At 30.4% G+C, this 72,089-nt stretch overlaps 1 protein-coding gene across 1 annotated transcript; it reads left to right on the top strand.

Moving 5' to 3' along the window:
- The first annotated feature begins 41,643 nt into the window (after nt 1–41,643).
- htl (heartless) lies at nt 41,644–68,292 on the top strand. Its single transcript, XM_065514177.1, has 2 exons — nt 41,644–42,031; nt 64,655–68,292. Exon 2 carries the CDS (start codon nt 65,925–65,927, stop codon nt 68,148–68,150), a length of 2,226 nt encoding a protein of 741 aa, XP_065370249.1. The 5' UTR covers nt 41,644–42,031; nt 64,655–65,924; the 3' UTR covers nt 68,151–68,292.
- Nucleotides 68,293–72,089: the final 3,797 nt, after the last annotated feature.

The following is a 72,089-nucleotide window of genomic DNA, read 5'->3' as shown; positions in this document are numbered from 1 at the left end:
AGAGGGTTATAAATCTGTAACTTCTAAACTCTTAGTCCAATTTGAACGAAATTTGACATGTGCAAAGAAGAAGTCGAGTTTAAGTTTTGAATTTTGAATGCATGGGACCACCAGGGGAGCTGTCAAGGGTCCCAAAGTAGTACATCTCGGGTATGCTCAATTTTTAAAACGAAACTATTTCTTTGTATGTGTTCCGATTTAAAAACAATTACATATATATAGAATATCCTCGTCGTAGCTATCAATTATCTCCTATAAATTTGGAGATATTCGTATTTGAAAATTAAATTTTCAACATTTTTAAACACCCCACCCTACCCGACTTTTTTGATAACAGCGGGTCCAAATATTGCCCGATTTGCCAAATGGGTTCTTAATTATCTTGTAAATAGTTTTTATAAACCGGTTAACCGAAAAACCGGTTTTTCTTCGAAATCTCGGTTTTTTGCGAACCGGTTAATTTTTTACCACTCGATTAACCGGTTTTTAAAATGTGAGACTAAAATTAATAAATCTCATGTTTTTGCGCATTTCCAATATTCATTGTATAAGCATTAATGGTCTGATTTAAAACCTAAACTGCTGATTTATAATACAAACCTCTTTAGATTAACATTTGTAAGAATTACAATGATTCTAAATAGTGGAGGACAATGAGTTTTCTTAAAAACGTATTCAGAATAAATTGCACATAATGAAACTATTTAAAATTAAAATTAAATTCCGCATGATTCTATAAGTTTAGGCTAAATCTTACTAATGATTCATTAAAAACTTAGTGATGATTTTAACAAACGTTAAATTGAATTCGATGTACATAACTTTTTTTCAATAAATTTGGCTTCATTAGTATGTTTTGTTCTTAAAATTTTAATTTATTAATAATTTCGTTAGCTTTTCAGAAATATTACAGGAGAGACAAAAACGTTCTAAAATCCATGATTTGAAATATTTTTGAAATCTGATAATGGAGTTTTATTAATTACACTGTCCAACAGCATTTTTGTAGAATAAACTTAATGTCCAGCTGGTCTGAATTTTTTACTGTGGGTCAAAGTTTTCATTTTTTTAAAGAAGGGGCAGTATACTAACTGAAAAAAATGTTGTAAATTAACATCTGAAAGAATTCATATGGTCAGAGTTATATTATGGAATTTTATGGGGATCATTTTTGTGGAAGATCTTAACCCATTCTCCTCTCTTTAGGGGTAATTTTTACATGTACCAACTTTGGATGCGTGTAACTTTTTATAGGGACGACATGACTGTTAGGAAGTTATTTTTATAGTATTCGAAATTTGATTGCGAATATAGGTGATATTTTAAAAAAACAATTTCGAACCACCGTAGGACCGACATATCTAAAAAACTAAAAAAAGATGGAACAAATTTAAAAAAAAATAAATAAATAAACATAAATAACTGTTGACCTAAAAGTGATAATTTACATATGTATAAATATTTTTTGTAGATCTTCTCCAGGACTATTTATATTTTAAATATCAGCTCATTCGGATCATAAATAGATTTTTTGTGATTTTTTTAAAAAATGTGAGACCCAAGGTGGCGTGTAATCTTGCGAATTAAGCGTAAAAAGCTTTATTTACAACTTTGGTATCTTTGGTGATCCCCACTGAAATTTTCCGGCAAAAATTTTCGTCAAATATTTTAATCCTTAAGTGTCCTTTTTGAAAGGACTTTTTTCATTTTCTCGAAAAAAGGGTCATTGACCCCTAAGGAGAGTAGCTAGAGGGTTAAGATCTTCCACAAAAATGATCTCCATAAAATTCCACAATATAACTGTGACAATAAGAATAAGTGCGTTTTCATCTTATAGGTCCTTTTTTGGGACTTGTAACATTTTCCATTTCATATCAGAAAGTCGAGGTGATAATAATTTTAAAAATTATCAAATATTTAATTAAAAAATGTATTTACATTTTTTGGTAGAAATTTAATTTAATGAATAAACCAATAATTAAAACAAGTATTATATAGTAACATATTTATACTCAATTCCATTTCACTGAGATAATAATTTTGAAATAAAATGGACTTAGCACTTTTGTATATTTAAAGTTATTTAATATTAACTATTCCTGACTACTAAAAACAACAAATATTAAAGCTGTATATACTTTATTGGACATTTTATGTTTTCTACACATATTTGACGATTAACCGGTTTTTTCGATGTCGGTTAACCGAAAACCCGGTTTTTTAAAAAAGGGCAATTTTCGGTTAACCGACAAACCGGTTTTTTAAAAATACGGGTTTTTATAAACACTACTTGTGAAGGGTTTGAATAACCCCGCTCCTGGTATTGATATTATAGTCAAAAAAATATACAATCCCATTTTTGGGATTTTTCAACACTTTTTTAGGAATTACGGGATTCCTGATTACAAATTTAAAAATTTCTGTAAAATTTTATTAAAAACTGAGTGTTGAATTTATGGAACAAGCAAAAATGGTAATAATGGTGACTGTAGAAACCTGCACAAGATTAACATACTATTGAAATCCGAAAACGGTGGCAGGATAATTTTTGAATAGTTTTGAATTATTTGCATAATGATGATACAGAATGTAGTAAATTGTATCCACAAATTGTTAGTGTTAGTATAAGAACCGAGAACCATCAACAAACGAGATTGTACCTGCCATCTGTTATCATCTTTTGACCAATACACTTTTATCACTACATAGAGAAGTTATTCCTACAGAATACAAGATTATGAAACTATCGCAAAAAGACAATTTAAAGAAATGCCCTAACTGAAGAGTCTTGTATAAATTTGTATTATATTATAACCCCTTATTAAAGCTCCGGTCTTATTGTCAAATAAGTATTTATTTTTAAAATATTTTTCATGAGAAATGTATTATAATAGAAATTCCCTGCAACTTAACAATCAATGTATCGGTGGTCTTAACAATTATGGACAACACCTTGCTCTCTCTCTCTGTTTGGGATCATGATCGTCGTCACCATCTCTACATCATCACCAGCATCATATTCATTGCAACAACAGCTACTGTTCTTTTAACATTATGAATTCAATCGTTCTGGGATGGTTGAATGTTGGTTAGATCGGTAGCAGCAAACAGTCCGTACTTACTGTCTGTCTTCTATAAAATGTTCCTTTAAGCTTTAGGCCAAATTGTTTAATGAGCTTTTAAGGTTAACTGCTTTAAAGAAGATCTAAAACAACAACAAGATCTTTTAGTTAACAAAAAAAAAAAAGAATAAAAAATGTATAACACGATCACGTATTGTTGGCCACCACAGACAGCCACAGGTATTACACATTTAACAGTTTTTTATCTTTGGAATCTTATCTTTAGTTTATAAACTGTGTTTTTTTCACTCCTTATTTAACCATCTTGTAGTTAAATCTGTTGTTCAAGTATTCTAGCGATTATCGTTTATCGTTGCAGTTACGGCTGCTGTTATTGTTGTTGTTGTTTTAGTTATTATCCGTTAAATGTTGTTTTAATTTTTTTAGTTCTGTTTTTTTTTTATTTTTTTGTTAACGTAACTCGGTAAACCAGTACTTATAGTGGCATCATTTTGGGCCAAAACTGTGAAGTATGTAATTGGTCTTCAACAGCTTTCCAACACCACTGACTGACCAGTAGTATCATACTGATAATTGGCAATAAAAATTCATGTTAATGGATAATTAATCATATTAGCAATTAAGTTTACATTACCGAAGATCACGATATCATGTAAACGGAAAAAAATATCCAATACAATTGGTTGCGAATACCAGGAAAACAAAAAAAAAAAAAAAAAACTAAAAAATATGTACCTGCAACATTAAGCTGTTGATCATCGGTATTGAAATTAAAAATTGTCACTGTAGTTTTGTAATTCGAATGAGGCTTTTGATAAATGTGTATTATATTCTTTAAAAACAAATTTAATACAATAGAGCTATGAAATTGCTCTCCAGCTATGTTTTCCCATAAATTACGATAATCCCACTTTTATAAAGCAAAAGTGATTTTTTGCAGAATTATTCTCTTGTGAATCACAATTTGACAGATGGCAGCTGGATTTTAGCTCCATTTGGTTTATGATTTCATTAATAGATTAATATCGGAGCAGCATTAGGTTCTTGGTTCAAGCCTGATCACGATTTCACACACCTAGGTTTATCAACTGTTTAATATCCACGATGGTCTTTTTTTATTTTTTCTATTCAAGCCTTATTAACTACTACTGCTGTTGCCTCTTATGTAAATTTTATTTTACGAATCTCTAGTTTTTAATCTTAAGAAGTTGATATCAAAAGCTTAAAATATTAAAATTTGTACTTAAAATAAACGATGATCTGTCAATGCATTTAATAAACTTCTCAAAAGCAAACTATTTTTAAAAATCATCAAAAATACATAAACTATTTTATTTATCCGTACTCAATACGTTTTTAAGTTGCAGCTAAATAATTAAAATTTTTATGACACCTTTCGAAAATGAGTTGTAAAATCCATAGACAACAGAAAAAACTAAAAATATACGAATTTAACTACTGGTATTTTTATAGACTTGCAGATCAAAAATGTCAACGATCATAAATCAGGATCAGTGTTAAAGAGATCTTGGGGATTAATCACTAAAGTGTGGACAATAAATCCAAAATCAATCGTTGGCGATAAATAATAAAGTCTCAACTTAAACTAAATCCCTCAATGAAATATTGAAGTAGATCACTGAAAGAAATTCCCATTAATAAATTGTTAGATTTAAGAGATTAATGTTTTGAAACAGAAATTGAAAATAAAAAAATCGTACACTTAACATCTGAATAGAGTCATTACAATGGGGAGTGTCCAAAAAGTGAAAGACATGGTCTACAATAATAAAGATAAATTTCAATTAACAATGTAAAAAAACAACATAAACCAACCAAAATAGATAATGAGGGCCACACGTACTACTACTACCAACTGGCCGCCGCTGCACGTTTGTTAGCATGGAGAGATGGTGACCAGAAAACAACTAAAAAAGATGCTGGTGGTCGTCAACATAATGTTTCTGTTTCTTGTAACATTTATGTTGAATTGAAATTGAAATGTTTAAAAATATCAATAACTTTAATAAATTTAACCCTTAAACGGCGCCTTAGAAATAAGAAAGACTTTTGCTTGGATAGTAAAAATTTTATGCGAAAAATTCGATTTGGATTGTATGGGTAGTGGGCGTTGGGGGTGGACGATTTTGATAAAATTTAATTATACCGTACACCACCATAGTGGGGAGGGTATAATGCGTTTGTGCAGATGTGTGTAACGCCCAAAAATATTGGTCTAACACGTTAAAGTATACCGATCGACTTAGAATCACTTTCTGAGTCGATTAAACGATATCCGTCTGGCTGGCTGGCTGTCCATGTAAACCTTGTGCGCAGAGTACAGGTCGCAATTTTGAAAATATTTCGATAAAATTTGGTACATATAATTTTTTCGGCCCAAGGACGAAATGTTTTATTTATATATGTATCTACACAAATTTCGCTCCAAATAAGTTTTATATATAACTTTCATATAGACATAAATCACACGACCTAATTTTATGGTGATAGGTCCATAATTGGTCATAGCTCCCATATAAGGCCCACTTCCGAAAATCACTCACGAATATAAATTATTGAAATTTTAAAAGAAAAATATTTTTACTCATTTACTTGGTGAAGGGTATTATATGGTCGGGCTTGACCGACCATACTTTCTTACTTCTTTTTTTCTTAATTTAGTCCATTTAATTCTCGTTGCCAAATTTCAATACTCTACGACCACTCCTTATAATTTTTGCACAAAAATCACTCTGTGCGTCCGACAGATGTTCAATGGGATTAAGGTCCGGTGACTGTAAAAAGTTTAGAGGTATGTTTCGGATCGTTGTCCTTTTGTAAGATCCAGGTTCGGTCTAGATTTATGTTTCTGATGCTGGGTTGTTATTGTTCATCAAACTGTCAATAAATATGAGTTTTCACACGCCACATGCCGCCATACACCACCACACCATCACTGAACACCCACCAGTCTTTACGGTGGATACTACATTTATTTTGTTGAACTCTTGATATTAGCTTCTCCAAATTTTATTTCTTTTTTACTTCCGAATATCTCAAACTATCTTTTTGTCCGTTAAAAGCTCATGACTCCAAAATTAAAACAAGTTGTACACTTTCTTTTGATGCTGACTGTAGATATGCCAATCTTGGCATGTTGTGCAGAAATGTTCTTCCCCTTTTTATGAATCCCCGACTTTAATTCAAAGACCGAGTTGTCATAATGAGAAAGACACATGATAGGCAGTGTCCTAAAATCGTGAAGGTCTGATGTCGAATTTTTCAAAATTTGGAATTTCTCATTGAAAGATAGCGAAATGTCATATACTTTTGGGCTGACTTTGATGAAACTTAAGAAACGTATAACACAAAGTCTTGTATTTACAATAACAGCACAAAACTAAAAATTAACCTTTAAGAGCACTTGGGGTTAAAATAATTCTAAACTTTTAAGATCACGAAAAACAATATGTCAATATGAATGGTGCTAATTTTAATTTTTTTCGGAATTAAATTAATTTATTAACTTAAGTTTAATAAATCAAAAGTACACTAAAAGTATATAATATTTCGCTATCTTTCCATGAGAAATTCCAAATATTGAAAAATTCGACATTCACGATTTAAGGGTTAACGTTTTCCGATTTAAGTAAAACCTTCAGACAACATTTAGAATTACATGGACTATAATATTCTGAATAGGCTTTACTTACAATTCATAAGAATAAAGAAATTCGGAGCATTCGCCTAAATATAGCCTAAAAATTAGTTTTTCTCGAAAATCGCAAAATTTTGCCATAGATTTTTCATATTTTTATTCCCTATTCTGTTCTCAATAAAACCCAACAGGATTATAAAAAAATTCTGAAATTTGTTTAACAAAATTTTAAAAAAGTTTGAATTGGCCTGACATTTTTTTAATAACTTTAACTTTCATATATAAATATATAACTATAGTTTTATATGCATATATGTATATAAAAAATAGAGGGTATGCGTTCCATAATTCCAAAAAAATCGTATTGCAACCAACAGTGTTGCCTGAGCACGAGTCAATTTGGAGGATAAGTTTGCAGAAATCTCTTAATAATATTCTGACCTCAAATATCATATCGTAGTTATATCAATTCCGAAAGTCACATTTTGCTACACTAAGAGAAATATGACGATCTAAATTTAAGAAAAAAATTCTTGAATGTAGATTGCAAAAATTTTCAAGTTTTAATCTTAAATTATGGCCAGTAAGATTTACGTTCTGAAATTTAAGAATAATTTTTTGATTTGTAGAACGCATTCTAAAAATCAAGAACGTAATGTTAATTTTAAGATTGTATTTTTGAATTTAAGAACATATTCTCAAAGTTTAGATTGAATTCTTGATTTTTTAGAAATTTGACAATAATGAAAGCTTGTTGTGTAATAATTTGCCAAAAGCTGATCGAAGTAGACGTGTTTAAAAAAAGTGAACAAAATATTTAATTAATAATAGAAAATCAGAACTCAGACGAACTAGTTCTTATATATATATATGTGAGTGAAGATTTCTTGACGCTGGCTGATGGACAATATCATCTGAGCAGAACGCCGGAAGATAGGATACACTTTCATACTTGGCTGATATTTGCGAAGTTTTTCCCACTGAGAATGAACTTAAGGTAATTTCGTTATAGATTTTATTACAAAATTATTATTAAAGCTGCATCATTCAACAACAATAGCCTAGATACAAGCTGATCTCGTTTGGATGGAGTAGAAATTGCTGAAATGGGATCAACAAATCAAATGCAAAGTTCTGAAATTGATGAATAAGTTGCAGCTTATAAACTATACTTGAGCAGAGATAGCGCTGATGTGAGGAAATTTGTCATAAATGGAAACTTACATACAGTGTGCTCCAGAAAGATTTGGCAAAAATTAGAAGTCTTGAGTTACTACGAAGATAGCCAAAAATAAGTCATTCAAGAGAGCCAGAATTGGTAAGAAAGTTGTTTTCGATTGCTAGTTTCAGATTAAGTTATTTTCCCTTACAAATTTCAGATTAAAATTGACTTTCAAACTATGTACCCAGGAAAAGATCAATTTTGTTGATTCAAAACGAAGAAGTTTATGTTATTTGCAACGCAATCCTTAAAAGAGATCGATAAACACTTCCAATCGTATGAAGTTGATTCTTTACTTAGTAAAATGTATATTATTAAAATTTCTGATTTTGTTAGCCTTCCTTTACATGTATATCCAATCAATAATGGAAGAACATATGTAAGACCAAAGTTGATATAATTTTAAGTATGTATTATAATATAATTGCGTTTTTTAAATACATAAATATGTAAATACAATACATTAAATATAAATAAAAATATAATACATTTTAAACAAATTAAGGCCCTAATTTTGTAAATCACGTCACCAAAGTGATATTTATATGGAAAGCAAAAACAAAATTTCAAAAATTTTAAAAATTTGTTTTTGTTTTATATACAAAATTTTCAAATTATGAAAGGCAAATCAACGCTGGAATTTTGGTGTGTTTTTTCTGTTAAGAATTTGTATATAAAACAAAAACAAATTTTTGAAATTTTTGAAATTTTTGAAATTTTGTTTTTGCTTTCCATATAAATATCACTTTGTGACGTGATTTACAAAATTAGGGCCTGAACTAGAATGTCGAAATATTAAGATTACATTCTTAACAATTTAAGAATACAATCTTAAATTAAGATTTTTAAAAAGACTATGTTCTTAAAACCGATCTCAAATCAAAATCTTCGTTAAGATTACATTCTTAAATTTTGCAGAAGGTATTCTTAATGTAAGATTGAAAATAAGAACACAATCTTAAATACGCTCTTAAAATAAGCAATAGTAAAACAATAAGATTTTATTCTTGAATTAAGAATTTTCGCATTTAACAGACTATTAAGATTGAAATGCTTTGATTTTGGACGTAAAATCTTGATTTTAGCACGTTTTTTCCCTTAGTGTATGTGCATTTTTATATTAGACTCCATAAGAATGAATATAAATTAATGTGTACTTGTAACGTGGCCAAAAATTTAAAACTATTACTAATCCTAATGATGAATTTGATCTTATTCAGTCTAGTATCCAATAGATTAGAAATATGGCTATCCAAATATAAAAATATTTTAGAATTTACTGGTTTAGTTTAGATGCAATGTGGCAAATATTAAAAGAAATTTGCATTAGCTGGGTTTTCAAATGTTTTTCTTAAACAAAATTCCTCAATGCAAATACAACTGTCAACTTTTATTCTCTTTCCGTAAAAACGAACAAATTATAAAGGAGTGACCGAGATGAAAATTATCCTCGAAAATTAGTACTTAGTAGTACAATAGTAGTCAAGAAAATTATCATGATGTCTAGGCCCCATGATAAATGTATCCTATGACCAACAGCATTCAATCTGGTCGCCGAATTTAAAACTAGCTACAAGCGATTTATTCGTAATCCCAGCCGCATTTTCCGAAGGACATATTTCAAGGTAGAACGAATGCTATTTGTAGTACTTTCCATTGCTTTCGATTAAACAGAGACATACTAAAACAATATTAGTTAGAGGCCTCCTAAAAGAGCAAAGTAATATTTATAATTTGTAACCAATCCTCAACAAATGTTCACTTTTGTAAACCCATTTTGGGTTTTAAAATGTCGGTGGCTAAGCAAATTACTTTCTTCATATAGAAAGCTGGAACTTTTGAACAACCAAATTCATATTTTAAGATGTGCTTACTACTCCACTTGATTTAAGAGAGGCATCTACATCAACATCACTATAAACAGATATTCACGGTTAAGAAAAATGACAAACATGATCAGTCAGTCGAAGTATAATACATCATGTAAGGCGCAAAATTCTGGAAAGTCGACTAAGGAAAACAACCCTGTTAACATCTTTGGGGACCTGAAACTAAATATAATTTCTAAGTTTATGAGACATTTTTGCTTTTAATTAAATGTCTCGAAAATGGAATTAATTCCGATCTTGTTTCTTTAGATAAAGTAAAACGAACATTTTTTTCGGAATGAAACCACTTTCAGTTTTTTAGTGATTTGTAATTATTAGTTTTTCTTATATTCTGTAATTAGTTCTTTATCAAAAAATTGTCTTTTGTTTTAATATAGAAAATATTTCCAAATTAAATTTGGAAATTCAGTATCATAAACTATTTTGGAAATTGATCGACCATGTCTCAATCTTGGCAGCAAGAAAACTTCTGCATCGGCCACATTGTTTAATACAAATTTATACAAAATCCATTCTATCGTATAAGCTCTAAGTGTGCTAGAAGACCAGTTTACTGAAGTGTCTGTTTATATCCGATTTACTTAACGGTGGTAATAGAACGTCTCCTTTTGTTAGCCATTGAAGGGTTAAAGTTAATATCAGACACTATCTTCGTTTTCCATTTAAATGTCTCTAGTTACACGCACTCTTTATGTTATGATCAGCGATTTACAAACTAAGAAGCGAAAGTTGTCAATAATCGATTTTGTTTTATCACTTACTCTTGTTTTATGTTTCTTTTATCACTACATTTTACCTCCAAGAGCATACATGCAACAGGCAACCATCATCCCCGAAAACAACTTGTGTGGCCGAACTGCGACACTACAACATCAGTGTTTGACCGCGTTTTGACACTTTAACTGTCACATAAACTAGAACTGCTGATTAGCACAATAATACCAACTCCAGACATACTAATTCCAATATGAACATAAGCATGTGTGCTCATTGGGAATCCCTTGTATAATTTGGAGCTAGACTTGCATCTTTCTTAAACATATTAGTATTTCTGTTAAGTCGCGTGTGTGATAAATGATTGTTAAGCAATTCTATTGTAATCGATATTGATGGAGAGTGTCTTAGTTATTATTTTACGAGCATTTCCATTTCAATAATATTGAAACATTAATGATGGTTTTATGTAAACAAATATTGAAATTTCTTAATAATCTTTTCTTTTTCTTTTTAATACAGGGGAATTTGCATAAATTGTAGACAATTTTGTTATATCACCTGGGTGGTCCTTATGGTGGACCTCACGCACTCTAACCGTGGTGGATAGGTGCTGGAAGAGTTGATACTTTATTTTCTTGCATGATGCGCTCTATTCATACTTAGATTAAGTGTTAAAAATGGATGGTATTGTATTTTGTCACTCTAGTAAAGCGATTAAATCTATCTTTCTTGTTTGTATGTTGTTTCTTTATTTTTTGTTTTGGTCAGTTACTTGTTTGTTTGGATATATAACGATGTTTATCATTTAATAGAGGCAACAATGTTGTAGAAATTTATTGACATTTTTTTTATTAATCTTTATGGGAATTTTGGTGTGTGGTCTTTTGAAAGCGTTTAATTTGGTAAAATAGAGGAGCTAAAAGGGAAATTAGTAGTTTTATGTCTTTATTTGCTGATGCTATTCTTGAACTTAATTAAAAATGAAATCTTAAACTGCAGACAATTTTATACCTTTTCTTATTTGACAGTGATCTACCATATACTGCCTAAAGTTGAAAATTTACTCCTTACTAAGACATCTTAAAGCGGCATGTCCGTTTCATATACAATGTTGGAATTAGAACCGGTCCGTACCTCCGAGGTTAAAGTCATTAAAAATGCTTTTATTTTAATAGATATTATTCATTGTTGAATTAATTCATAATGAAATTAATCTTCTACATATAAAAATACAAGGCCTGACTCATCAACACTCAGCCCAAACGGCTTAAGCTAGAGACTTGAAATTCTCTCTCCTCTTTCCGTAAGCAGATCAATTAGAATGGAGTTTTTGAAATTCGATCGCTAAAAGAGCAAAAACTACTAAAATCTCTAACCTAATATCTCTGAAATTAAAAATAAGAAGACGCGTGTTTAATACTTAATGGTAAAGCGGGTAAAAATCTAATTTTGGTACTTTTTTGCATTTAACATTGAAATCTAATTGTGCTTCCTAACAACATCTCGAATGTGTTTGGTACCTTTTCTAAACCGAATAAAATAAAAATTTGTATAACAAATCTGCTCTCCTTCAAACGTATGGAATATAAAATAGGCATTTCAATCAACAAATCGATAAATAGTTTCAACCCTTAGAGTAACTTGGGGTAATGTGGACTACCGTTTTGTTTTTTCTAAATTTTGGCCACAATATATATGGATATTAAACAAGTTGTGAAGCAATAAATTAGCTAATGTATTCTCTAATTGTTTTTGCAGTTGAAAATTTTTTCCATCAAAGGATAAAAAATTTATGTGAAAATATTTTAAGGAACCCAAAAACCAGCATTAAAAAATTGGAGGGTAATATGGACCACTATATGAGGGTAATGTGGACTAGTATTTAATACATAAAATTCATGAACCAGCTAATCATGAATGATAAAAAAATTCGCGATCTTGGCTTAAATAGATTGCTTACAAAGTACATAGTTATTGTCGGGTAATATGGACCAGTAGTACATAATCAAGTAATTTAAGTGGTCCACATCACACGAACTTGGGTTACAGTGGTAAAAAATAATTTTTACCTGTGCTTAAATTCTTACCAAATATATGCAAAACTACGTGTCCACTTTAACTATATAAAACAAAGAGAGGAAATAGAGAGTTAAGATCTTCCACAAAAATGATCACCATAAAATTCCACAATACAACTCTAACAATTAGAATTCTCTCAGATATTTACTTACAACATTTTTTTCATTTAGTATAATGCTCCCTTTGATCAAAAAATTAAAACTATGACCAACTGTAAAAAAAACTCAGACCAGATGGACTATATTTATTCTACAACAATTATCTACTCAACATGTCCTTACAGAATTATAGGGTAGCTATTCTGTTCCAAAAATGATGTTGGACAGTGTAATTAAAATATAATTATATAGAAGTTAATAAATAAGTTTATTAAAAAAATTTAAATGTTGTAGAAATGTTTGTGGAATTATTTGCAAAATTGTTTGAGAATCACATGGAATATAGCAAACAATTTATAAATAGCTGGTCACCACTGTGTATCCGTATTTATTCGAATATGAGTTTTTGTCTTCGTAGGATAATGCTGATGTATGGCTAAACCAGCTTAATTTATTAAATGCAGATTCAACCTCCATTTTCAATTTTCTAAAAATTTTGTTAAACTAATTTTAGAATTTTTATATCTTTCTGAGGGAGTAAAAATATAAAATAGAGATGTCAATCCTAACATAGTTTTTCATTCTGTACCTGCGATTTAAATTTTGCTGATTTCGGGAAAAATTCATTTGTTTTTAAATTTGTTGAATTAGGAGAATTTCATTAGTGTTATGAATTATAAATACTTAATACTTTTTCAGAATATTATTATAGTTCAGATAATTTAAAATTTATCCCGAAGGTTATAGTTAAATCGTACAATGTTAATACTTGAGAAGGTCAAAGGTCATGATTTTCAATATTTTTCTGGCGGAAACATAGCGAAATGTTATATTTTTTTGGGTAAATATTTATGAAACTTGAGAACAAATATGTTAAAGTCCATAGAAATTTATGAAGAGTTAAGACTCGGAATATTGTTTGCAAAATTAAATCTCTATCGTTTTATCTAGAGTTTCCAAAAAACCGAAGAATTTCAAAACCACGGTTTCGGTTTTAAAAAATTGAAAAACCGATCGGTTTCGGTAGGTTTTTATTTTTTATAGAAACAAAATCAAATTTAAAATTCAAACTTGAAGAGGATAAAGGAAAATTGGTACATTTTCTTTTAATGGTACTTTTTTAATACATTAAATTAGTTAGTAAAGAAATAATCAAAAATAGGGGGCTCAATAGTATTATGATTCACAAAAAGAGAACTAAACCAAACAAAGGAGTACTTTTTCGTTCTTCAAAATTGAACATATAATCAGGAAATGATTTTGATTTCAAATTTGTCAGGGGTTCAGTTGTAGAAAATTGGTACTTTATCTTCTAATTGAGCTTTTTATTATATTAAATTATTTTACTTATATACATAATAGTTGCCTATAGTACTATTTCCTTATTGTAATAGTACTTTTGCAATATTTTATAATAATAAACCTAAAAATTAGACACGCATGATTCTGAATGAGTTAGAATTCGCAAAAGGTGACTTTAGAGGTACATTTCTTTTGCATTTTCAATAATAACGGGAGTGGGAATACAAAATGTTTATTTTTTTAATTCTAATAATACGTTTCGAATGAAATAGGATCCACATTACAATTAACCAATAAACTTGAAACTAGAGACATGTTATCCTGAATTATTATTAATTCACTAAGGGAGACTTAATAGTACTATTTCTTTCTTCTAATTGAGGTGGCGAAGTGCACCGGGTCAGCCAGTACTCCATACTTTTATTGGATATTTGAAAATAACTAAGTCTTGTTAAAACACTTTGCATTATTTTTTTTATTAAATAAATAAACAGTCATTTGAATTTTAATTGTCAGGAAATACTTAAATGAATCTTTGAATAAAAAAGTTTTTTTTTCATTTCTAAACTTTTAATTTGTCTACTGAAAATGGATTAAAAGTAAAAACCGAAGAATAATTGTCGGTTTCGGTTTTAGGCCTTGAAAAACCGAACACGAAACTCTAGTTTTATCGTAACAAAAGATAATACGAACTGAGTTTAGTCTGTGGTGTGGAGGTATTGCCAACCATCTTTAAATAATACATTTTTGGAATACTAAATATGACAATCTTGCAATTAGCACTGATTTCACATTGTTAGATTTCTCCAGGTATCGTGGAATTATTCTCGAAATAGAAAATGTACTAAAATATTGGATTGACATAAAAGGCCACAAAACAACAAGAAATATCACATTATTTGTACAACTACAAATTCTCATGACCATGTAATGTCAACATAAACTTTCAATTAATTGAAGCCATCATTAAATAATTAAGTTTAATTAATTTCTAATACACACAAATTGTGCTGTACAAACTACATTCATAATATGAATGTAGTTTGTGAATTTCATATGATGTTTTCATCAATTGTCTAATGATTTTCCCAGCCAACCAAACAAACATGATCATATGGTGGAAAATAAATTTCCCAACAATAATAATAAAAAAAAAGAAATACTTTTCTTAATTCCTTACAAATACGACTAGACTTTCTTAAATTTCAAAAACTACTTAAATAGGATTAACTCCTTTTTGGGATTAAAATTACAATACACTTTCATAAACGCCAAAGAGATCTCAAAAAGGCGTATTGTAAATGTTTTTATTTAAGAATGCTTTGTTTTTCTAAATGTTGTAGGGATTTTTTGCAAACGCCTACAAATATGGAAATTATTTTGAAATTTTAAAAGATTTAATACAACGAGAAAAAACTACCTGCTGTTAGGGTAGAGTACAATAAAATTTCCCTTGAAATGTTAAAATTTCCCAAAAAAAAAAATTAAACTCAAAATTCTTAAAGAGTCGAGGAGAGCAATGTTCGATAATTTCTCTTACAAATTTGACTCATAATTTTCACTTTCAGATTGAGCAGTGCGGAGGGTTGAATAAAAAAAGTCACTCAAATTTAATTGAAGATTATAATAGATTTTTATTATAAACAGACCCTCTTATAAGATCCAACATCATTATGATGAACATTTATTTGTGTATATGTGGGCAATAGTGGTTCACTTAATACTCTCCTACACTTCATTTCGCCAATGAGTTTGAATTTTCGGGTATTATTGTGACTAACTCGATTAGTTTATTTATTTAATAGATATTTAGTTCGAATTATCGACTTATAGATGCCTATTAATTTGTGGTAAGAGTTTCATATTATTAATAAAGAACAGTACATAGTTGTAAATACTTATGACTGCTGAAAAAGTTTGTTTGGGTGCTTTAGACTTCTGAATAGTTTAAAAAACTGTATTTAAAGTTTTAACAATTCTGAAATTCATAAAAATCATCCAATGAATCCTTCTAACAATCTTAGGAGTTGCTGATAAAGTTCAAAAACTACTTGTTTTAGATCTGAGATAATTTGTTCTGAGATCTAATTCTCATTAGAAATTCAACGGCATTCTAACATTTCGATAGTATTGGAAAAGTGTGATTTTTAAAAGCAAAGTTTCATTTTATATTTGATTTTCTCTGTTTTCCAGCAGAGAAGTCGAATTTCGCCAGTATGTAAATTCAACATCAAAACGATGTTGACCGCTATACAGAATCGGAACAAGTCTAGAAAACTCTTGCGTCCACGTTTAACTATGTAACTGGGGAATTATTCAACTAAGAAGCGATTGTTGCTGTATTTTCAATAGGGCGATTCACTTAACTAGGTCAAATATCATTACAATATTGAAGAGGGAGTCATGGAAGCATTTCTATGGATATTTAAAGATACTATCTAAGTATCCCAAAACGTCTCATATATTATGATGAAACCTAGGAACAGGAATATTTTTTGGATGGCCACCATATTGGAATTAGAGTTTTTCATTGGAATTTTCGGGACGGGAAAACCGGGAATTTTTCCGAATTTTCAATTCCGAAATCCCGGGAAATTTTGTGAGAATTCCCGGTAAATATTTTCCTTAGTTCTATCTGATGTTTTTTGAATTTGACTTTCTCTAAAAGATACTTAAAGCTCCAAAACTAATGCAGAAGATTTAACCAAAATAGAATAATAACAAGTTCATTATTTAAAATATTCCAAAAACTCGTTTATTTTCACAGCTGTCACAGAATTCTATTCCGATCGAAAGTGGAATTATTTTAGTATTTTTGGAATAAAACAGGTTTTAATTAAATCTTTACTTAATTTATGATTTGATTAGCAAAATGACAATGTTTTGCCATTTAGGGATCTAACGAAGGTAAAACTAAATCTAAAGGAAATTGAAGCCATTCCGATCAAAATGGCAAATGGTGACTGGTTTGTATATAACCAAAATTAGAAATCAAGTCAGTTTATCTCCCTATATTAAATTTTTGTTGGATTTTTTTATTTGTATCCAATTACATTTAAAACCAAAGAAATTTTTCAGATTTTTAACCAAGTCTACATTCTTAAAATTGAATAATTTGTTCTAGGCGGAAATTCCCGCGATTCCGGGAAATTTCAAAAAGAAAACAGATTACGCGGGAAATGAAAAAGTGCGGAAAAAGAAAAATTCTAATTGGAATACAAAATTTCACCTTTTAGGACTTCTGTTTGGATGGTTAGTCGAAAGTATAAACAGATATTTATATATGGTTTTAAGGCCTTCTTAATAATCAATTTTTAAATTTATCAAAGGTTTATAAAACAAATTTTGTGTGAAAATGGTGCCTAATAAACCTTTGATAAATGTAAAAATTAATTATGAATATGGGGGTTAAACTCTAAGTTCTAGTGGAAATGCAATGCTGAAACTGTGAGATGAAAGGTAGTAGATACCACAACACACCTCTCTAGAAAGTATATACAAAGTACGTTGAGACTAGCCTGCCTTGTGATCATTGTATGATGACCTCTACACCTCAAACCTTTACATTTTCATCATAAGCACTTCTGCGGACTGGTCATACTGAACATGTTATAAAACATATGGCCAGATCAATCTGGAGAACGGAAGTTGCACTATGAGGTACCTATATCTAATTTTGACAGAATCTTTATGAAGAGAATATCGATCATAGACTACTCCGTCCTTAAAGATTGTACGATCTCAGTCTACACTGATGGTACAAAGATGGAATCGCGAAACTTTTTTTGAAGCAAAGACTTATGCCATAACTTCATCTGTGAAATTAATACAGCAATTTAATCTAGAATTGTGAACCATTGAAATATACATCAGCAGTCTTGCAGCAATCAAGGCTCTCAGTTCCAATGTTGTGAAGTCAAAATGTCGACTGCATTGTATACATTCTCTTGTCCTATATTGAACAATACCACTGATGTTTGCAAACAGTTCTGGATGGTTCCCACGAACCTCCGATTGTAATCGCTAATTTCGGTCGAAAAATAAAGTTCAGAATCCCAACATTAGCCCTAGAAAGCTAAATTAGAATTGAAAAGCTAAAGTGATTTAAAAAAAATAAAAAAAAAAAACATAAAAATAAATTTTTATCATGTGCAGTGTAGAGTATCTTTCAGTACGATCTTTACCGATATCAGTTTGTTTGCCTGATCTGTTTAAATGAATGCTACTGTTGGAGATAATAATGATTGTTATTGCAAATGGTTTTTAGTTTTGCTTTTTTAATTCTTTTCTCTTCTTACAGAGATTTAAATTCAAAATGTTTTTTTTTTTAATTTTATTTCATGTGTATGAGCGAGTGTTTATTTTAATTTTTTTATTTAGATACACACAACATACAGACAGAATCAGAGCATCATTTTTGTATTTATCCATTCAAGCATCAAGCCAACATATTCCAATAATCCAAATCATTCCCATCCCATGTTCAAACTCAACTCATTTAGTACGATTTACTGCCGCCACCACCATCATCACATTGCACATGAGTGGGGGATTCAGAGTTTTTGTGTGGTTACATTTGCAACATTCGGTATCGCACGTCTCCATAGTCAGCAGCCAAAAAGCAATCTCATCTGATCAACCCTGCGCGTATGCCGCCAATAAGTTTTTAAATCGTTTAAGGGTTAAAAATAATTTCAGTGTTATTTTCTGTTTTTATTATTTATATTTTTTTTTTGCTGCTGTTTGTTTTTAATGCAATCAAATTTGTGTTCTACAACAAACAATTCAAATGAATTGATTTTAATCAGTGAAAATTGTGTTTTTATTCCAAATAAATTTTGAAAATTGCAGTGATTTTTAGCACTTTAGTGTTTGAAGATTTTGTGTTCGTTAAAGTTTTTTTTGTTTTCTTTTTTTCTATGTACATGTGTTTTATAAATAATTTTACAACAAATAATTATTTTGTTGGGCATTTGAATTTTTCATTAAATTAATAAAATAAACAAATAATAAATTTATTTAGCACTTGTTCTGGAATTTTTATGGTTGCGTTTAGAAAGCTAAAAGAAAAAAAATCCAAATTTGAAAATGATATTTTAAATTGAAAATGAAAAGAAGAAATATTGAAATTTTTTTATAATAAACGAAAAGTGAAAAGTGCAAGAAACACGTACCATTAAATAGAAATATTTGTTTGAACTAATGCGAGAGTGTGGGCCTAATTGCATTGGATACATTTCATAGGATATTTTCAACATAAAATGACAAAGATCTAAGAATAATTTTAGGTGAGTGCAAAAATGAAAACAAATATTCATAGATTCATAGATTTGTTATTATTTAAAATATGTAGTATTTTAGAGTCATCTATTGCTATCTAAATACAGTATTTGTGTATAAATGTATTTTAATTCTACATTTATGTACATTGTTTAATAATTTTTAATCTAAAATATTAAACAACTAATTATATTTGCTACAACGAGGTCCACCTGGCCCATATATGATTCCAGCAGGAGGAATAGAATTCCGACGTGAGAAAATTTGACTAATTGTCTTCGTTATTACAGGACAATGTATAATTGCTAAAAGACTGCTTACGTTACAAAGACTACTGTAAAATCCAGGGACCGTAACAATTATGACATCTATATATATAAAAATGAAATGGTCCATGCATGTAATGTCATCACGTGAGAATGGCTGGAGCGATTTGGCAGAATTTTTTTATTCTATTCGAAATTTTCAGGAGATGGTTTGTAATGAAAAAAAAATCAAAAATTCCGGGTAAAACTCGGAAATATTTTTTTTGGGTCCAGTCAACTGTAATAAAAAAAGCCCCCTAAAGTATGCAGTACAAATTTAGATATTTTATTTGCAAATAAATGATGACAGGCAGGTGTATGTGGGTTGGAGAAACTTGAAGAACTAACATTAGTCAATGACACCGGGCGAAGCCGGGGCGGTCAACTAGTTTATAATAAAAATCACAACATAATTGTTATCTTCTGATTTTTATTTTTTTTTTTCAGAAATAAATATTAATTATTGAGTTTTTGGGTTCCTCCCTCCCCAAAACTATCCAATAAGAGGGATTTTTGGAAATTCGAATGCTTAGGGGGTAAAAAAGAGTAAAAACGGGTAAATTCGGTAACCTTATATCTTCAAAACTAATGAAGATACAAAAAAACTCAAAATTGCATGTTATTTCAATTAAAAAATAAGATGACGGGTATCTGGTACTTTTTCGAAATTCGAACCTTTTAGGAAGAAAACGGGTAAAATCTGTATTTTGGTACTTGTTTGGCACCCCATGTATCTTTTAAACCAATAAACATAGAAACAAATTTTAAATCGTATTCTTTAGTTACCAAAAAATCAAAAATATAATCTCGATATCTTTTGGAAATTCGAACCCTTAAAGGATAAAAATTGTGTTTATTTTTGGTACTTTTTCATAAAATATGGTTTTCCATAATTTGACATAGACATACGAATATTTTATTATGAGTTCCCACCACGATACAAAAATTTATTTGAATAAAATTTTACTACCGCAATGAGGATAAAAAAAGGTCCCTTTAAGGTAAAAACGAGAAAATACATTTTATTTGAAATTATTAACACAGATTTTAATCGTTTGAAACATGTCTGCGGCATAAACAGTTTTGGCAAAATAGAGTATTTTTAAATTTCAAACTTGGGTTTCAAGGAGGAAAAGGAAAATTGGTACTTTTCCCCTAACGGTACTTTTTTAATATTTAAAATTATTTCACTTATGGTTGTTAAAGTTAGCTGATATGTATCTGAGTGAAGTTAGAGTGTGGAATAAGGGATAATATTTAGGTACAAAGATGTGAGAAATGAACTATAGGTACTTTTTGGTTCTTCTAATGGTACTTTTTAATTTTCTATAATAATGGACCTAGAAATATGAAATTAAGCATATATGGTCCTAAGTGAGTAAGAATTCTAGGGGAAGACTGTTTGGTACTTTTTTTTTATGCGGATGGTACCTTTTCTAATTTCTTCACCAATGGAGCTAGAAACATGAAATAAAGCTTATATGGACCCAAGTAAGTGGGAATCCACAAGTGACTGCTTTTTGGTACTTTTATCTATTCTAATGGTACTTTTTGTAATTTCTTCACCAATGAAATTATAGACATTAATTAAAGTTTATATGCAAAGAACTTGTTTCATTTCTTTAGCTCCGAAAATTATGTAGTCTTTTGTATTGACATTGGTACTCTCAAGCTACAAAACTGATGAATGGAGCTCAAAGCGAAGTTTACAATGTGTTTTACTAGATGCAATTGTGCCTATTGATCATTCATCTAAATTAAAGGAGGAGTTTCAAAACGTAGATCTAGTTTTAAACAAACTTAAGCACTAGGATCACCAATGTCGACTTAAAAATTGTTAATTTCTTAGGTCAAGCAAATGGATAGAATAAATCTTAGGGTATACATTCGAGTAATGATCGTTCGATTAATCGAATAATTTCATACGAATAATTATTCGAACATTTTAAAAATTACCATTTTCGAATAACAAATAATTACAACAATTGTATGTAGAATAATCGAATAAACCGAATAAATCTACATATATATTTAAAATTTGCTTAAAATTTTTCATAATTCCAAATTTAAATAAGTAATAATGACTTACAATAATGGTATTGTTAAATTCGATCACTCTAGATGAGTTGTCCGATAGCTCCTTCTATCTATATATATATAAAAGTGAATGTGTGCTTATATGTATATTAGAATGACAGCCGATTTTTTTTTTTAGATTTCAAAGAGTGCCGGTTGGAATATTGTGACACTAGGCCTAAATGTTAAGTGCTTAAAATTTATAACAGTAAGGAAATTTGACTCATTCGCCTAAATATGGACAAAAAATTAGTTTTTCTTGAAAAACGCAAAATTAAAATCGCGGGTACGGAAAAACTGTAAGAGGTATTGACATAATTTTTTCATATTTTTATTCCCTATTTTGATCTCAATAAACCCCAATGTGATGATCGAAAAAATCTGAAATTTGTTTAACAAAATTTTTAAATGGAGTTTTGAAACAACCGTTAAAAAAAATTATTTTTTTTGGCCATACCTGCGAATAGGTTAACGGTATCCTACGAAGACAAAAACTCATATACAAGTAAGCTTGGACATATTTTAAGTAAAAATGAGCTTTTATTTGAATTTTTCTCGAAATATCTTAATTTTTTTCCTAATTTTTTTGTTCAAGTGGCCTGAAACACGTTAATGGTCTGGCGAATTTGTAATAACTTTAAAATTTTTTAATAAAATTATGTCATTTATATCTCATTACAACGATAATTACGTACATATTTCGATTCTTTTGCATTCAATTACAAAAATATTAATTTAGTTGCAAAATTTTTTCAAAAACTGAAAAATTTGCATTTTTCTCTAATTTTGGCGAAATACAGTTTTTGGGTCATTTTGAACCAAAGGAGATACAGGGTTAATTTCCAAAATTTTTTTTTTAATGTAATATTCAATAATATAAATAAATCTACATATTTCTAGAAAACAATGCAGAAAGTTAACGAATTGCACCTATTTATTCCATATTAACAGTAAAATTTTGCATATATCTGAACTTTGACCTCGATGCGCGTCCAGAAATCGTTGCCCGATTTGGCTCAAATTTTAACAAAATTTTTTTTCCATACAACTGATTGTCACTCTAATGTATATATGTATATTTTTTGGTTTGACGTCTATAGGCTAAACGGCTAACCAGATTTGCTTGAAATTTTGACTGTATGTTTTTCTATATCCGGAAGGAACAATAGGATACTTTTTGTTTTGAATTTTCAAGTGGTCGTGGTACCTCCCATACAAAGTTAAAATTAAATATCAAATATTTTGGAAACTATAATAGCTATAGTCATCAAAGTTTGCATGAGCAATTCCACCCTTTGTATAAATATTTGAAGCAAAAATGGGAGTAGTAGTCACAGAGGGCGTGGCACCTCCCATACATACAAACCAAATACTAAAATTCATATCTATTTGTATAATTGTGATATGTAAAGCATTGAATCTTTGTATGAAATAATTATTTAGGCCAAAAATGGGCAAATTAACAATAGTGGGCGTGGCACCTCCCATAGATATGATGACAAATTATATATAGGGAAAGCTATAGCAGCTATCAATATTCATTTTTAGTACATAAGTGCGCGGACTACCAACAATATTAAGTAAATGTCAAAATTTGCATACATTTGAAACCCTTAGATATATATAAAAGTCAATGTGTGTTTGTTTGCGTATTTGTAATAGCACTCGACTTACAGTAAGGCTATTAATGAACAATCTAATCGAAGCGACCGAATTATAACTTCGAAAATGCCATTTGATTTTATTCGATTGCAGTTTCCTATTTGCTTAGTATTTGCAATGACAATTGATAAAGCTCAAGGTCAGTCTTTGCAAATTTGCGGACTAAATCTAGAAAATCCATATTTTTCACATGAACAGAAACTAATTTCAGATTGACTAACCCCCATTTTATCAATATCTGGTTATCGTTTTTCGTAACGATAAACCTCCAATTAACATTTTTTTTGTATGAGAACTGTCGTCACGATAAAAAATAACCAGAGATTGAGAAAATGGGGGTAAATATATTTTAAATCTTTACGGTACGAGTAGCGAAGCACACCGGGTTTTAGCTAGTAAATATATAAATGTCTTTGTAAGTTTGTTTGTTGGTTTGTTTATTTGTTTGAGCATCACGCCTAAACGGCTGAACCGATTTTATTGAAATTTAGAACGTAGATAGATTCTTACTGGGAAGCGTCAATTGGCTATATATTTATTATTTTACTACGACAGGGGTAGCGAAGCGCACTGGGTCAAGCTAGTAGATATTTAAATATTAGTGCATGTAGTTACAATTCTTTGAAAATGTTTAAGTGATGTTATTAACCGCGTACGTAGATGTTGCAAAATATTTAATAAATCTAATGATAAACCCAAAATATTGCATACTTACGTTTTGTTGCAAGAAAAACTTAGAGTTCGTCTTATACATGATGTTAAACATCGTTGGATATGTTTGTCAATCATGCACTGTCGGACTACAAATTAGCCACGTTCACTGACAATGATATGAAACTTTGGACAGATTTGTGTAATTCCCTAAGACAGGCGTGGATCCAGAGGGGGTAAAAAAAGGAAATTCTACCACCCCTCCAAAACCGAAAAGTTTTTATATAAAAAAAGGAATACAAAAAATGTAGAACAAATTTTAATTTTGTGTTATAAATAATTTAGAAAAAGTGAATAATTCATTTACTAAAGAATTAGTTACTAATTTTAAAATCCGCATTAATGAACGACATAAAAAAGTTCTTAATACGTTTATATTTGAATGCAGGATCATGTCCAACTAGCTGAAATTTGTTAAAGCATAACTGCAAAACGGAACATAAAGTTGAATCTGATCAGAACATTGCTGATGAAAATATAATGATGATCTTTGTTTTCGAATGTTTTTTTAACATTATCAATATTTGAATTGTTAATTTTAATGTTATTTTTTTAACAACAAAATATTGTTTTATTCGAACAAGAGAAAAATCGAATAATACTAAATGTCCATGTTTCATCTGGTTATGGAACAACGGAGCATTGATCCAGAAATGTACCTTATCGCTCAAGATGAATGTTTTATGAAAATTAGTGGTAATAGTTATTATTTGCAAAACAAACTAAATAAAAGACAGCCAATTCAACAGATGTAGCTTCAACAGTATGGACGCTATCAACTGTCAAAGTTCGGAAGTCCCTATTGCAAGACCCTTTATAAAGTATATTTTGTAAATGTGTATTCCACGAAAAATTACAAAGACAAAATGCTCTGTTTTATCAGTTTTATCACTGATATTTTTGCTCCTCAGATCAGTGTTTCAGAAGTAAAAATTTCAGAAAATTAACAAACACTTACACACATACATACATAAACATGTTGTTCCGCCATACGTTTAATGAGAAAATTGGCAACAATTATAAAGGCTAATCGGTAAAGTCAAACACAATTTGTTGTACAGTATAGAAATATTTTCATGAATGGCATCGCAAAAATTTTCACAACATCTGATTCCTATAAACCACTTAAAACAAATAAAAAAAGATGCCAATAATTGAACTGACCCACAGAAAGTAAATAAGCGAAGGAGGACAAAACAAGACAACCCAACAATATTTGACGTCACAGACAAAAGAAATTTTCGATTTAAAAAAAAATATGAGATTTAAGAAAAAACTCAACAAAGGCAAAAATTGTCAACTGTGTGCTGATTTTGATTTTGTATTTGAATTTCAAATGTTTATTTAATTAGAAACAACAAATGACGTTCACAATTCGCTGATCATTTCAAATTGTTTATTATTTTATTTTTCTAATTTTAATACTCTCAACTCACGTGATAAATAAACAATTTATAGTGAAATGTTTCCATTGAAATAAATTAAATAGTTTTAAGATTTCTAGATTCTCTTTTAATTTGCAAAAACGTAAGAACATTTGTCATCACATTGCGTTATAATAAATTTATAACAATTTTGTTGACTTTAGTGTTATTGGCTTTTCTATTAATTAAATATTAGCACGCACATCTAATAATAACAATAAAAAATTAAAAAAAAAAAACCATAAATGTATTTTAAATGATGAGAATAAATGAATTTATAGGTCTAATAGACAAAATGCTTAATAGACTTGTAATTGAGTCAGATATTTCTTTTTTGCTTTTTGTCTAAATAGAATTGCTGCGTACGGCTAAGAGGCAAACCATTTATATCGAATTGATTTGCTTTCTTTTACCCCTTTACTGTCTGTTGAGAAATACGTACATATATTTATTTCTGTTGTATACCCTACACCATGTGTGGAAATGGTATACATATTAAGTTTGTCATTTTGTTTGTGATTTTATTTAAAATTCGGACTTTTTAGCGAAGAAAACGGGTAAAATCAGCACTTTGGTACTTTTTGTCATCTTATGTATCTGTTAAACCAATAAACTTACAAATAAAGATAATTGGTCAATTCACAAGGTTTTCTATCAGTCATATTGTCATAATGTCCTAATATTTCACGACTCGGCGGCTCGGCTTAATCGACTCTTAGGCGTTCGGCGCAGGCCTCTGCTGGTTGGTTACGATAACACAATAAACATAGCATACAAGTAATATTATTTTAGGAACTTTTTTGCATGAAAAATATTTCAAACCATTGTGTTATATTATGACATTTTGACATGATGGAGACCTTGTGAATTGACCAAATGTTTAATTCATGTTCTTTACTTACACTGTGTAACACGAAAAAATATAATCATATACGGACACCACTACGTGATAAAATATCAAAAAAAAAAAGACCCGTGTCTCCCAGTTTTGCCCAAAGTTATGTACTTTTTTTTTATGGGGCCACGGTGTCATTTTTGCAAAAAAGTGATAATTTTCTCAGGTTCATATCTTGCAAACAGTTCGGAATTTTGATTTACACTTTGAGGCAAAGTTGTAGCCCTTGTCATAAAGAACAAAAATTGTGAACTTATAAAATCAAAAAAACTTCATCTTCAAGATAAAAATCGTAGAATTCCCCAGGAGGGATAAATGGGTTGGATCCGATCAACTGTTCGATGGAGGTGCAGTTTTTACTGATGGATACGAGATGGACTCTGGTACAGGGACCGGGGTTCATATAGTCGACAACGATATTAAATGGTCATATAGACACTCTGACGATCTGAAAAGCCACAGAGTTGATAAAAGCACTCGTCACTGACGGGTCTGTAGTGACTATTTATGAGGACAGTCAGGCGGTTCTTAAAGCTTTGAAATGTCACTTAATACATTTTAGCTTAGTGGAAGGCTGCAGGAGAGCTCTTGAAGAGTTATTAGTACACTACTCTATCAGATTGTGTTGGGTAACCAGGGCATTGTAACATACAGGGAAATGAGGTAGCAGATGAACAGGTCAGACATTGCTCTGATCTAGACCATGTCACTAGGAAACGGTGAGTAAGACCTCCGATTTTTTTCACTCAGGGAATGACCTTTACTCATGCAAAGCATTGTGTTGGAACTAGAAAAATAGGTTATGGTAGGGAGGAAAGAGGGAGTAGTGTGTGTTGACATTCGATTTGAACTTTCCGACATAGAAAATGACAGTGAAGACTTCAGCGAGAAATTTGTTCCACATAGGGACAGTACGGCAAAAGGAACAAGTTCCCTAATTTCATCAGAACACATTCCATTGTAGTACCTATAGAACAGTGAAACGCAGCCCACGTTGCGTCGGTGCTCCAGCGAATCAATAGAGTTGGATACCCTACTGTCACCAATAATCACCTTCGCCCTCTCCTGTACGCATTCGAAAAGTTCCAAAATAGATTTTGAAGCACCCATACATGGGAGTTGTATTTAATTTTCGATCAGAAATAGGTGGTGTAAATAGTGAGGAAATCAGATGGAGTGAAGTAATTCCTACACAGTTCCAGAATGCCGAGACACTGGAATGCTTCTTTCGACACTTGAAAAATGTGTTTAGACCAGCGGACATCACTTTGTATTCTCATGTCCAGATCATCAAGAGCGTCCGATTGCACAATTTGTACACCATCCATAAATACAGATGAAGCAACATAGTCTGTCGTTCGTTTTTGTGTCAACATGCAACACTGAGTCTTGCGAGCGTTGAAAGCGACCCTATTCGCACGAGTCCATTCAAAGATTGTCACAAGGTCCCGATTAAGGGAATCATTCAACCATTAATTGGGTTGGATAGGTGTAGTCTCAGAATTCTAGACCTGTCACTGGGGCCTTCATAGGTAAATGGGATAATAGGACACACGATTTTTGTAGGGTGTGTGATGATGTAAAAGAATTGGAGACAGTAAAGCACATTATGTGCAAGTGCCCGGGACTACAATTCATAGATTTGAGTTGCTAGTTAGCAGATTTCTAGGTGAATTTGGGAGTGTTTCTGGTTGTAAATTGAGTAACATACTAAGTGTTATCAGGAGAATACGGTGGATATTTAAAGGATATTTTACATTGACTTCAAATCCGTAACCAATTTTTCCACTTTATGCAGATTTGGATTCTTCTTTTTGTTTCTACTGTTGCTATCTTCATGTCTCCCTCTTATAGGATGCGCAAACTTTCTTTTTCTAAAGAAATCTTGAAGCGAATCACAATGTACCTTATGGTCTCCGTGTGGAAGTGCACATAGTGCACACCTCTTCCAAACTAAACTGAACTAAACACTTGGAAATACATTATTTTGCATCATTCAAATACCTTTTTACCACCTTTGACCCGTATTGCCTTTGTTGAAGAGTATTCAAAAGTCGTCCCCACCTATTGTAACATTCACATTTGTTTAATTTCTCAAAATCTTACAAATGATCTTTCTTTTGTAGAATCATCATCCTCATGGACATTGTCTGCTTATGCTTCTACATCTTCGGCAATAACAATGAATGATATTTGTTTATTTAATGAGAAACTTGCTGTTAATCAGTTCGATGTTCGAGATACTCGTACCACAACAACAACGCCATGTAAACTTTTCAGTTAAATGGAATCGAAACGTTTCGTAATGAATTGAAGTGAATTGAATGGCATCCAAAGCAACTCAATTTTCGATATTGAGTAAAACAATACAAGCAATTTCTTTAGCTATAGATTTTACTTTTTATATGCTTTTATTTTATTTTTGCCTAAATGATTTGGAAGTTCTTTGACGAACGTTTCATCTTGTTTTTATGTAAACTTTTTAATTGACGTCGTTGAGGCTGTAAAAGAGAAGAGCCAGAATATAAAAAGACAGATTGACAAGTGTCAGTTGTGGAGGTCAGCTGTGTTTGCTACTCTATGAAAATATGTAGTAGTTGATGAAATTTGTATAAATATTATTTTTATTTACTACAGAAACGATAAATAATGTGAGATAATTTCTGGCGGTGTAGAAATCTGGAATATACAAAAACTCAAAAAGAATAATGTTATTCCAATTTTTCTTAAGAAAATAGCTGTACAAAAGAATTTTGAACGGCTAATTAAACTGATATTTTCCAGAATGATTTCTTAATAAACTGAATTATTTCATACAGATTCAGATTTACTAAATTTCGAATGAAAATTTATAACAGAACTAAATCAATTAAATTTTGTCAAATTCGCATGAACTTTTTGTTTGTATCCCAGCAAGAATAGCAAAGTGTTCATCTTTCCATTTTTTATTTATTTTTTTGTCAAAACGATTTATGACATCCACCATTTCATACATAAAAGTGTGAAAATTACGCTCCTAAAAAACCAACAACAATATCAACTACAAGTAGTGAAATGTCAAACTGTACAGCAGCATTATAAAACTGTGTGTATGGAAGAAAATTTAAAAATAAATTTGACAAAAATTTATAAATAAAATAAATTGTTTTTTAAAAAGGGGTAAAAGATTCTACATATGGCCATAAAACAAAAAAATATGACATCTTTTTGACATTTACCACAAGTGAATATTTTAATTTGAAAAACGAAAACAGAAATATCTCTGAACAAAACGCACTTTTGAGCGTAAAACAACAAACACACGCACGCACTCTCGCTTATAAAAATATAAATTTGTTTTCAAAACAAAACGAAATAAAAAATGTAGACATCAAAAATACAAATAATGAAAATAAAAAAACAATGTGTATTACAGTAAAGATGGTTTCAATTCTAAATAAAAAGTGAGTAAGAACAAGGATTCATAATAAATGTGTGCATTAAAGCTAAGAAGTCTGCTTAACACATGTATAAATACATTTACAGCAGGGGTCAAAGAAATAGCATTAACGCCCATTGCCTTTCATCAGTATAATGTCATGAGCTAAGTGAGAAAAATGTGACAACTTCTGAGAAAAGTATACATACTTGTATTTAATTTAAATTTAAAATTACTTTTCGCAAGTAATTCTGAACTGCCTGTCGGATCTCGAAAAAAATGTATGCCAAATATACTTTCTCGAGCTCGTACAGTCAAAAGAATTTTAGCGGATCTCAATTTATATATGTATGTAAGTCAGATGGCATACCAGCACTAATCTTGAACCAATTATCTTCGATGATAGCTTGTTTTCGGAACATTATATCGTGCCGTCGAATTTCCTGAATGTTGAAAGGTTGCTAACATAAGTAGATGAGAGCCAAAAACCTAAGTCCTAATTCATGAGAATGTATTGCCATGTATTTTGTTATTGTATCACCCGTATGTGTGAAAAGAGAGTAATTTTATCCATTGATATGTTGAAATTAATTGCCCAATATCAATTTTTTCTGAACTTTTCAGTTAAAGCTACGTTTCCGCATACACCCTAATCGGCACCGAAAACGAAATTCCATACATTTGCACCGAAAAAAAGTTCGTTTCAGAAATCGGCAACGAAAATTGGGAACGAAACGGAACCGATCAGTAACGAAAAACCTGTCATTTGGGGTCGGAATGAAAACAACTTCAAGTAGGTTGTTTTCGGTGTGGGATGAAAAAAATAATGAAATTCTATTTAATGTGCGACATCCAAAATTAAAAAATAATTTCGTTTCTCTTTTATGCCGCAACGCACCCAACTGAAACGAAAATAATTCAGAAACTAGACGGTGACGAACACCAACGTTTTTCAGATTCATTTTTCGTTATCGTCGCCGATTACTATGTATGCGGAAACCCAGCTTAAGGAGAGTATCTTAAAATTTGTTTTGTTAAATATATATAGCGCAGGCGCGGATCCAGGTCAAACATTTTTAGGGAAAATAAATTAAAATTTATTTACAAATTTTTCCTTTATTAAATCTTCTGAATCCACCCCTGATCATAAAAATAATTGCTTTTCATTCCGGTTATAACTTGTCACTATTTATAATGATCTTTCTCATAGATCCCACTTTACGAGTGTTTTAGTTGTTTAAATAAGTTCAATATTATTTTTTATATCTCTAAATGCTTATCCACGTGAAACGTCCAACATGTTGCAATATTATCTATTCTTTTGTATTAATATTCCATTTATCCATTCGTTCTCATTCTACTACATGATTGTATTAATGATGCTAAATATGAATGATTCGAGGTCTTTTGCATAGAATTCAATCAAGCAAGAGTTAATGTTGTATTTTGAAAGATTATTTTGCTTCATCAGTATTTGTGGTTGGTGTTAATATTATGGAATCATAAGTCCCTAATATTGTGGTCATGAGAATGCAATGTGATGTCCGTTGGACTAATAACATTTTCAAATGTCAAACCATTCAAGTTCCTCGTTTTTTACACAATGTTGAACCACTTAAAGTCATCTGATCTTCTTATTATTTACATTAATTATATCCAACCAAAAATGGAATACAACTCCCATGTTTGGTCAGTTCATTAAATTCTATTTACTTAGTGGCTTCTTGGAAGTTTCAACAAAAATTCTTCCATTTGTGTTCTTTTGGATCCCTAAATTCACTACTGGAAATATTTATTCTCTAGTAGACAATACTTGGAGATGCATTTTCTTCTAAAAAAATGTCCACAAAGACTCAGCCATCCCTTCGATAACCTATTTTCTTAGTATGAAAGCAAGGCTTTGCATGAGTAGTATAGAAGAATAAAAACAAAGTCGCAAAAATCGGGGGATGTGAAGTTGGATGTGATCAGCCAGTATCTAGACATTCAATAGATTACCTTTAATTCTACCCCATTTAATTCTACGGGAATTTAAGCTGTGGCACTTAAACCTAGGGAAAACTTATAGAGTTGCATGGTTGGAAGAATAAATTAATGAATCCGACTTGTTTCTTTTGAAAGGCGATTACGCTATAAGTATCTAGTCCTCTTAATATCATCATAGCGAGGAATATACAATTTTCCCATAACCGTCTATAGCTATTTCATCGTCTTCGAATGACAATCTTACATCAGTCATAACAAAAGAGAATGTAAATCCATCATAAGTTATTTAATGAGGACTTGCGAAACAAGTTACTGACTAAGTTTGTTGACACCGCCATATTCGATCGTGAGTACACGATTTTAACTGGTTTTTAAGATATACAGTACCATAACAGAGCTAATAGAAGCCAATATTTCATTTTCATTTTCAATTTTTTCAGAATATCCTGCAGGCAATAATTAGAAACTGGAGTGGCTGCCAGACTTGCGTAAAGTTCTGAGACAAATAGTCAGAACTCCGTAGAGTTGAACATTGCGTGTGTACATCCTGATATGTGAATGAAGGCTTTTTTTGTAGTATGTCGCTAGCGAAATTCATAGAGACACCATAAATTCTGCGGATACAGCATAACATGAATCCTATTACTAATAGATCGAACATAGTCCATTGCAGACTTGTATAGAGGACAGCAAGAGTAAGTATGTCCTCAGGTCGGGATGAAACAACAGGAGTACATGTGCCCAGATCAGTAACCCCTTGACTTTCCCACTTGTTTATCTGCCGAGAAAACACTACTGCAACAAATTTAGTGAATAAATGGACTAACTCGATAGAAGTAGCTCAATTCGATGGCCTTGATCTCAATGCTTAATCGTTTGAGATTTGATATCCATGCTAATACTTTAGAAAAATATTCGGACTTCTATTACTGAAGACAATTGGGAAAAACAAAAATAAGTCAAGGTAAAAAGCGAAAATTTCTAAGTTTAAACTTGAATATCTTTACCTTCACACTTTCTTTATTATTCATTGAAATCTGTCCAAATTTTTACAAGTTGCAAGCTGTAAAAAGTTTTCCGAACCAGTTGTGGTCGATTTTGATACCCTGTATTTTAACATAGTGGTTACAAATTTCATTTTCTTGAAGTCTATAATCAGTAGTTTGGAAGATTCAGATTTATTACTTTTTTTGCGAATGACCCGTGCGTTGTGGTAGTTCTTTTTTGTAAGAACTACCACGTCCATAACCTAACATACCCTACGATATATTTAACGTGTGTGCATTAGTGTGTCCCAAAAAAAGTTTTTTTTTATTTTCATGGCTGCTCAAGCATAATTTGAGATTTTTTTCAGATTTTTCGGAAGTGGTTTAGAGGTCGCTCAAGTCAAGTTTTTGCCAAAAATCGGGTTTGTCGGCCTTTTTTTGAGTTTTATTCATAACTTTGTCAAGACCCACGATTTTCATTACTTTTGAGGACACAGTTTAAAAGAAAAATGCCCATGCTTTAATTTTGTGTGCAAACATTTTTAGTTTTTGTAATGAATTGGCACATAAAGGTGCCCTACATTAAAAATTTTCGAAATTTTTCCAAAAATTTTGTAAATAAGGCTAACTTTTAAAATTTTTATGAAAATGAAAAAAAACTAACAATGCAGTTTGAAAGATCAATTAATTCTTAATTGATATGGCACACCCTAGTGTGCATAACTGCGAGGGTCCAACCACTCGGTGCTCTTGGCAAAGGACTCTTGTATAACAAGTTGTAGATTTGCAACCATTAGAGTTATAAGATATGAAGGAACGCTAATAGACTCAGTTTCTGATTTTCCTTTCATCTTCCTATAAAACCATTTGCTACCTTTTTCCATCACCATACTAGAGGTCAGTAAATCTATTTTAATTCAATACTAAACATAAAATGGTTCAGACTAAAATGAAACATTTCCAATATTTCCTACTGACTTTAATTAAATTTATTCTTTTAACCAAAAAAAATTTATAGACATTATATATAAAACGAATGTTTTTTCCACTATTTATATGATCACAGCTGTACATTCACCCATTCGAATGTCGAGCATCATCTGTAAGGAATGGTTGGAATAAATGAGCAAATAAAACAAAGTAAACGGTGAAACTAAAATTAAATTTAAACTAGAAAACTATACAAATAAATGTACTCAGAACGTGTATGTACTTATGTAGCGAGGTATTTTTAAACTGAACATTTTCAAATAAAATAAAAAACGAGTGCGTAAATTTCAATGTACCCACATACATACATATATGTATGTACAATGTTTTGGTCTATCTGTCGGTTCGAGTATTTTGTCTTTAACACTCTCATTATAGTGTTCATTCAACTACAAGCTAAGGCAGATAAATAGATAGATATGTATGTATTTATGAACTAGTCAAAGAGGACAAGACCCTAAAGAATTGGAATATAAGATCACTAGCAAGTACTAAATTTACACAAAAGTACGCTCTCATACAAGTACCAAATTATATCTATACATATGTGGAATTACTTACAAGTACATTCACATTTTATTTACATTTGGTATTTTTTGTTTTATTTTTTCTTTTTTTTATTTAGGAAAATTAAATATAAAACTTACTGAGGAACGGTAGACAAACATAAAATAATATTTGCCCTTGTGTCTTGTGCCATCATGAATGTGGAAAAAACTTCTACACTTACTCAAACAAAAGTGACTAAGTGCAATCAAAGCCGGCATTGCTGAACTCTAAGCATCATGCACTAGTCTATCAATAAATATAACACGATTTTGAGTCGGTTGTTCTGCTCTCTAGGAAAAAATGTTTAACTGAAATCGGAGTTTAAAATAATGTATGACTTCAAAGTACAGTATAGATAGAATACTTTATCAACAATGTAATCAAGATCATTTTGTCTTAAACATGGAATTGCAACAGAAAAGTGCTGAATCAAAACATTATACATGTCCTTAACACGTTAAGAGTCCACAGCCCATATATGGACTGTGAACGGAAAGCTCCAGCAGTCCACAGCCCATATGTGGGCTGTCCGTCCAAACCATTGTTAAGGTTTGTGGACTCTGAAAGCGATTTCTATGAGATTTTGTTTCATGGAGTCCACAGCCCATATGTGGGCTATTAAAAAGAACAACCTTTTAGTTATTTATATACATTTTAATAGTTGTAGATATTTAAATACACCGATTTTGCCAAAAAAAAAAATCGGAAGTGTGAGGCAATCCTCAGTCGCTGCCTTGAACTGTTAACGTGTTAATACTAAAACTAAAGTTCAATTTTCAAAAAATTAGTTAATTGTCTATACCTAGTGTAGGGTATAATCTTTTTGTAAATTGTGTGTATACACTACATTTATAATCGTACATGTTTACCACCTAAATCAACCAAATACACACAACAAGTATCTACCCCAACAAGTTGTTTGCAACAGAGAAATGATCCATTTAGAATTATGTTTTTATTATATTCAAATGTTTTTAAAGTTTCTTTTTTATAATTCTGATGTCAATGAATGGCGAGGTAGACAAACTAAATAAAAAGTAATTTTATGTTGTTTTGTTTATTGTTTATTTTTCTCTTAATTTATTTTAGTTTTTTTTTTTTTAATACACTACACTCTACATTGGTATTAAACATTTATATTGTGACCTTAAAAGATTGAATTTTGAGACAAACATTTCTTACAAATACTTAATGAATATTTTTATTTGGTTTTACTACTGTATGGTTTGATTGACATCTAAGAATATAATTTTGAAAAGTAACTAAATCTGCATTGACTCTTTTTGTTTCGCATTGTTTTTATTAGTCTAAATTAAACGGAGAAATTGCGTTGCGTGCAAATTTCGCAATCCTATCTAAGATCTAAGGACTACTTCTACTTTAAACATTCAACCAGAAAATTCATTACATTTAAGCTAGTATTAAGATATACAGGTTAAGATGGTTGGTACAGTTCACTAAATTTGTTTCTTTGTTTTACGTGAAATGAGAAGAGGTAAGAAAAGAGGAATAATAAATGTTTAGAATATAGTACGCAGGATGTTATAGGCTTTTTGGAATTCGACGGGTTTTCTGAACCCGTATCATCCTCTTCCTCATTCTGACAGAAGTGTTGCAGAAGTCATTAAAAAGTAATCCGAGTTTTCTAGCATGAGTTCCGAATTTTCAATGCCGCAGATAAAGAAGTGGCCACTTAAAATCCGTACGGATTAAAGCGAGCATAACTTTTAAATGAAACAACATATATTAACATTTTATACATGAAATTAAAGGTAATTTATTAAGCTTTAAAAAAATATAAGTGTAGGTTTATGTGTCTTTATTGTGAATAAATTTTCTGGCTTTTCTTCTTCTGCCTCCCATTAGTAGCTGCACAAGGGTTCTTCCCACTTCTACCGTTATTCCAGCATATTTATTTCACTTTGTTTTCATCAAAATCTGGTTATTTACTGTACCTGAACTCTTTTTCAATTTTCGTTTAACAATTTCCCAATATATCTCTATTGGACGAAGATTTGTGCAATTTGTTTAATTGATGTGTTTTGGTATAACATCAATATTATTCTTATTATAACACTTCAAAGTTGTATTGAGTAATGACAACTTGGCCGAAACTTTGTATCAGATGTGTGATGTCTTATAAATGACAGCAATCGCTTTTTCAAACTCTCTTTTTATATATAACTCTGAAAATTCTTTAAAAACATGTCTGAAAAGTTTGACTCTTCAAACCGCAGCTGCGGATTGCCTGCCAAATTAATATTTTTGTTCAAATTTACGTATTCATATTTAAAGGCCACACAACCTCGAGCTGCCGAGAAGTAAAAATTTTGACCTGATATCTGCCGAAAATCAGATTTTGGCTATCTTTTAACCCGACAAAGTCTAGATATTTGTGCACAATTTTATCTCTAGCTTCATTTTCCATTGTGTCTACACTTTTTAAAACTAAACATAATGACTTTCAATTGTAGAATAATGGTAGATTTGTTGTTAAAAACGTATGTAAATCATGTTGATCAGTTGTAAGCATTGTAGTTCTAGGTTAACTTCTCAACTTATCTGAGTGATCTCCAAGTGAGCATATATGTATGTATAATATTTAGTGACCTATATAAGTACGACTGTCGGAAGTCTCGCCATTCCATTTAAAGATACATGGCATTCCTGGACTATATTCGTTGTTGTGTAAATACCTTTCGGGGAGTTTAACTTAACTGTTAGTATATACGAAAATTTCAACCAGTTATTCTGTTATATTTATCTGTTATATCTAATCTAGTTAGCTTTTCCTTTTTATAGCCGATATATTGACTTGAAGCATGGGATCATTAAACACATCATATGTCAAATTCCTGTATGTTGAATTATAGGTCTATTATGGATGGGAACCGAACAAATTTTGTCAGTTTCCAAAATAGTACTAGAGATGGCAACTGGCATCAGAAATCGTAGTTTTGGGAAACATGGCCTGAAGTGCAATAATAAATTTGATCTGGATGATTTTATATAATAAAAATAGTGGCTGTATAATCCATACGGCAATCGAGTTAAATATAATGCCGTTAAATCCATCGGTATCCAGTTAAAGTTTCTGCTATCAGCATTCTTCTTAAAACTGTTTCAAAAAGAGTACAATTTAAGGCCCTGTCTAGAGTTTTCCATTACATTGAGAGCCCATAGAATAATATCGGTGTAGTGAATGCCTCTAATAGCCAGTTCACATTGCTTGATTTGATTCCTCTTCTCATGCCTATGGCATTCTTGCGGACAAAAGTACATTGCATGACCTTTGATTTCCTTGATAGAATGAGCAAGACTGATGGGATTACAGGACAGTTTATTGTCAAGAATAATATCGAGGTATTTTGCACTGTCCAAAAGTATCAGTTCAATACCGTTTAATTGGAGCAACGTGGAAATTCATAGTATCATCTGTGCAATCGCGTTCATGTTTCCCTTAAACTACCACCACTACATCATCCAATACACCCAGAGTAAAAATATAGTTCAAAATTTCTACAAGTTTTTTAACAATAACATTGCCACTATTATTATTTAAATAATTGCAGTAACCATTATATGTTTAAGATGTCATTCACATGATTGTAGCCATCATATATATTAATGGCAATCATGTTTATAATGAATAACTATATCATAATATGTTATTCTCAGTTACTTACTACAATCATATCAATAATTACAATTACAATAATATTGTTAAAAAACTTGTAAAAGTTTTGAAATGGTTATGGTAAACATCTTTTCTCTGTAGCTTCAGTTTTATAGTTCATGTTATCAAATTTCCTGAACAGACAGTTAATGGCCAAATTCCTCAGAAGTAGATATAAGATGAACTCCAATGAGGTTCGTCTTTTGGCCAGTCTTGAGATCATGACCATAGCTGAATATTCGATTGATGCTGTCCTACTCTATCCTATGTATAGTTGAATATATCGTACTGACGAGTGAAATCCCGTCTCTTTCCCTTCATCTATCGGGTATATATGACCATGAAAGACATTCATGATATATTTCAAACAGCCTTGTATTACTTTTGTGTTCAAACCTCTTGAATTCTTACCGCGATTAAACCCCTTGAATTATTCTTTGAATTGCTACAAATTGTCAGTAAGGAAGCTGTGTATGAAATTATCAAACTAAAGTGATTACTCAATGTATCCGACTAACGATGACATAACGTCTCTTATCCACTAACATTTCTTACGTGATTATCAAAGATTTTTTCATAGTTTATATCAAGTAGGATGATCCTAATTGTTCTAAAATCATTTTACGCTTTCCCTAACGCATTCTCTTCATCAATCAGATAAATTTATATGACCATAAAAGATTCAATAGATTCCAATTAGCCCTTGAGTAACATTATAGATCGGCTGGTATTATGACATTCGGACCCGTCGAATTTCTATAATTCTATAATCATTCTTTGGATCTCCAAAACACATAATACAATTTATTAACATCATTCCGTTCTTCCTGATTTGGGAAGTATTACATCTTCTGCAGTGATGCTAAACATGTAGAGACCTACAGGTTAATGTAAGATCAAATTAAATTCATAAACTACTGTGAAGGATATAACAGTTTACTTATCTAAGATGGGTCACCGGTATTGATTGATTGACTGGTAAACCAGGCCATTGTGATAAAATTATACAATTTAATTTATTTCACTAATTTCTACAAGGAGAAGTCATGTGATTTATGTTGAATACTTATTGAGCGGTACTTATTGGTAGGCACTGGAGGATAAAGTAGCGTTGCCTAAGAGAAGATTTTGCTTTATGGGATCGCTAACTTCGATGATCTGTTTGAATTGATATTTCGCCTTGAGTTTGTTATGTGTTTGATTATATGTCATGGAAGTTGTTAAGATCTCCTCCTCAAAATAGAACTGAGTGTGTTACACATAGTGCTGACTACCATCTTAACAATGTAAATCTTCAATTTTAATTCGCCAAAGCAGCGAAACAAACAACTACATCTTCTTCGTAAAACATCCTGTGTGATGTAAATAAGGATAATAAGTTTCTTAGCTGTTAGCCGTTTGTACTTAAGAAAACCGTTCCTATGTAGGGAACTTGATTGAAGACGCATTTACTCAACATTTATGTAGCTTTATCCAAACAGCCGATGAATCCCTGAATGTCTCTAATTTGTTCATATCAGATGAGAACTTAAGTAAAGAAAATTTAAAGATGATCTAACTGACAGCGTTTATCTTCATTTTAAAATATAGCCTGTTTTTAAAGATGCTACAATGAAGAATACTTCGGTAATAACTAGTGGGGCGGATTTATATGGAAATGCATGGTTTTTATCGAAAGTCCAAATACCATGTAGACAAATTATCTATCCGAATCACACATTTTGCAGTAAAATGTCTTCGATTTGTTAGGGCTTATTTTTGCATATTTAATTGATAATGCATATTTTGTAATATTTTATTTCAAAATGCATATTAATGCAATTTTTAATAAAAATATTAATTTTTGTCGTCAATTGGAAAACTTTGCCGAATTTGTTGTAGACATACCATCAAATGTTGTCGAATGACTTCTTTCGACATCGAGAAACTACCAGTAAGTCTTTTTCATTTCTCTATCTGCAATTGAACAATATTATTTTTAAAATGTTTGCCCATTTTTTGGAAGTATCCAAAACTCATTAATTGGATCCTATAATAATCATATTTGTTTCATTGTAATAAAGATTTCGTTACAGAAATATTTTGTTACTTCACATACACTATTACCGCTCTTCACAGTCATCTATTACGAGATGGAAATTAAGGTTGGAAGCCTCACTTTGTACGCCTTCTAAAAGGCCAGCTTACACACTATATAAGGTCCGATACTCATTCCACTCTGCCGTCTAAAAACCTTCATAGAAGTAGTTTTTTGAACTTTAAAGTTCATTCATTAGGTTTTATGCTGAATTCATAAAACTTTTTTTTCCTAATAACCCTTTTTCAGACTTTCAATTAGGCTCCTATATAGACAATCTATGAGGCATTACTTGGAAGGTCTCCTTACAGACCTTCAACGGAAGACCTTCTAATATGCCTTCTTAAGTAAATAAATTTAAACGATTTTGCAATGTGGCTGTCCTTGTGTTTGCAAAATAAGGCCTTTAGGAAGGCCCTTTACAGGGCGATTCATAGTTAATTATTTTATGTTACTGCACATATTTTGCAAATGTTTAAGGGTACTGCTACAGGTTCAATATATATTGTGATATTTGGATCGCGATCCACGTTCAATATATATTGACCGCGTCCAGTATCGCGATATTTATTGAACGTGTAGCATGTAGTATTGAAGGATAGCGATCCAAATCGCAGAATAACCTAATTTTGCGTGATCCATTACAATGGATCGCGATCCAAATATCACAATATATATTGCAGTACCCTAAGAGATATTTTGATTTGTTTTTGGAGCATATTATAGGCGCATATTTAACAAATAAATGATAATCCGCCCCCTACACTTCCACACAATACAGAAGTCAACAAATAGCAGTGTAGGGTATCATCTGATCAAATTTGACTGGCCTTAATTTTCTTTAATGTTTTATTTTATTTACTTTGTTTTGTGGTGTGTTAGTTTTTTTTTTTTATTTCTTCACCAGTTTAAAATACATAATAAACATAAAACATAAATAAAAAACATTTTTAAATTAATATAGGCTTGAGGACGACATAGAAAATTGTACGCAAAAACTCATCATCAACAAACATTTTGGGGGGAAAACTGAGTTCGCTAAAGGCAGATGTACTCAAGTACTATTGTGGGACCAAATATACCTCCCTATACAAATGAAATTAAAGAGATGCGGGCAAAAATAAATAACAAAAATTATATTTATTATTGCATACAATAAGAGACCGAGATCAAGTGAGTAATAACTGAATGATAGAGTGAGAATGAGTGAATACATGAAAATGATTGAATGAGAATTTGTATGACTTTTTGCCGTTATTTTTTTACAGTTTAGTTGTTGAGTGAAATTATTACAGTTCTTTTTTTGTCAGAATTTCCCTGATGTTTTGTTCTACTTTAAAATTGTTTGTGTTCCGTCCGTCCGTCCATCCATATGTTTTCATACATTCGTTTATGTTTATTTCGACTCGCATCGTGAGCAAATGCTGCTGGTTGTCGGATCTTTATTGTATTTAGTTCGTTTTTTTTTTGTTATTTCATTACAATTGAGCACAAGAGTGTTATAAATTCAAATATAAAAGATGCGTATCTCACAATTTCATATTGGGATGTGAAATATGGTCGATGTTCTAAAACATCTCGCCGTTTTGAGTAGGAGGCCGCTATAAATGATCAATTTGAAACAGTTTCTATTTTACTCTGCGCAAATTAACAACGCGATATTTGTTCTGTAACGTGTAACATAGTGTTGATATTTTATTTAAAAAAAAAGAAAATTCCAATAGAAAATTGTTAATACTCAATTTGTTTAATTAAATAAACAAACAAAATAACGAGAGAGTTTTTCTATTTTTGAAAGCCCGAAAAAAGAGTAAAAATACAATTTTGTGAAAAAAACGTAAAAGATTTTCCCCATCTGGATTTGGTTGGCTTTCTGAGAGTGTTCTTGTGTGTGTGAATCAGTGATTTTTATTGAAATTATATGGAAATTTTCAAATACAATTAAAAGGTATAGAAACACAAACAAAAAATTAAGCGTAAATAATAACAAATTTTAAATAAATTAAAAATGAAAATTATAAACAAAGCGTATCGTAAATAAATTAATATTCTGAAAACTAATATTTGGATAATACAATAAAATAATGAAAACCAAAGAAAACTCAAACTCAAATATTAGTAAAATTTCTTTGAAAAAATGTATGAAAAAGTAATTTTTACCAAGTGCCAACAGATTTATATCAATCATTTAACAAAAATATGTAAGAAATGATTTGAATTTTTGTAACTGAAATCTTTGATATTAATAATGATTTTTTGTAACTGCGCCTCACCCCGAAAACATCAATTGAACAATGGTTTCTTTGTTTTCAAATTCAAATTTTATAAGGTTATTTTAAACAGATGTAAACAGTGTATTGTAACGGTTTTTAAATAATTGTAACAGCAGCAAACAAGTAAGAGAGTATAACCGGTCAAGCCGGTCCATATACCCTACACTGAGTACAAGAAGAAAATTTGGTTTCTTTTAAAAATGTTAATAATTTGATTTTCGTGAGTGATTTTTGGAAGCAAGTCTTGTATGGGGCCCATGAATAATCATGGACCGATCATCAGGAAGTTAAGAAACATGATTTTTCTAACTACAAACTTATTTCTGTTGTAAATCATTTATCGATCCGCAAAAAAAGTTTACATGTGATTTTTTTTTATATAAAACTTATTTGTGTGTATACCTATATAAATCAGACACTTATGGCAAAAAAGTTCTCTTCCAGGATGACATTTGATGGGGACTAGCTGAAATAATGAATAGGCTTCATCCATGAGCATAAAGAAATCTCAAATCTTATCAAAATATTTTTAAAATTGCGCTCAAGGTTTATATGGTCAGCAATCCAGTCAGATATTATCTCAGTATTACCAGATATAACATATTATTAAAATGCAGACATTTTGGAGACCACGAAAAATATCTAAATTTTTATTATTAATACAATTGGTTGATAAAAGAAAATACTTTATCTCCAAATCAATTGGAATCAATTTCGTCGGTTATTTGTTTGGTTTTACAAAGTATAACATGCGGTAAATAAAGTCGAATAATTCGAAAATATAAATTATTTGAAATTTGCATATAAATCCGCCCCTACAGATGAATAAGGAGTTCATTTTTTGTTTTAGACAGTTGTTATGTGCACAAACATAATTATAGTCTACATGCGGTTTTTCGTATATTTGGGAATAATGGTTCTGTTAAGAGTATATATTAGGGTATTCAATCGATTAAATGTTAATCGGTTAACCGATTAATTCTGGGCGGCTAACTGTTCGAATAATTTAAAATTACCGATTTTCGATTAACAACGATTAATTTGTGTCGATTAACCGAAATTCCTTTTTTTTGCACTTTAACATACATATTTTTATACCCTCCACCACCATAAGTGCTAAATGAGGGTATATACATATAAGTTTGTCATTCCGTGTGTAACATTGAGAAATATTCATCTGAGACCCAACAAAGTATATATATTATTGATCCTTATGAAATTCTAAGTCGATTGAGCCATGTCCGTCTGTCTGTGTAAAACACGCTCACGTCCAAAATATGCAAACAAAATTGGTAGACTTGCAAAAAAACTTTTTATTGTTCTCATAAGCAGTTCGGTATTGAAAATCTGCAAAATCGGTTCAGTGGAACCGGAGTTATGAACCTAAATGTGAGACAATCTAAAAAAAAACTTGATTATTTTAACATAGTTTTCGTTATTTGTGCAAATGTTTTGCAGATAATACCATAAAATTGTGCACACGTTATTTTTATGTTAAAGGGACTAACTCTGGCTAAAATTATAATAATCGTTCCATGATTTCTCCTAACCCCCATTCAAATTTCTTGGTTATAGGGTCTGTAAATGCCTACAAAATTGCAGTATCCACACAAAATTCAAAAATAAGTTTCGTGCTTAAGAAAATTACAACCCCAAATTTTTTGTGGATCGGCCCATATTTGACCGTAGCCCCCATATAAAGATCATTTCCGAAAATCACTTAAATAAGCATAAATGTCTTATAAATATTGCTATTAAGTTGAAATTCGTCATAAATAGTCCCCATATATGTATACCAAAATCGCTGTACCTAATTCTATGAAGATCGGCCAATAATTGGTTATAGCTCCTATATAAGGACCACTTCCAAAAAAAACATTTACCTACATAAATATCTAAAAAATATCAATATCAAAACAAAAGTTTACATAGATCTATAATTTATGTGAATATCGGTCCATATTTGACCATAGCTCCCATATAAGGTCCACTTCCGAAAATCAGTTAAGTACTCATAAATCTCTTATAAATATCTATATCATGCTAAAATTCGACAAAAATAATACTCATATACATAGAAATCACTGTACTAAATTTTATGCAGATTGGCCGATAATTGATCATAGCTCCCCTATAAGGCCAATTCCGAAAAAGATATTAACCTTAAAAAATATTTAAAACATATCGATATCAAAATGAAATAACGCACAGATCAGTAATTTGTATCCAGTAGTCACACTTCTGAGTTTTTTGAATATCGGTCCATATTTAACCATAGCTCCATATTTAATCATAAGGTCCACTCACGAAAGTCACTAAAATCCTCATAAATTTGTTACAACTATAGTTATCAGATTGAAATTCGAAACAAATTTATTCAATATATACAAAAATCGATGTACCAAATTTTATGATGGTAGGCCCATTATTGGTCATAGCCTCCATATAAGAACAACTTCAGGAAAACACATTAACCTGCACAAATATCAAAAAAAAAACTGTACTGAACCAAAATTTTACACCGATCAGTAATTTGTATCCAAGAATCGAGCTACAAGATTTTTTAAATATTGGTCCATAATTCGGCATAGCTCCCATATAAGGTCCACTTTTGTTAATAGCGTTTTTTATATGAAATTCTATAAAAATAACCCTTAAATACTTAGGACCATAATAGGTCATAGCTTCCATATATTGAACCAAAATAGTACACAGATCAGTAATTTGTATTCAAAAATCATAATACTGAATTTTGTGAATATCGGTACATAATTGGCCACAGCACCCATATAAGTCCATAAAAATCACGTTAATATATTTCATGACAATCAAATCATAATAGGTCATAGGTCCCATATAAGTCCCACAACCAAATATTTTGAAATTTGACCAAATATTCACTTGAGGTTAACGGAGAAAAATGTTGATCCAAACCTATTAACTAATTATTATGTATACAATAAATTGCTAAATTTCATACGTTCTAATAGGAATTTAAATTTTAAATTGCTGAGTTAAATACAATTGTTTGTACATTTCAAATAAAATATCTTCCGCGTAAACTAGTCTTTCTAACAATTGTTATATTATTTCAGTTGTTATACCATCATATTTAGGTGGAGGATAATTAACAATATAGAATATAGTACTCTTACTTGTTTTGTATTTATTTTTCCGTTTCAATTAAAAACAAATTTCAAATTAAAATTACATATTACATATTACATATTTTTTCGAACATTCCAGAAACATGTTTAGTGAGTATAGAACAGTTTCTATGTTTAATTTACATGTATTTGAAACTTTGTTTATATTTACATGTATAGAAGAAATTTTTTTGGAAAAGAGTTTTTTTATCCGAACTTAACGAAACTATTAAACGTATTCAATATCTAAAACAATCCAAAAAGGACTCCAATGGTATAACTAAAAAAAGAACTAAGATATTGGATATTCTTTATCACGATTTCGATTTCCCCAACAATACATCAGCGAGAGAGTTTTTTCCAAGTCAATTTTTATTAAATCTAAAGAAAAAAATAGTTTAAAAGGAAAACATTTAAATAATATTGGTTTTTTAAAAGATTTTTTCAGAAGATTTCAATAAAAACCTAAAAAAAACTCACATGGATATACAAAAAGGATCGCAAATACCATAGTTGCTATTATTTTTTGGTTGAATTGTTATGTTTTGTTTGTTTTTTATGTATTTGTACACAAAATTCGTTGTTGAATTTTCAATTTAAAATTAAAATATAAATTATTCTGTTAATCGAATAATTTTAAATTAACCGATTATTAACCGAATAAATCTAAACCCCGATTAATTATTTGCTCGAATAACCGATTAAACCAGAAACCCTATTAATTGAATACCCTAGTATATATAGAACTAAAGGGATGTTCAGGGATGGCCCCTATATTTGACCTCTGATCAATCAAAATTTAACAAATATCCTAAACTTTTCGTTTAAACCGATTAGCTTCAATCTTAAGGCAAAATAGCTTAAGTGCCAAATTATATTGAACGCTTCGCTGCCCCTATCGTAATAAAACAAATAATGTGAAAGTATTTTAATACTGGTATTTTTTTGTTTGTGTTTAATTGCATGTCATGCCATTTGAAGTACAAAAAATATCCTGCGATTTTAAAAAATCTTGATACTTTTCTTAAGACTTTCGCTCCGCTACAATATTGTATGTTTTTTACAGTGGAAAGTTTCGATCCAGCCTATTTTTAGTCAAACTGCTTAAAAGATATCTAGAAAAATATATTTACTTTGTATGGGAGAAGAATCACCCCATGTCCTGATACAACCCATTTTTAGTTAAACTTCATGCACTGATAGGAAATTGAAGCATGTAAAGTTTGAAGACTTTTACAATCATGTTACAATGGGTGTTACCACGCCCATTTATCGAATTCCGATCATTTTCAACCAAGATGCGCACAATTGTACCAAGTAAATTCCACGAAGTTTTGCGGCTTTAACAATTATAGTTCACCAGATATTCAATAATAACTATTAGCTTTGTATGGGAAGTGCCACGCGCACTTGAAATTTCAAAATAAAAAGTAGCCTATTGTTTCGTTTAAGATTACACTAGTTTAATCATTAATCAAACATTTTTGTTTGCTCATGGAATGAAACTTATATTTTTGAGAAGAGCTACGGACGCTAGTTAATTGAACATTTTTTGTTTCCCACCTATACGTCAAAATGTTGAGATATATGGGTTTTTATTTTTCACCTGCCCTGAGTACTACTAATGCATACTGTAGTGTACCTAATTGTGGTATTTAAGTATTTACATCGTTTTTGGGTACTCAACACTCTGGGGAAGCTACCAGATACTTTCAGAGTTGTATTATTTTGACAAATTCCAACAAAAATTAACGAGAAAAAAATAAATACTGTTTAAAAGGACATCTTTCCTGTAGATAAACGTTAATAAATTGCTATTAAGTACAAAACTCTAAAGTAAAAACTATTTTAAAATGTCTTATAGAAAATGTAAAATAAACCCAGACCATTTTTGTTTTATTTGCGGAAAAATTATTCAGTCAAATCGAGGTTTTCCTATAACACAAACACTGCAAAATGCTTATTTACTTTAAAAAATTTCGTAAAAGCTTTAGATAAGACAAAACCAGCATTTCAATATTTATGCAGTGTGTTCCCGAGTCTTTCTTTGGCTAAATTAAAAGATGGGATATTTGTGTGTCCTCAAATAAGAAAAATTTTGGGTGATACCAAATTTGAGTGTCTATTAACCGATGTTGAAAAAGCAGCATGGAATTCTTTTAAACCTGTTGTTCAAGAATATTTGGGGAATAATAAAAGTCAAAATTACAGAGATATTGTTGCGAATTTATTACATAATTTTGAACTGATGGGCGTAAATATGTCCCTCAAAATTCACTATTTACATTCTCATGTGGATTTTATCCCGGAAAACCTCGGACACATGAGTGACGAACATGGAGAGCATTCCCATCAAGATTTGAAGTTTTTCGATGTTAATTATCAAGGTTTTTGGAATCAGAATATGCTAGGAGCCTTCTGTTGGAGTCTCGCGAGGGAGACAAATGAAAATAATTATAAACAAAAGACCAAAACACTTCACTTTTAATTTTTTTGTCCTAATTTAATGTACATTTTTATATGTTTCGTTTTTAAGAAATATCTCAAAAGTTTGACGTCCAGGATTTTTTAAAATATTTTTTCCGAAGTTGGAAGACCTAAATACATAAATCCCCATATGTTTCAATTCATGAGCAAAAACCTTGTAAACTAGTGTTATCGGTCCTATTTATATAGAAGGTACATAAGGGGGGAAGGATCCGAAATACCTGATGTGACTTCTTCAATTTGATATCCGATTCAAAAATAATTACTGAGAGAAATGTAGCTGTTATTAAAACATAAACAACGACTTGCGAAATATAATTATCGAGCATTAAATGACGACGCAGTATATAAAAAACCAAAAGGACGGTATTTTGGGGCTTGGCAAAGAAATAATTTTCACATTTCTAAAATCGTCTTCACCTAATTTTTAATTGTAGAGGGGGACTGGATTACTTGTTTTTCGACTCACCCTACAGTACAGTGTACAGCTTAACATTTTCAGTATATAATACATTTTATTTAAAACTAGCTTGAACCGGTGCGCTTCGCTACTACGTTCGTAGTAAAATAAAAAATTTGAGAGGATTTAAAAAAAATTAATTAATACAATTAATATCGAAATGTTGTTAGTTCTTCAAGTTTCTCCAAAAAGTGTCTCTTATTAAGAAAGACGAGAAGTGAAAAGAAGACAATATATTAAAAACTTAAAATTTTCGAGTTTTACCAGGAATTTTTGAATTTTTTTTCTTTACATCAAAATCACTCCAGCCGTTCTCACGTGATGCGATTAAATATCATCGTATATTATTGAATACTAGCGGATACCCGGCGTGTTTCTTTATAACTCCTGAACTAATTGTCCTCACACCATGTTCTTATTAATTTTTAGCACCGGGAACTTTGATATTTTATATATACTTCGAAAATTGACCTTTAACCTTTTGGAAGTAAACAATTTTATTCACATCATTTTAAGGACAATAACTTTGCCTTTAAAACGGAGTCAAAAATTATGCTGGTCTTTGAGTAGTTTTTGATTTGAGGAACCTCTTGGAACCATAATATGTGTGGTAAATTTCATTAAAATCGAAGACGTCAAATCCGAAAATCTTCACAAAATTGCCGTTCAAATAAAACCGGTTTGGAGATCAATGGTTGGATAGTTTCAGAGTCTATAGCGGACATAGGTAGAACTATTTTTTTGTTTTATCCAATAGGACTAACATTAGTGTAAATTTCATACCGATCGGAAATCATCGGTTTCAAAATTTGGTTCAATGACATGAAATCCCCCATATATATAAATTTGTATTTATATAAAATATATATTTTTTTTTTAACTAGAAAAAAACGTATTCGAGAATTTGATTATTCGACAATTATTGATCGAATAATTTTTTATTCTAAATTTAAAAATATTTCTTGATCTGATTTAAAAAGCCTGTAAAATTCATTATCAACTAAATAAAACTGCTCTCTAGTACAATGAATAAAATTAACTTTTATTTTTTTTAAACGATTTAAAAACGCTTAAAATGTCATTGGCATGCTAAAGTAATTCTTCTCCTAAACAAAACAATACTCGTACTTAAGAATAAAAATTCCTTAAATCACAGTAATTTTTTTATTAAATGATTTAATAACTGAAAAACTCTCAGACAAACAGATACACAACAAGTAAAGCCGGAAATCTGTGCGACATTTTTAATTAATGTCAAGTTAAAAAATAAAATTATACAAACTGCTGTTGTTCAATTAACCAAAAATAAAAAAATACAATAAAACACACACACTACAAATCCACAAGATACAAATGCAATGAAAAGAAACATTTTGCAAACTATTAAGTTGAAATTATCCTGAAAATGCCACAACAAAAACCAAAATAAATAATAAAAATAATAAATTTTAATTTGACCATGCAGCACCAACAACCACACTCACTTCTACCATTTAAATGAAATAAAATTTTCTTGAAAATTTGCAATTGAAAATATCGAAGAAAAAAACATTTAAACTGATAAACACCATAAGGAAGGAAATAAAATAAAATGTTAAAGATACAAATAAACAAAAATGTATCCGAAATACAAACAAAAATATAAAAAATTAAGAAGATACAATCGACTACAACTTGTTTAAATTATTAATGAGTGATTTTTCTTTGCTTTTTTTAACTTTTTGTACTCGATGCCCCCAAACAATGATGATGAATTGTTTATACAAAAAATACCATCAGTACGAGTAGATTTTGAAAAAATTTAAAAGTTATTCATTCACTCTCTTAAATCGAATATACTATATAGATAAGTATATACTTTTTGTTATTTTTCTTTCAAAGTTTCTATCTACAAATATTTCTGATATTTTTGTATTTCCACTGCCCGAAAGAAGAATGTTTTTGTTATGTATTATAAATCAATTTCTTAGAAGATACACTACAAATATGTATGTATCTTGCCTGTTTCATTTTTAACAAAAATATAGAATTTTTAGTAAATAAATTATAAATATTTATTTGTGAATGAAATATCTCATATGGTACAGGGTATGACGAAAATAAATGGACACATTTTGCGACAGACTCAATAGAGAGAGAAAGCGTATAAATGGAAACTGAATAAAACTGTTTCGCTTGAATAAAACACACTAAGAAATAAAAATGACTGACAAGAAAAAATTCTGAAAATCTAAATTTTATGAAAATTAAAAGTTAAAAAATTCAAAAGAAATCCTTTGCGGGTTTTTCATTAATTCATATATGGGGGATTTCATGTTAACTTTTAAAATCGATATCTTCCGATCACAAAGGTTAGACCTGTTGGATAGTAATTCAGACACAATTTTTCTACAAGATCGGTTAAGAACTGTCTGAGTTAGAGGGGGTCAAAATTTAACATTTTGGTCAAACATGTGTTTTTTCTCATCCATGTAACTTATTGTTCTTAGCATAATGTGTCCCGAATAATTCAGATAGCTATTACTTCAATCTTTCGAAAAAAATATTAAAAAAAATTAATATTTTTTTCTGAAATCAAAAACTTTTAGATTTTTTTTCAAAATGGACCATTTTTTCTTTTTAAAATAAAGCTTAGATGTGTCCCAAATAATTTAGATAGGTATTTCTTCCATCTTTCGAAAAAAAAATATTTAAAAAAAATGTTATTATTTTTTTTCCGAAATCTTAAAATAAAGCTTAGATATTTTACTTGAAGACCTATTTGGTCGCTTAGTAGGATGCGTGTTCGATCGATATCTATCAAAATAAATGTTTTGTAACTCAAATCATACAATTTTTTACTTTTTTTTGCAAAATCAAATTTTGTTGATTTTTTTTTTTCAAAATGGACCCCCTTTTTATACCCTTCACCATGAGTGGCAAGGGTATATATAAGTTTGTCATTCCGTTTGTAATTTCCACATTTTTCATTTGCGACCCCATAAAGTATATATATTCTGGATCGTTATAGATAGCGGAATCGATATAGCCATGTCCGTCTGTTCGTCTGTGTGTTGAAATCAACTTTCCGAAGCCCCCAAATAACTTACATACACGATTCATACATCAATATCTCCGAAATTCCGACTCGGTCGCTATTTAAAATCGAGAAAATCGGTCCACAAATGGCTGAGATATAAGGAAAAAACTAGGACAACCTCGATTTTTGACCTATATCTGGATTACTAAGTCATTAATATAGACAATATGGATATCTAATGATAGATATTTCAAAGACCTTTGCAACGACGTATATAAGACCATAGTAAATTGGACATACAATGGGTCAAAATGGAAAAAAAAATATTTTTTAACCCGAATTTTTTTTCTTAAAAAAATTTTTTTTTTATAAATTCTTTTTAAAAAAAATTAAAAAACAATTTGAAAAAAAAAATTTTAAAACATTAAAAAAAATTTTGATTTTGTTTAAATAAAAATATTTAAAAAAAAAAATATTTTTAAGTATAATTTGGTGAAGGGTATATAAGATTCGGCACAGCCGAATATAGCTCTCTTACTTGTTTATATATTTTTTTGTCCAAAAGAAAGCTTAGGTATTTTCCTTGAAGACCTTTTTGGTTGCTTAGTGGGATACGAGTGGGATATCTATCAAAATAAATATTTTGTAACTTAAGACATAAAATTTTTGACCTTTTTTGCAAAATCGAACTATTTTTCCAAAATGGGCCATTTTTCCATTCCTTTAAGAGTGTTTTAGCCGCTTAGTGGGATGCGAGTGAGATAAACATACATATATCAAATTAAATGTTTTGTACCTCAAGATATACAATTTTTGATTTTTAATAAGGTAATGGATGAGAAAAAACAAGACTTTCGAACTATTGGGTGTATGACTTAAAAATGCGGATTTTTTCTAATTTTTAGGTTTTATTTTGAAACATTTGTACAATATAAATTTATTCATAGTATAGGCCATTGTTAGCGATGACCTTTTCCCATCTTTCTGGCAACATATGGAATCCGATCCAAAAGAACTGCTCATCTTTTGAGGCCACGAACGAATCTAGCCAATGTTGGATACTATGTTCCAAAGTGAAGCGTATTCCAGAGAGAGAGCGTTCTGGTTCGATCGAAATAGTATGCCAAACCACTTCTTTCTAAACAGTTTTTAACAGGTTCCTTGTGATGGTCTGGCCAGATTTCATCAGCTCATAATAGATAGTATGTTGCTCCCACCAAATACAGAGAATTACCTTAGCGCCTTGGATATTTGGCTTTAGTATCGGTTCGGCAGGTTGGCCTGGCTTCATAAACGATCTATTAAGATTCTGGTTATCGTAATGGATCCATTTTTCATCGCAAGTAATGATTCGGTGCAAATATTTTTTTTTTTTGTAGCGTTTAAGCATCATTTCGGACATGCAATATCGTCTTTCAAGGTCCTTAGTCTTCAATTTGTATGGTACCCAATTTTCCTGCTTTTGGATGAATACTGATGCAAGTAGTTGTTGAGTTTCACAACAATTTTCATGGAGTAATGACTCCAATTCCACAGTGGGGCAGAATCAAATGTTTTTTGGAAATAAATCTGGCATTTCTAAACGGCTGGTCCGATCGGGATAAAATTTGACGCGGGCGTTACCAAGGAGTATTCGAGCTTAAGTTATTAAAATGAGCCCTACAAATTGAGCGGCGCTTTGGGAGCTCAAAGTAGGGTACCTTCGACATGTAAACTTTTTAAACATATGCCATTATTTTGTTTCCCATCCAATTTCAAAGATTTTTATATTTTTGGAAAGCGCTCTGCTAGGTTTTATCTCTTATAATTTCCGAGTTATAGGCATTTGAAAATTTAAAATTTTGCCATACCTTGGTCTGTTTTTTTTTATAAGGTCGTGCTTTTTGACAGAATGGACTCGATTAGTTAGACAACTAAATAACCAAGATGAAGAAGTAATTCCGATTGTGAGCAAACGCAGCACTCATTCAAAATTAAAACCATTGAGTCATGTGATATCCAATCGGCAAACACCATATCGTGAATTTGTGAATACTTTCTGAATTATTTGTGTTGAAAGAATACAAATCGGTCCATAAATGATCAAGATATAAGCAAACCCGATTTTCGGTTATATTGTAATTGTTCATACAACATTAAAATTTTAGCTCTAATAAAGTATAATTTTTTTTTTTTTTTAAACTGCTGTTTTATATTAATATCAAGTTGAGTATATCGTTCTCAGTTGATCTCGATCGTTCCATATTACGGCTGCCCAGAAAATTACATTCGAAATTCATTCATGCTAGATAACATAATTTGTCGATTTCTGCAATTTACGTCATTAAGGGTAACGGAGTAGCTATAACACTTTATCTAAATAAATATTTCATTAGCTTTGTTATATATACACTTACTGTTTTTGATAAGTTTTGGTTGATCACCTGACAACGTATGTGACATCTGGCATATGTCGTCGGCGTAATCGATATCATTTTGTCAGCTTTTATCTGAGGCTAATTCATTTATGATAATTCAGATACAAGGGAGAGTTCCATTTCACAAATTGTTTAAAGATTATCCTTAAGGGGTTTCCATAACCCACACAATTTGTATTTGAATGTGAACCAGCCAGTTCTTTGCGCAAAGAAGTTTTAACATGTGACCCCAATTCTGGCATCTATAACATTGTACAACTTTTTGATTCTTTTTTTTGTTTTTCCCATGTTATTACCTGATTTAAAATAAAGCGAATACTAGTCAAATCATTACTCAAATCAAAGAGTAATTAAAAAAAGTCCTGTTTCTAAATTATTTTTTTTTGGAAAAAACTGTTGTGAATTTAGAGACTGATTGAACTGTATCAGGTACCAATTTATTCCATTCAGTTTCAATGTCTGAAACATTCGTATCATAATAAAGTAGTTCTAAGGATTGACGTCTTAATTCCGAAGCAGTAAACGAATATGACTCAATATTATTTTCTCTAAGTAATAGCATCATCTCAGAATGTGCCGAAACATCTTTCAAGTAAAGTTTACTTTTTAAATTACTTTTATTAATTATTTTAAATTTAAGTTCTTTTGCTTTTAATTGTTCAACTAACGATTTAATGTTAACTCCATAGAGGAAAAGATGTAAAAAACTAATTCTTGGGGACATATTTTTGTATTACCGGGTAGGCTGATACGTTCTAGATGAGCTTCAACTCTGTATACATTTAACACATTGACTAGTCTTCTGACCTGTAGCCCTATTCAGGTTCACAACCACTTTTGTTTTACTTAGGTTTCACCCAAAGAATATTGGCCGTCCAACCGACCATAGAATTATGCCAGTCTCTGACATGTTCGTTCTTCGCGAATCATTTAGCTCATCCTTATACCTCGGGAAGAGTTTATTATTTTCCCGATTGACGGTATTCATACTTGATTCAATCCTGGATAGCCTATCCGCCTTCTCGCTTCCGCTATCTCAAGATGTTTGCAATTATAATATCTATGAGTTTATTACATTCATACATTGTAAAACATTTTTTATCGTTACTTAGGGTTTTAATAAGCGCTTGACTGTATGTAAAAATAGGAGTTGGATTTTTATTATCAATTCTCTTCAACCATTTAATACCCGCCGTAATCTTCTTGATCTTAGCCAGGAAAACAGTGTTATGGTCTGATAGACGAAAGTATTTACTAGGGTATTCAATCGATTAACCGTTAATCGGTTAACCGATTAATTTTGGACGGTTAACTGTTCGAATAATTTGAAATTGCCGATTTTCAAATAACAAATAAACCGATTAATTTGTGTCGATTAACCGAAATTCCTTTTTTTTTGCACTTTAAATTTTTTTTTGTATTTATTTTTCCATTTCAATTCAAATACAAATTTCAAATTAAAATTAGATATTTTTTGAACATCCAATAAACATGTTTAGTCCCGGTCCACACTGTGAAACATTTGCTGCAAAACATTTTTAAATTCTCTTTTGAAACTGCATTCGTGTCCACACAGTGAAGTTTTTGCTTTTCAGTTTTTGACATTTCTGTACAGTACGAATACGAACGAATAAATGTGGATGACATGCTCAACAAAAACTTCATGTACATGAAACAAAGTTCCCTTTTCATTCCTCTTTCCCCTTTCATCAACAAACTCAAATGTTTTGCAGCAAATGTTTCACAGTGTGGACCGGGACTTAGTGAGTATGTATAACAACTGACATATTTAATTTACATGTATTTGAAACTTTGTTTGTATTTACATGTATAGACGAAACTTTTTTTTTTGAAATGAGTCTTTTATCATAACTGAACGAAACTATTAAATTAATCAATATCCAAAAAGGAATATTCTTGATTTCTTCAAAATATACAATCAGCGAGAGAGTTTTTTCCAAGAAAAGTTTTATAAAATCTGAAGAAAAAAATCGTTTAAATTATATTCTTTTTATAAAAAATTATTTCAGAAGATCTCACTAAAACTATAAAAACTCACACATCGCTCATTTGCTGCAACAACGTCATAATTCAAAAAAAGTCGTTTCGAGAAAAACATCTTTGAATATTTTATGACATTTTACTATTTCTTAAATAAATTTTCAACAAGTCATGTGATTTCAGAAATTTAAATAGGAGATTTTAATATCTTTCTAACCTGTATTTAACCCAAATTTTTACTTATCAAATATACGAGAAAACATGAATTTTTACAATTTTTACAACAAAAAAACACCCTCACACAAAAAATATTTTTTTTTTTTGAAAACTGATAAAACTATATGAAAGATTATAGAACAGCGCATATTTTTTATTACTCAGTTCAATAAACACGGATTTTGAGTAATGACGTTGTTGCAGCAAATAGGCGATATGTTTACAAAAATGATCTCAAATACCTTATTTGCCATTTTTTATGTTTTTGTATACAAAATTCGTTGTTGTATTTTCAATTTGAAATGAAAATATAAATTATTCGGTTAATCGAATAATTTCAAATTAACCGATTATTAACCGATTAAATCTAAACCTCGATTAATTATTTGCTCGATTAACCGATTAAACCAGAAACCCGATTAATTGAATACCCTAGTATTTACCTATATTTGGGCTTAGATCACATATTTTTTAACCATCTTTCTATAAATCGGTTCCTAGGTTATTTATTACGCTCGTTACTGTATCCCATTCTTCTACAGCTGATATTAAGTGATGCAGTTTATTTTCATAAATTATGTTTGATTTCTGTTACATATTCCAGTGGTAATATTACCCTCTGCTAGGATATTTCTTGTCCTTCGGTGTCTGGTTGCATGATCCTTTGTCAGCCACTTTCCCACTACCATCAGTTTAGTTGCAGCAAGGACTGCTTCATATTTAACCTCAAGTTCTAAAGTTTTCAAGAATACCAAATACTTTTACAAAATGTTTTTAAAGTTCTTACTTTGTAATTGCATTCATATCTATGACCGAACCCAGGAAATGTCTACTTCTCTCTATCTATCTGACATTTGTCAAAAAGCCCTATTTTTCGTTTGAGGGTTAAATAATTTACTTAAAAACTATGTTAGACTACAAACAAAATGTAATTTTTGAACAAGTACGTGCTTAAAAATATATTTGTTTAATACTAATTAACAACAATTTTAAGAATTAAATTACATTTTTATTATAAATCATCACATTAAAAATATTTTTTTTTTCTAATGAAAAAAAAGAACATTTAATAAAAATAATTTTATAATTTTTTACGGTCAATTTGGCTACTGTTGTACTTTATATATACTGCAAGTATTATTTAAATATTTGTATCGTAGTGATAATACGAAATAGAAAACAAGAACGTATTTTTATGTATAAAAATGTTAAAATATGTATGTTTTGAGGCACTTAGAGATGAATGAAAAAATGGATGAATGAATGAATTGACTACATACAAATGGATTTATGTTTAAACTTCTATAACACGCCGGAAGTGTACACCATCTATGCCATCATGATCATCAGCAATCACATCATCATCATCATTGTTATTATTGTGATTGTGATCGTCATCATTGACTTTAGTTACGGTAGAGAGCAAAGATAGAGAGCAAGAGGCTTTCTATAGAAATCATCAATAAAATCAGTAGCCAACAAGTACATTCATTTATTTATTTTAAAATTAAAAATAAAAAATAAAATATTGTTTTATTGTACGTACATTAGAGTGACAATCAGTTGTATGGAAAAAAATTTTTGTTAAAATTTTGAAGAGTGCCGGGTGGAATATTGTGACACTAGGCCTAAATGTTAAGTGCTGAAAATTTGAGCCAAATCGGGCAACGATTTCAGGACGCGCATCGAGATCAAAGTTCAGATATATGCAAAATTTTACTGTTAATATGGAATAAATAGGTGAAACTCGTTAACTTTCTGCATTGTTTTCTAGAAATATGTAGATTTATTTATATTAATGAATATTACATTAAAAAAAGTTTTGGAAATTAACCCTGTATCTCCTTTGGTTCAAAATGACCCAAAAACTGTATTATCGCCAAAATTAGAGAAAAATGCAAATTTTTCAGTTTTTGAAAAAAATTTGCTACTAAATAAATACTTTTACAATTGAATGCAAAAGAATCGAAATATGTACGTAATTATCGCTGTAATGAGATATAAATGACCAAATTTTATTAAAAAATGTTAAAGTTATTACAAATTCGCCAGACCATTACCGTGTTTCAGACCACTTGAACAAAAAATTTAGAAAAAAAATTTAGATATTTCGAGAAAAATTAAAATAAAAGCTCATTTTTACTTAAAATATGTCCATATTTACTTGTATATGAGTTTTTGTCTTCGTTGGATACCGTTAACCTATTCGCAGGTATGGCCAAAAAAAATAATTTTTTTTAACGGCTGTTTCAAAACTCCATTTTCAAATTTTTAAAAATTTTGTTAAACAAATTTCAGATTTTTTCGATCATCACATTGGGGTTTATTGAGATCAAAATAGGGAATAAAAATATGAAAAAATTATGTCAATACCTCTTACCGTTTTTCCGTACCTGCGATTGAAATTTTGCGTTTTTCAAGAAAAACTAATTTTTTGTCCATATTTAGGCGAATGAGTCCAATTTCCTTACTGTTATAAATTTTAAGTAAAACCTATTCATAATATTATAGTCCTTGTAATTTTAAATATGTTCTGAAAGTTTTACTAAAATCGGAAAACGATAACCTTTGAATCGTGAAGGTCAAAGGCCAAATTTTTCAATATTTGGAATTTCTAATGAAAAGATAGCGAAATGTTACATATTTTTGGGCCGATTTTCATGAAACTTGAGGAAAATATATATTGGGGTCTAGCATTTAGAACAACAGTGCAAAAATGAATTTTAACCTTTAAGAGGACTTGGGGTCAAAATGGTTGTGTTTTTCTTGATTTTAAAAGTTGAGAATAATTTGGACCCCAAGTGCTGCTAAGGGTTAATTTCCATTTTTGTGCTGTTATTTTAAATTCTGGACTTCATGTTATATTTTCCTCAAGTTTCATGAAAATCGGCCCAAAAATATGTAACATTTCGCTATCTTTTCATTAGAAATTCCAAATATTGAAAAATTTTACCTTTGACCTTCACGATTCAAAGGTTATCGTTTTCCGATTTTAGTAAAACTTTCAGAACATATTTAAAATTACGAGGACTATAATATTGTGAATAGGTTTTACTTAAATTTTATAACAGTAAGGAAATTGGACTCATTCGCCTAAATATGGACAAAAAAATAGTTTTTCTTGAAAAACGCAAAATTTAAATCGCAGGTACGGAAAAACGGTAAGAGGTATTGACATAATTTTTTCATATTTTTATTCCCTATTTTGATGTCAATAAACCCCAATGTGATGATCGAAAAAATCTGATATTTGTTTAACAAAATTTTTAAAAAATTGAAAATAGAGTTTTGAAACAGCCGTTAAAAAAAATTATTTTTTTTTGCCATACCTGCGAATAGGTTAACGGTATCCTACGAAGACAAAAACTCATATACAAGTAAATATGGACATATTTTAAGTAAAAATTAGCTTTTATTTTAATTTTTCTCGAAATATCTAAATTTTTTTTATAAATTTTTTGTTCAAGTGGTCTGAAACACGGTAATGGTCTGGCGAATTTGTAATAACTTTAACATTTTTTAATAAAATTTTGTCTCATTACAGCGATAATTACGTACATATTTCGATTCTTTTGCATTCAATTGCAAAAGTATTTATTTAGTAGCAAATTTTTTTCAAAAACTGAAAAATTTGCATTTTTCTCTAATTTTGGCGATAATACAGTTTTTGGGTCATTTTGAACCAAAGGAGATACAGGGTTAATTTCCAAAACTTTTTTTTAATGTAATATTCATTAATATAAATAAATCTACATATTTCTAGAAAACAATGCAGAAAGCTAACGAGTTTCACCTATTTATTCCATATTAACAGTACAATTTTGCATATATCTGAACTTTGACCTCGATGCGCGTCCAGAAATCGTTGCCCGATTTGGCTCAAATTTTCAGCACTTAACATTTAGGCCTAGTGTCACAATATTCCACCCGGCACTCTTTGAAATCTAAAAAAAAAAAATCGGCTGTCACTCTAACGTACATGCATTATTTTATACTTGTTTCAATTTCTTTCGTATATTTTTGCAAATTTTTTGCAATTCATGGCAATTTTGTAAATAATTTTTGTGTTTTAGCGTTTTGAATATGTTTTCAAAATAACGCGTGTTCTTAAGTGATGCAAAATTTGTTGAATATTTAAATTGAAATGATGTTCTCCAAATTATACTGATTATATGTATTAGGGATGCCAAACGGGACTGGGTTTTACAAATCCCGGGATTCGGGATTTTAGAAATGTAAATCCCGGGATCCCGGGATTTTTCGGGACCCCGGGATTTTTCGGGACTTCGGGATTTTAGTTAAACGTCAAAAACATCAAATTCAACAATAAAAACTATTGATTTCATTAATATATTTAAGTAAAAATATAACAAATCAAAAACTAATGCATTAAATTAAAATAAATGGTCCATGATTTCCCCTAGCTCCACACAATTGTCCCCCGGAGTATTGTTTGAGCAGTCATAAATATCTTGATTATGCGGCAATCCTTATAAAATTTTGCACAAAATAAGTTGTAAGTACTCTGAAATTATACTGTAGAGTACTGCGGAAATCGGACTATATTTTCCCCTAGTCCCCTTCAGAAAATAACTTGAACATAAATTTCGTCAATGCAAGGGAGACATGCTGCTCCCTGATTCAAATGAAAAAATCTGGCTGCGTTTGGATTTGAAGCGAGATTAGTATTATAAATATGCTGAAATTTAGCTTTCTAAGTATTTTGGGTGCTTCAAAAATCTTCCTAAAATATCAAAAATCTCATAATATTTCGGGATTTGTTAATCCCGAAAAATCCCGGGATTCTTTTTCACAAATCCCGGCATTCGGGAAATCCCGATCCCGAAAAATCCCGGGATTTTCGGGATCGGGATTTCGGGATTGGCATCCCTAATATGTATGTACTTACTTGCCAACCCAAAGTAGAATTCAATTTTCCATAGTGTTGCTATATTTTATATAGACTTTTGCTAATATTATTTAAGTGAAAAGGAGCTCGATCATTTTGTTGAGATGTAATTGAAACTCAAAAAACTAGACTCAGTGGAACAATAACAAGTGAACAACTAGATATTTCTTACTGATAAGCAGCCAAATATATTTACAATTTAACAAAAAAAACCAGATATATATTTTTTAATTAATTTTTAACTACATTTAAAGCGCATTACGCACTTCTTGCTTAAATTTGTAATTAGAATAACTCCAGCAGTCTTAAGCTGAAACACTTTTTTATTTAAAGAACTCCAGTTCATATTTAAGAAACACTTAAAAAGCATTTATCAATGAAAAACGAGACAGACACTTGAGCCAAGACCTCGTGCTACAAATACAAAATCTACCTGACTTCAAAATACATTTATGAACATTTGAGTGGCTATTTGAAACTAAGTATTGTAATAATAACACAACAAAACCCAAAAAACCCATAAATCTTTTCAAGTACGAGTGTTATTTTTACTTTTAAATGGAAATTTCAAGGAAATTCTGTAAATGGAGGAGTGAAAACCATATTTAAAATATACAAACTATAGACAACAATTTGTTTTCTAATAAACTTTAATGTACAAGCTTGTAGCAGGAAGAAATATATTTTATATTGTTCTTTTTGTTTATAGATCATTCAAGTTATGATAAGCAATTTTTGCATTTATATTGCAATGCTACTCACTATTTTTCAATAACGTTTATGTTAGAATTAATATATTTAAACAAATTTATAAAATCACTTCTGACTCATTATGCCATGAAATTGGAGACCTTTTACAGAGAAAATCATGAAAATCATTATAGCCCGACTTAAATCTTTTTTTAGAAGCGAATCTATTATTCAGCCCCATCTCCAAGAATGATGGATAGATTTTATGATTTTCATTATCTTAAAAAAAAATAAAATAATTTATGGGCTCGTTGTAGAACTATTGCTTCACAGAGGGTTGTGCACTACTTCTGCAAATCACTTACTAGTACATAAAAAGCCCTCAAGAATTGTTTAAAACTTGACATTTGTATATATTTTAGGTTAGAAATGGCCGATCAATGTCGTACCGGTATTGCTTTCTATTCCCCATAATTGGATTCCGTATGTCGAAATTGGTTTTCAGACTGCGTTATACAGAATGACTTTGTAGTAAAGGCTTAATTTGGATTAATGGTTGATCAGCCAGTGTAAATTAGAAGCTTTTAGTTTCTTGTGGAGCCGATTGGCTTCCATGAGCCGACGCACAGTGTCGTAGTTTTAAAATATTATATTTTTTTATTGATTAGTTATTATAAGCACATAAAAACACAGCATCTTAGAAAAAAAAAAGTTAAAAAAAATTGTTTTGTTTTGTTTTTTGGAAAAAAATATCTTAGCTCACAATTTATACTATAACTTTGGAATGGAAAGCGATAAATTAATTAATAAAATTGGAAATTAAAGCATACTTAATGTGCTATTAAAAAAATAATAAATTTATTATATGTATTTATATTAGTACAAACTTAATTAAAAATCTAAAATTTGTTTTAAAAAAATTTTATAAAAGTACAAATGTTTTCATAAAAGTCGCAAAAGAGAATATTATAATTTTTTAGTAATGAATAATCATAAATCCATAAAAACACATAATTTTAGAAAAATAAGGTTAAAAAAAAAATTTAACCCGTTAAGCGCATTATTGTTTTTTGAAAAAAAGACATTAGTTCACAATTTATACTATAACTTTGGAATCGAAGACGATAAAATAATGAATAAATTTATTATACATATGTATTTATATTAGTATAAATTCAATTTAAAATCTAATTTTTATTTTTAACAAAATTTTATAAAAACACAAATTTTTTCAAAAAAGTCACAAAAGAGAATATTATAATTTTTTAGTAATGAATAATCATAAATACATAAAAACGTAATTTTAAAAAAAAATTAAAGAAAAATTTTTTTAACCTGTTTTGTTTCAGCATATGTTTTTTAGCAACAGAAGTTCTTTCACTATAATTTAAATAAGTAAAAAACCTCAATAAACCCGCACTATTTTTTTGGAATATATAGCTAAAATGTCATATTTTAAGAGCATTTAATGAAATTTACCCGATCTCGCCCTGAACTTTTTTAAACTTATTCTATATATCGAAAAAACCCAATAATGGAGCACTTAAAAAAAAAACATAAAAAATATTTGCAAAACATTTATCTCAACAAAAAAAATTTATTTATATTCTCATATTCCTGAAATTAATGGTTCCATTTTAATATTTCTACTTTTAACAGACTTAACAAATAATATAAGCTCTCGAAATAGCACAATTTTCAATTTTAATCACAGCTCGCAAAATTTGTAAAAATTATTTGACTTTTACCACTCACTGCCAATAAAGTAAGTTACTCACAACTGTACTTTTAGCAATTAGTGTTACCAAACATGACTTTGACAGATAAAGTTCAGCTTTTGAATTAATCGCCACTTTTGGTACATTTCAACCCTCTGTGCGACGCCAAGTAAAGTGTATATCTAAGTGAACAACAAGGTATGTAACGTGATCAGACTGAGTCACTGGTGGACAACTTCCTATCCTAAGTGAAAACGTTATGTGCTTACTTTTGATTTCATTCACTTGTATTCTCCAGAATTAAGAATCTAGGTTTCTAGATGCTACATTTAAGTCCGCATGAGAACTAAGAATTGCAGTGTCAACTGCAAAGCTGGAAATGGTTAATTCTTCTGAATCGGGTAAATCAGAGGTGTATAATAGGTAAAGGGTTGGTCAGGCGCGGATCCTGGTCAACCATTTGGGGGGGGGAATTAAAATTTTCTACATTTTTCTTCTTATTCCTTTTTTATATAAAAAATTTTCGGTTTTGGGGGGGGGGATTTCCTATTTCACCCCCTCTGGATTCGCGCCTGAGGTTGGTCCTAGAACAATTCTCTAAGGTACACCAAAATTTATCGCATAATCGCTTGTTACATAATCGCCGCACTTTATCTTGTGTACTAGAAGGCAGTAGGCATTTTATCTTGTTTATTAAAGCTTTATGCCAAAACTTCTCACAAGCCTTTTTTAGTTATTCTATATTAAGTCCAAAATTATAAATTAAAACATATTTGATTTAGAACAGTGGTCGGCACTTATAGCTACAAGAGGCCGAACATGATTGGATATTTACTTGTACACAAGACCAGTATTTACCAAATTCATAAAAATTATCTAAAAATAAACAAAAAAAGAGAGTACATAATATGTTATTATAATCCATATTTCATGTTCTCCATGCCGGCCACTGGTTTAGAACATAAATATAATTGTAATTATGAAATGATGGAAGGTGTTATAGAAATACTTATCCAGTCGATTAAACAACAACATTAATAGGAAATTAAAGAATTCTTTTTAAATAATTAAAGAAATTTACAACCAAACATGACATAAATATCATAAACTAGCATATACTCCAAAGAAGATGAAAAATTCATATGTATGTTTACCTTAATATAGAATTTTAAGAATTTCGAAATTTATATTAAAATGCATTAATAAATATTTCTTTGTTTTCCCTCTTTTTACAGATTTGAAATTGGACAAACGACACAGTCGATATAAATCACACAAACTGCATACAAACGAATAAACATCGGAAATTATTACGGGGAGAAGACAACATAAACTAACACCTTTAAAATTTAAAAACAAAAGAAGAAAAATGTGGACTAATAAATTTATCAGCGCCTAGAGATAAGAAAACTCTATTTTCTATGCACCAGAGTATTACGGTGAAAAATGATGAAGATTGATGAAGATATTATGCTAAAAATGACACAGAACCTAATTAAAACGCATAAATAAATATCACATTTTAAAGATCTTCAAGCAAACAGAAATAGTAACATTTCCGTTGCCATAAAGAAGAAAAACAAACAAAATATTTACCTTTAAAGTGAAACTAAAGGTGATCATTATCTTGTAATAACATCATCACCCGCCCAAAGTATCATTTGTATCATTATAATCACAGAAATTCTTTCCGCTTGCCACATCAATCATCACTGGGATTTTTAAGCAGGAGATCGATCGTACAACAAGGCGGCAAATGAGACACAAACATTTATGGATTTTAATGATTTTAACATCAAACATTTAAAATAGAAATTTGAATATACAAAAACAGCAAAGATACACAAACTCACTCACACAAATTGTATATTTTTAGATTTGTACCCCAAAAGAAACACATGTTGCTACAGATCATTAGACTATCAAATCAAATCAAACAGCAACAACAACTGCAACAATAGAGACTTTCAGCTACAAATAAAGTTTGAAATTTTCTTTCAGATTCATCTGAACAGCAAAAGAGGCGCATCATTTGAGTTTCTCCTTGTGCCCAGTGCATTTTAGATTTGGGTGGATTTTCAATCTTTTTTGCTTTTAAGTGGATTTCCGGTACAACACACCGCAACACGACACAACTACAACAAAAACATCATCAGCAACCCAAAAAAGTAATAGAAAAAAATAAAGAAACAGTTTTATTTTGAGGATCATTAAATGAAAAGTGAAACTTAAAGCAACATACTTGCAACACATGTGTCATAAATGAATGCAGCAACAAAAATACCATGTTGTCATTAAAAGAGGCACAACCAAAAAACCCTTAAACAAACCCACTTAATTTGTTTTTTGACTCAATAAAAATTGAGAGACACAAACACACCGAAAGAGAGCGCAAGGAATAAGAAAAGAGCAAAAACGTTCACTGAGTGAGTGAAATTTGTTTTGGAAAAAGGCCTGTTGCCACAGACATCAGCGACTGTTGTATTCATTTTGTAAACAAACATCATGGTGTTAAGATCGCAAAGTTCAAGACATAAAAATCCTTTAGGATGCATTAATTACTTTTTAATATTGGCCGTCTCATTAATGTACATCACAGTGATGGTAACGACTCCAGTAACAGCCATGGCTAGACGATTTTCGCCCTCGGAAACAAATGATTACGACTATGGCTACACCTCTCAAGTGGAAGTAAGAAAACGCAGTGGCGGAGCGGTAAATGCAGGCAGTACAAATGCCAGCCAGTCACCAGATCAATTTGACGAAACTGAAGCCGATGAGGAGAGAGCTCAGGAACGTGATCGTAATGACGAGGCTGATGAGGAAGAGGACAATTATCAACAACAGCAGCAGCTATCTGATAAATTACCCAAATTTAAAAATCCCAAAAATTTACGCAACATTTATTCCAAACCCTCGGGCAGTTTCATACAACTTTCATGCCCAGCCATAGGCAAACCTGAACCCAACATAACATGGCTGGTAAATGGCACTAAGATTGCACGTAATGTGGGTAAAATAAGAAAACCAAAATGGTCTATTCTAATGGAAGACCTGGTGCCCACTGATTCTGGACTGTACACCTGCAAAGTTTGCAATCCCTATGGCTGCATAAATCACACCACCAGTCTACACATCAGTGATCGTGTCAATCACAAACCCATTAGTCTCATATCACCAGCCAATCTGACATTATTCATAAATGAGAGCGGCGTTATGGAATGTAAATACTTATCCGATCTCTTTAGTTCGAAAAGTTGGACCTTTACACCATGTAACTCGACACATGGCTGTTCAACCAATAGCTCGGTGCTGCAGGATGTGCAAGATGTTTTGAAATTTGAAAATGTTACCAAAGAACAGGAGGGTTGGTACACTTGCATGGAAATAAATGGTCTGGGTAAATCTCTAAAAAGTGCTTATCTTCGGGTAAAAGATCCCAGTGAAACCAAAGTCACCAAAGTGATAAGATCACAAACATTGTGGGAAGTGGTAGTGGCCACTGTTATTATACTAATGCTGTTGCTGTTGGCTATTTTCATTTACTATGTGTGGCGTAAAATGAAGCATGAAAAGCTGCTCAAGCAGCGCATAGAAACGGTGCATCAATGGACGAAAAAGGTTATAGTATACAAGCCAGCCAGTGGTGATTCTTCGGGTTCCATGGATGCCATGATAATGCCAGTGGTGAAAATTGAAAAGCAGCGTACCACAGTCTTGCAAAGTTCCAATTCAGAGCCGGTGCCCTTTAATGAATATGAGTTTCCTTTGGATTCGCATTGGGAAATACCACGTAATCAGCTTATTTTGGGAGCCACTTTGGGTGAAGGAGCCTTTGGTCGGGTGGTAATGGCCGAGGTAAATAATGCCATAGTGGCTGTCAAAATGGTTAAAGAGGGCCATACCGATGATGACATTGCCAGTTTGGTGCGTGAAATGGAGGTAATGAAGATTATAGGCAAACACATTAACATCATCAATCTACTGGGCTGTTGCTCCCAAAGTGGTCCACTATATGTTATAGTGGAATTTGCTCCCCATGGCAATCTCAAGGACTTTCTGAATAAAAACCGACCCGGCAAGGAATACGATAAGGAGGGCAATCTAACCTCTCCCCAACATCATCTCACCGAAAAACATTTAATCTCCTTTGCCTTTCAAATTGCAAGAGGCATGGAATATTTGGCTTCACGTCGTTGCATACATCGCGATTTGGCGGCCCGCAATGTTTTGGTATCCGATGACTATGTCATGAAAATTGCCGACTTTGGCTTGGCTCGCGACATACAAGACACCGACTATTATCGCAAAAATACCAACGGCCGCCTGCCCATCAAATGGATGGCTCCCGAATCGCTGCAAGAGAAATTCTATGATTCACAAAGTGATGTCTGGTCGTATGGCATATTGCTGTGGGAAATAATGACATTTGGTGCCCAGCCCTATCCCACCATTATGTCCGCCGAAGAATTATACAGTTATCTAATGTCTGGCCAGCGCATGGAGAAGCCCGCCAAATGTTCGCTCAATATTTATATGTTGATGCGTCAATGTTGGCATTTCGATGGCACTGCTAGGCCCACATTTACCGAAATTGTAGAGAATTTAGATAAACTACTGCTAACGAATGAAGATTATCTAGATGTGGCGGTGGCGAATCTAGAAACGCCGCCCTCTTCCAGTGATGAAGAGGATTCTGATGAGGAATCGCTGCGTTATCATTATAAGTAACGAGATACTATAGTAGGTTTGAAGTACATATATAGTAAAATTTAAGGATAAATTTCTTATTTTATGGTTGTTTGTATATCGTTAATTAGATTGAAGAGTGTAAATAGTGAAAATTTGTTAACTAAAATATAATTTATTAAACTTTAAATATAAAAATAAATTAAGTAGATTTAAGTAAAGAAAAATATTATTAAATACAAAATAAATTGAACGATATTTTATAGTGTTTTAAACTTGATATATTTGTCACAATTTATTTATTATGTGTGTATTTTTCTAAATCTGTATATATTTTTTTAGTAATTTTTTAATTTTAATTATTTTATTTTTCCCCAAGAAATCATTTTTTTTTTGTAGTTATACTTTTCGTAAACCAGCTAAATAATCCAAAGAATTTTAATTTTAAGTCAATATTTTTTTTATTTTTTCTAATAAACCAAAAAGTCTGTACAATATTTTTCCAAAGATTTAGTACCAAAACAATTAAAACTATTATATTATATTAAATGTATATGTATATTCGTAATTATAATGTAAATTATTTATTAGATTTTAAGTCAACTTTTTTTATAAATATTTAAATATAATAAATAATAATATAATATTTTATACTACAAATATAAATGTAATGATGTATGGTTTAACTAATCAATTATTTTATTAGAATGTTAAAAGCTGCAGGGGTATTCACATTTCATTTAAGCACATTATTAGCATAGGGTTGCAAAGTTAGATTTCCATAACAAAATCAAATGGTCTAAAAAACTATTTATTTTATATATAATTTTTTAGGATTATATTTCCATAAAGTTCAAGTTCAACCCACTTATATCACATTATTTTCTGTTGTATTTCATAAATTTTCAATTTCTATTTCGGAATTTTTAAATTATATTTCATAAATTTTTATTTATATTTCAGAAGTTTCTATTTGTATTTCAGAATTTATCAATTGTACTTTAAAATGTTCTAATTGTTTTTACGAAATTTCCAATTCTTTCAAATTCTGAAATACAAATCGAAATTTCTGAAATAAAATTTAAAATTTTTAAAATATAATTAGAAAAATTAAATTCAATTGGAAGTTTCTGAAATACTTAAAGAAATTCTGAAATATAATTGGAAATTTTGGGAAATACAGTAGATACTTCAGAAATGCAGTTAGAAACTTCTGATATGCAATTAGGGTCTCCTCTATATACCCCATGTGAACTTAAAATTTACATAACTTTTTTATCAGATTGGTAAGTTCTTTATAAAGGAACTATTTATTACTAGTATTTTAAGATCGATCCTACACCTGGATGCTGTCCTCAAACCCGGATTTAAGTAGGAAAATGTCAAAGCCTTGAATATTTAAAACAAGTATTATCAAAAATTTCACTTATGTGGTCATTATTTTGTGAGTCCATAAAAAACGATCTTGTCCGCAATCATACAAACAAAATATTCCATACATTTTGCGCTGAATAGTATTCAGACATAGATACAGTGCAATTTATCGGTCATTCTTTGAACCGAATAAGACGATTTGCAATATAGACAAACTGCATCTACATATATATCTTAAATAAACTCCTGAATATAGCCGATATAATTATTGAATGGACTCATAGGTCCCTAAGATATCTGGGGTTTTTGTAAAACTTAGTTCACATAGTCAGAAGTTCTTAGTTAAATTTACTATCCTAAAGATCTTCGTTGTTACAACCCGAATATATCCCGATAAAATTAATGCATATACACATGGGTCCCTAAGATATCTGGGATTTAGTTCACGTAGTAAGATGTTCATAGTTAAATTGGCTATTCTAAAGAGCTTCGTTGTTACAACCCAACTTAATGCGTTGGGTAACTAAAATGTGATTGTTTTAATGGTAAATCTTCATTATCAGCTGACTTTTTGTTATTAAAAATACTGTAAATATAATTCATTTAAATTACAACAATTTCGGATCCTTAATGCTTATAATGCAAATGGAGTGGCAAACTTACATTACCCAAATGCTAAAATTTATAAAAATAGAATTGTTAGTTGTGAGAAACCTTTCAATTTGAAATAATTTGGAAAACTTTTAACTGAGATGAAACCATTTATAGATTCGATGGAATCTCGATGATAATTTTACGGATAGATCTAACATTTGCTACCAGTTTCAATACTTTATGGGATTTAATTTTTCCTTAACTTCCCGCTGATCAAAATTGCAGCAATCGTTTAAACGCACTAGTTTAGTAACTTGAGCACTAAAATGGTTAAAAATTTTTCAATGATTTTTTGATAAATTTAGTAAGAATAACTACTTTTCTATACAACAAATTGAGACTTTGATAGAACCGAAAAAAAGCTTCTGAAATTCTGAAGTCCAGCTGGTCTGAGTGTTTTTACAGTTGATCAAAGTTTTAATTTTTTGATCGAAGGAAGAATTATACTAAATTAAGGGAAAGTGTTGTGAGTTAATGTCTGAGAGAATTATTCGTAAAATTTTATGGGGGTCAATTTGACAATTTTTTTTCGAGAAAATCAAAAAAAGTCCTTTCAAAAATATTCTAGTAACATTTTTGCCTAAAAATTTCAGTGAGGGTCACCAAACATACCAAAGTTGTAAATAAAGATTTTACGCTTAAATGGCAAAATTACACGCTACCTTGTGTCTCACATTTCTTTAAAAAATCAGCAAAAATCCATTTATGATCCGCATGAATTAACATTTAAAATATAAATAGTCCTTGAGAAGATCTACATATCTCTTGAACTAAGGAGTTAACAAACATATATTTTAAATTTCAGCTCATTCGGATCATAAATGGCTTTTTGGCAATTTTTTTTAATAAAATGTGAGAAACAAGGTGGCATCTAATTTTGCTAATTAAGCGTAAAGGTCTTTATTTACAACTTTTTGATGTTTGGTGCCCCTACTGAAATTTTCCGGCAAAAACTTTCGTGGAATATTTTAATCCTTTTTGATTTTCTCGAAAATGGTCTTTCACAAAAATGATTCTCATAACATTCTACGACTCTCTCGAAAAAAAACGTCAAATTGACACCTAAACGGAGGAGCTAGAGGGTTAAGATCTTAAAATTGCTTGTACGATTTAAAAATTTTGGACAGATTTGTGTTCGGTGTGCCAAAATTATATAAAAAAAATGTTTTGCATGAGAAGCACTTCTCCAAAAATTTATTTTGTATAGTAATGTATTTGATTGCAATTGTGTGACCAATATTATAATATCCAAACTGGACAAGTTCGTAACTCATAACAGTTTCAAAACGGCTTTAGGCTTTTTGTCGATTTTTTACAGGTTGTCTCTTAAATCTACGAAATTTGTAGACCGAAATATAAGACAGACATGTGATTGTCTCGATTTACAATAGAAACCTATTCCGCATACCAGATTAGTTTATATATCATTCATATTCGTAAGTTATTGAGGGCTTTGAAAAGTTGATTTAAACAACTGACGGACATCGTTATTATAAAATTGGTGTTGATATGTGATCGGTTTTTGTAAAACTTAATATCGATACCAACATATCGCAGACATGTTAGAGTGTTATTATTTCATAAGCCCATTTCATGGACCAGATGAAAAAATGCCCGGTTTAATGCTGTCTCCCTGCTTAGACAAAACAAGACTGTATATTTTCTGGACTGAAAACAAAAATTGGGAATACCCTTTAATTAATCCTGTAATTGATAAACATAAACAGAATAAATCCTATAAAATACTCTTAACTGTTCGAAGAAACTTTAATAAGTAATTAATTACTCTATTAAGCATTTCATTCAATTAACTTTTAATTCATTTTCTATTTATAAGAAATTTTGTAAAATTTCACAAAATGCCTTTGGAATACAAAACATATCAAATGTAGGTATAAAACAAATAAATTATTTAATTTTAAACATATTTTAATTTAAGTTTAGATTTCTATT

The sequence above is a fragment of the Calliphora vicina genome, chromosome 1, assembly GCF_958450345.1.
Source record: "Calliphora vicina chromosome 1, idCalVici1.1, whole genome shotgun sequence".
In the NCBI taxonomy this organism is placed as follows: Eukaryota; Metazoa; Arthropoda; class Insecta; order Diptera; family Calliphoridae; genus Calliphora; species Calliphora vicina.
Note: the sequence above shows the minus strand (reverse complement) of the source record. Positions and strands in the feature narration are given on the sequence as shown.

Excerpts from the sequence above, each read along its gene's own strand:
- htl (XM_065514177.1), top strand. The coding sequence starts at position 65,925 with ATGGTGTTAAGATCGCAAAGTTCAAGACATAAAAATCCTTTAGGATGC.